The 72,089-nt window shown below is 44.0% G+C and overlaps 1 protein-coding gene across 3 annotated transcripts; it reads right to left on the bottom strand.

Annotated features, from left to right (window-relative positions):
• Nucleotides 1-29,053: 29,053 nt before the first annotated feature.
• Nucleotides 29,054-71,501, bottom strand: tbc1d4 (TBC1 domain family, member 4). Of its 3 annotated transcripts, none has more exons than XM_084084312.1 (23): nucleotides 70,412-71,501; nucleotides 61,185-61,310; nucleotides 60,030-60,267; nucleotides 59,501-59,745; nucleotides 57,379-57,468; nucleotides 56,861-56,965; nucleotides 56,615-56,747; nucleotides 56,357-56,448; nucleotides 55,742-55,852; nucleotides 52,815-52,937; nucleotides 48,328-48,387; nucleotides 46,279-46,490; nucleotides 45,716-45,859; nucleotides 40,950-41,104; nucleotides 40,142-40,354; nucleotides 38,408-38,569; nucleotides 38,096-38,254; nucleotides 37,582-37,682; nucleotides 36,023-36,166; nucleotides 34,806-34,965; nucleotides 34,526-34,695; nucleotides 33,675-33,851; nucleotides 29,054-32,505 (listed from the first exon to the last, which is right to left on the bottom strand). In XM_084084312.1, the coding sequence occupies exons 1-23, from the start codon at nucleotides 70,796-70,798 to the stop codon at nucleotides 32,275-32,277; spliced, it is 3,738 nt and encodes a 1,245-aa protein (XP_083940438.1). In that variant the 5' UTR covers nucleotides 70,799-71,501; the 3' UTR covers nucleotides 29,054-32,274. The 3 variants fall into 3 exon arrangements, with proteins under 3 accessions (XP_083940438.1, XP_083940439.1, XP_083940440.1); XM_084084313.1 differs by having other exon boundaries at nucleotides 46,279-46,487; XM_084084314.1 differs by lacking the exon at nucleotides 45,716-45,859.
• Between the last annotated feature and the right edge of the window lie 588 nt (nucleotides 71,502-72,089).

Here is a 72,089-nt window from a genome sequence, read left to right as displayed (position 1 = left end):
GGCTGGAGCGTCGCGATTAGACAGAGAGAGAGAAAGACAGAGAGAGAGAGATAGAGAGAGGGGGGTGGGGGGTGGCGGCTATGACTATTTAGAGTCGCACGGTGCGCCTGGTCCACCTGCTACCAACTTAATATGCATTCTGTTTCACCACAGATATCTCTGTTTTTCTCTCTTTATCCTCAGAATAATGATCTCGCCATGAATGGAGGCAACGCCTAGGATGGGGGGAAGGATAGAGGAATAGATTGATAGGCTTGGCTGGATAGAGAGATGGCCGGGTGGATGCGGCAAGCTGAATAAACGAATTGTATGGTATAGATGCAGTAGATGGAGAGAGTTAGACTGAGGGGGTGGATGGATGGATGGATGGATGGATGGATGGATGGTGAGAGGAAGGATATTATGCTCCGGTAACAGATCTGTGTCTGGTGTTAATTGCAGCGGAATGTAATTGCAGACTAAGCACATACCCTTTCAACTGTGTGAAAGCATGGGTTAAATAGTTGCTTTTCTCTTAGTTTTACAGGATTTCAGATGACAATATATGTCTATTTTAATCTCTTAAACCCATATATTCTTCGTCTCCCATGGATCTATAACCACCCCTCTTTCCCTCTACACCATATCTTTGTCAGAAATAGCCTACAGTATATACAAGCTCACAACACATCGCAGTGCAACCCGCTGTGATCTTGTAGATCGGCTATTTTCGCAGTGCTCGCATCCAGAATAGGGAGGCGAGGGTTCATGTCACGTTCTCTGGTCAATGGCCATTTCAAATTTCATTATGTGTATAAAATGTTTAAATGTTGAATTATGTAGAATTACAACTGACAGCAGAGTTCATAAGAAAATCATTTTAATAACATAACGTTCACACTACAAATTAATGAAAATGACTTCCTATAGTAATTCATATCCAGAACATTGACATAATGTACATTAAAGTAATCTAAGCTAAATTGTGAGAGCCATATGGCACAATTTGACAACAGACAATTTGACAAGTATGATTTTTAAACTTGACTTTCAGCCACCTTCGCACATTTGATTCTATTCATTATAACTTGTGTAGTAAGAAGACCGGGTAATTATTCGTCTTTGAAGGCCACTGCGTTTGAAGGAACAGTTATGTAAGATCAGTAAGGAAAGACCTGCTGATGATCTTTATAATGACATCCTGAGGAGCTCTTTCAGATGAAGTCCTCGCCCTCTTAACTGGCACCCCAGGAGTCCTGGCATGTGTTGACGGGAGGCAGGCAGGGAGGACTGCAAAAACGGGAGCTGTGAGGGAGGAGGTGCACATCGGAGGAGTGAGGAGGAAGAGAGGGGAGGGGTAGGTAGATGTGTTTGAGAGAGCGGGTGGAAAGGAAGGAGGCATGGCAGGAGAGGATGATGGGAGACGGTCCGATGAACTATGGGGGAGGGTTACAGGAGGCATGCCAGGAGGCTGAGAGACAGACAGACAGACAGACAGACAGACAGACAGACAGACAGACAGACAGACAGACAGACAGACAGACAGACAGACAGACAGACAGACAGACAGACAGACAGACAGACAGACAGACAGACAGACAGACAGACAGAGAGAGAGAGAGAGAGAGAGAGAGAGAGAGAGAGAGAGAGAGAGAGAGAGAGAGAGAGAGAGAGAGGGAGGGAGGGAGGGAGGTAACTAAAGGAAGGGGCAGTGAGTTGATGGGGGGTATGGCTCCCAGGCCAGCCTCTTCCTGGCTCCCCAGCAGAGCTTATTAAAGAGCCCAGTCACCAGGGCCTCTCCGAAGGCCACCCCGACTCAGGACAGGCTCCTGACACATTGCCCTGGGGGATGGAACTGCAGAGAAACAGGAGGGTAGAGGGACATCATAGCACTGTGTACTGGACATCATAACACCACTATCCTATTCAGAACATTTGCCGAGATGCACACGCACGTAAAATACACAAATACATAGTTTTTGTCACACGACATGGTCAGTCGACGGTGTGTAAATGAGCCGTTATGGTCTGACTCTTGTATTTCCTGCCGGCAATAGTGATCTCAAAACATTCCCTTCTGTCCTCCTCCGGCAAAACATGATGCCTACAGGGAAGGGTGTGCGTTCTTATTGAGCAGAGGAAGCCTGTATTTGACTCAGCGAAAAAATGGTGTGAGTGTTGTGAAATGCTGAGAGTGTGCGATGAGATGGTCCCCTCCTGTTGTCTCTGGCTGAACTTTAGACTCAGGAGCGAAAGAACAGACATGCCAGACAAGGAAGCAGGGAGCAGAGGGGCTAAGGACACAGTCTGTTGACCACACTACACACTCACACTTATAGGGGGGGTGGACAGGAATGGGGATGAGGGAATATAAAGAAAATATTAACCTAAGATCCATTCAAGACATGTAAGATTTCATTTCATTTACTGTAGTTGCTGGAGGAAACACAAAGTACACATACATACTTAAACACGTACATCGTGTACACACGTATGTAGCAGCTTTACAAGTTTGTAACTGCAATGTACGGCGTGCAGTGAATCTTAAAAACTAGGTACAGCATATTTGTATTTAGATGGATTTAGATTTCTTTAAAAAGAGAGACCATCTCTACATGTCTTCAAAAGAATTTATAATATTCATTGTCTCACATCGACCTCAGGGAGGAAAGCAGTTGCTTTGGTAACAACTAACAGGGATCACCACAGACAAAAAGAGGACGAGACTGGGAAGTTAACTTCAAGCCTTGAAAGCAGTATGGGCAGCGATGTAATCGCACTGCCTGAGAGCCCTGGTTTCTAGGCAATAAATAGCTCACCTCCAGAGCCACTCTCCAGCCCCGGCACTCCCACTCTGTTCCCATTGTAGCTGCCCCTTACAGCAGGGCCAGTACACAGACAAAATGAGGAGAGCACACTGTCCACTCCACAAGACAGGAAATATAACAACAATCCTTTATAACAACACAATTATGTGTGTCGCCCAAAACAGAGCCAGACATGGGCTACTCAGCGACGCCCAGTCCTATGCACTCAAGTCTTGTAAATATCATACAGTATGTTTTTCCTGGTACTGCAGTCAATTCTGAGGGACCACTCCTGGTATGATGCAATACCTTTGTGACTTTTAACTAATTCAGCCTAATTTGGATGTTTCCTTTTAAGAGTTTGTGCAATCTCAACAGTGAATGACGCCAGTCAAAGGCAGGGGGGGGGGGGGGGTAGGGGTGTAGCCCCGGAGATGAAGGGATTGCGTGGATCGGAGACCCATCTGTCTCAGGAGTGTGTACGTGTACTGTATCTGTGTGGCTCTACAGCTTGTATCTCCGTTGGGACCTTCACATCGGATGTGCAGAAACTCCCAGATGCATTACTCTCACTGAAGTCATATACTTTTCTTATATCTACTATGAGGATAATGTACTAATGAACACTGGTGGAGAGCGACAGAGAGTAAATTATTGATTCGTACATAGATTTCAACATGTATTTATTCATGTGCATCTATCACCAACTAGGATTCCACGCATGTAGGCTATCTATTCTGGTTTATTTAGCTCCCAGTATCTGCTATGATATTACCCACGTGCCCACCAATCCACTTAAATAAAGAATTGTACAGGAATGCCACATTGAACAAATGTTATGTATTCACGATTCTGAAGTGTTTTCTATCTCACTGATTACCAATGCGGCAAGTGAGGAGGGGGCTCAAAGTAGCAGCCAAGAGAGATTAAGACAAACCTAGATGGGAGAAAAGAGGATGGAGAAAGGATGAAAAAATAGAAAAGGCACAGCCAGGCAAAACAAGTTGAAGACAGAAGGGAAGCGAGATTAGGAACGGGACTGAGGTACAGTAGGAGAGACATAGAGAATAAGAACGGAGGGGGAAAAGATGCAAGAAACACAGGAAAATGACAAAACAGGAGAACGGAGAAACGGGACATCTGCTTGCTCGGAGGGCCTCCACTGGTCCAGTGGCTTTGTGTGTGTGTGTGTGTGTGTGTGTGTGTGTGTGTGTGTGTGTGTGTGTGTGTGTGTGTGTGTGTGTGTGTGTGTGTGTGTGTGTGTGTGTGTGTGTTGTAGTGTGTGAGCATGTGTGTCTTTGTATGATGATGTACTGTATGAGGTGCAGATACATACTGTATGTGTAGGTGTGAAAAACAGACATGATCATGTTTACTGTGCATGCATATTGTAAGTGTGTACTGTATGTGCATGCATGCGCACGCACGTATGTGTGAGTGTGTGTGTGCGTGTGTGTGTGTGTGTGTGTGTGTGTGTGTGTGTGTGTGTGTGTGTGTGTGTGTGTGTGTGTGTGTGTGTGTGTGTGTGTGTGTGGCTGTGTGTTTGTCCAGGCGTCAGTACACCTGCACATACTGAGTGGGCTGGCTCAGTGGGCTGGCGTGGAGCTCCATGGGTCCCCCTCCAGGCCAGCTCTCTGTCAGGCCCTGCCAAGGTCAGCCTCCTGCCGGGGGGGTGAGGGGGGTGGGTGAGCGTGGGGGCGGGGTGGAGGCTTCAACATGACCACCAGGCCCATAGCACGCTGTGTCCAATAGCAACAGCATCGAGCAGAGGTAAAGCTTTCAGTCACACACAGAAAGAGAGAGGGAGTCAGTGAATGTGTTCCTAGACTGACCTCTTACACACATACAAAGAGACATACACTGCATATACTGCATACACACGTACACAGACACACGTACACAGACACACACACACACACACACACACACACACACACACACACACACACACACACACACACACACACACACACACACACACACACACACACACACACACACACACACACAATCACTAAAAAGAGAGATGCACACAACAAATGAAGCAGGCAGCAACAAGGCCACTACATTTTATTTTGTCCTCCAAAATGAGATAAAAGAAAGTCACAATGAGACTGAAATAGCTTGGATTAGTAGATGAAGTAACTATAGCCCCTGTCCTTAATAGAATAAGAGAGTGCCTATGAAAGTAACAAGGAGACTTTGTGTGTCCTAAAACTGCTACCTACGTATTATGTCCATTCCATAGCTATCCATTACCTGGATCGTCTTACTGGGCGACTAGAGGTAGGGTGGAGTCACTGACACTCAACCCTGAAATACTTGACTCACTTATGTACACACAGCCCAGGCCTGCAGTGAGATCAATGATGTTACTGAAATATCAGGCACGAAATACGGCCGCCAAGTGTAATTGAAACATCTTCATGCCTTATTCTGGAAGAGATCACAGCAGGATATTAGAATTATAGTCACATTGACTGATACCTATATGCATATGGTTGCCGCTTGACTATAAATGTTCCTATTTGATAAAACGCGGAATGTGGGATGAATTTCCGAACTCCACATTGCAGATATAACGGCAGTGTGCACTGGCAGAGAGATTAGCCTCCACAGATGGCTATGGAGACACCTGAATTGTAAGGCAGCATTGAAGCAATTATCCGCTGCCACTCCCCCGCATCCCCCCATGGCTGTCAGGCCTGTCAGGGACACTGGTGTGCATGGAGCAGGGGCTGATCTGACACCAGAGCCCCCAATGTTGCTCTTTTGTTGAGCTTTTCCCAGCCAGCAGCCCTTTGGTTTTGTGGTGGAGAGACCTTGCCTTGTTCCCCATGGCAGCTCCGCCCCTCCCTGCCTCCCCACTCGCCCGCCCGGCCTCCCTCTCTCACCTCTCTCTCACTCTCTCTCTCTCTCTCTCTCTCCCCACCCTCCCACACCCCTCCTCTCTCCCGAGTGTTGGATAGAGAGGGAACAGCCAGTGCTCTCAGAACACACCGAGAGAAGCTGCCAGCGGGTAGTCATGGCAACAGCTTCTCTCTCACCCGTCACTTCCCTGCTCGGTAAAAGGGAGTGTGGAGAATTGCAGGGCCCCTCTCTCCTCTATCTCACAGCCCAAATTAAACGGGTCACAGTCATTTTCTGGCACCCGTTTAAATAATCATAGAGACGGATGTATGCTGAGAGAGCGAAAGAAAGAAAGAGAGCGAGAAAGAGAGCAAAAGAGAAAGAGACAGAGTGAGGTGAAGTGGGGGCAGACTGAGGAAGTAGAATGGGGGTGGTAATCAAAAGACGCACATTGCTGCACAATCAATTATAATGTATGATTGTGGTGCATGCAGACACTTGCGAACCGTCAGTGGAACATAACCACTTTAACCCTGGCATTCCTATTTTGGGCATGCCATTGTAGGCGAAATATTTCAAAAATTGTCAAAAGTTTTCAAAGATTTTAAAAGAGTGTTTCAAATATTTTCACGTTTACGTTTTGTACAGTGGATCTTTTTGATTAACATTTGATTATGTATTTCATCAACTATGCATCTTGAGCTTATAAAGCTACTATTTTTGCTATCTAAAAGGGTACAAAAGTATAAAATAGGGCTTAAGTAGTTAAAAAACATGAGAGCAGACGTGGCAGTTCTAGTCCAAGTTATTTCAATTCAATTCAAATGAGCTTTATTGGCATGAGAAAACATAGGTTTACATTGCCAAAGCAAGTGTCAAAATATAATAAAAACATATTTCACGTGCACGGTTTTGTTTCAACAAGAGGACAAGAAGGTCTGGAAAATCTGTCTTTTCTGAGCGCTTTGCCTAATTTTACCAATGTTTTCACAGTGCGTGCAACTTCAAAGACTCATTATAAGATCAATATCTTTTAGTTTAACTCAGCATACATCCACTGGGAGTTCAGAATCAGGCAGCGATTAAACAGACGACTTGTTCTTTCACTCTCATCAAAGTGAGCTACACACTATACTTCTCAGTAATCAGTGTTAAGTTAACTCTGAGAGTGTAGAAACATAACCAAATGAACCCGTAAAGTGACATACATAGTCGACATAGGAACGTTTTGTCCATTTTCTGTCTGTCCGGCTGCGGACTGCACTCGATTGCATTTTCTGTACGTTTGCAAGAAGTGCCCTTGGTGACTTTTGGGCAGAAGTGAGCAAAAGGTTTTCCTCTGCCCCCTCCTTCTCCAAAAAAAAGAGTAGGTGGAAGGGACGTTGTGCATCGACGTGGGTAGAACATAAACACCGAACCATGTGAGAGACGCTCCCATCGCAACACTGAACGGCCGCCAACATGACAACGACAGGATTCGAAGAACAACTTTGCGAACTAGTCCGTGGATAATATCAATATTCAGCTCTACGTGTTTGCTTACGTTTATTCATTCTCAGAGTTACAAATTGATTAATTAACACTGAGGATTTTACTGTTTATTATTGTCACTGGCAGAGGCAGTCTACCTACAGTACACTGCTATATAGTATACTTATCAAACTAGCTAATCTCCCTTGCTGTGCTTCTAACAGTTTATGTATATTCTTATGTAGAGGTGCTGATGTTAAGAACAAGAAGTGATATGATGGAAAACCCAGAGATGTTTTCTTTTCATGAGCCACTACCACAGGCCTGCTCTGGCTTAATGGCACACTGGCTTTTGAAAATAATTCAGCCCTGCTTATTTTCTACTTGATTTACTCGTGTAAGCCATCCCTCATCAGGCCAGGGGTTTGATATTAGGCCAAAATAAATCAGTTTCATTTTTGAACGATGCTTTGACCCGCCTGCATCGGCAGCAGAAAGAAAACTTGAGAATACAATGGCAGCATTACATCACAGCTAAACCATGTCTATTTTTACTGCAGATCAAGATTTTCTTACTTCCAGGAATTTCCAAAACAGGAATAAATCTGAAAGATTTAGAACAGTGTTGTGGAAAGCTAATCAAACATGTTAATAACAAAAATACAAGGGTTACCATTACAAGGGTTAAACGTGGATTCAGAGTTTAGAAATAGAATTGATGGCAGTCTAATGAAATTCTCGTACAGTAGAGGAAACCGTTTTTTTTGTTGTTGTTGTAGAAGACATTTTTCTCTACTTCACCAGTCTTTATATGCACAATAGGGTTATTCGAGTCATTCAATACAATAATATGGAATAAAATACAAGCATGTTTGTTTAATAACATGCAGGCTTGTGCATGAAAATGAAATACAGTACCACAAGGATGTTTTTGTTAGATGCACATGGTATTTGTCATGTTCCAACAGTGGACGGCCCCATGCTGTGTGTAATTGACCAGATATTTATGTTAGAATGAAAGGTGACATCCCCAGGGTGCCTGGCTGTGGGAAGAGGAGTATTGTATTTTCAGGCTGTACTCTGAGTGACAGGTCATTGACAGAATGTTCAGGTACTGCCCCTGAACCTTTCTGGGGGAAAAAAGTGTGTGTGTGTGTGTGTGTGTGTGTGTGTGTGTGTGTGTGTGTGTGTGTGTGTGTGTGTGTGTGTGTGTGTGTGTGTGTGTGTGTGTGTGTGTGTGTGTGTGTGTGTGTGTGTGTGTGTGTGTGTGTGTGTGTGTGTGTGTGTGTGTGTGTGTGTGTGTGTGTGTGTGTGTGTGTGTGTGTGTGTGTGTGTGTGTGTGTGTGTGCGCGTGCGTGCGTGTGCGCGTGTGTGGAGGATGCATGTTCATGCGTGCATATGCGTTCGCTTAACTTCCCCACATTGACACCAGATGGCCCTTCCCATCATGGCCGACGAAGGAATTCAGCTGGCAGGGCCTCTTGCTGTCCGTGGTCAGGGTGTGTGTGTGTGTGTGTGTGTGTGTGTGTGTATATGTGTGTGTCTCTGCCCCTCCTCTCCCACACTGACCTATTTGTATTCTGGGCAGAGCAGATGAGGCTCCAGGCCTGCTGCCCTGCAACCCCTCTAGCCCGTCCCCTCGGGAGGGCATCTGTGGGGCTGCACTGGACAGATAGGGCAGACCCATCATGGCAGCACTTTAAAGACCACCTCGCACATCCACAGAGAGGGGATGCACTTGGATTTGCATGGGTGTGTGTGGACTGTGGACCTTAACCCATTCAATCCAGCAACGCATCTGTGTCATTTTTAGATTTCTTTGGCTATTCAAAAATAGCAGATATACAAGCTCATTGCGCTGCACCGAGTGCCGCGCTATGAGCTTGTAGATCTGCTATTTTTGAAAGAAAATTGTGAAAATGTGTGCAAATCTTTGAATATATATCTGCATTTTTAACTAAAATCTTTGCTTCCTGGGGTAGTATTTTGAGATGGGGGGTCCGCAGACGAATACATATCATTTTGGGTGGCCCTTGACACACATTGAGAACCACTGATATTATAGCAACATACGTATATTTTTTTAAACTGTTAGGATCTAGAAGACATTTGTAGAATCCCTAGAAGCAAAGATTTTAGTTAAAAATGTTTGCTTTAAAAAACATATATATTCAAAGATTTGCACACATTTTCACGATTTTTCCAAAACAATAGCAGATCTACAAGGTTGTAAGCTCCAATGAGTTAGTATATCTGCTATTTTTGAATAGCCCAAAGTATAGAAAAATGGTTATAGCTAAAAAAGAAATCTAAAATGACACAGTATGCGTTCCCGTATTGAATGGGTTAACGTGTTGGCCTGTTGAGATGTGTCTCTGTTCTGGTCTTTTGTTTTATGTTTGCTTGCCTCCACCTGACCATAAACTCTAGTGCATGAAAAGAATAGACTGACCGCCCAACATGGATCAAAACCTGAGGTCAGTAGAGGACAGTGACTGACGAGTACATTATCATGAATTCAGACTGTCATGCCACCCTATAATAACTCATTCTCTCATCTCTGGCAGTGAGAGGAGATAAAAAAGTGAACAGATGATTCAAAGCAAGTGGGAGTTGTCGAGACTCCATCTCACGCTGATTAGTCAGACAGTAGAAGCATGGCATGGCTCCTATCTCTCACACTGTAAGACCATGAGAGTTAATTTAACTCTGAAAGAGTAACAAGACTTAAAGGTATAGTTAGTGATATTTCTTTGTTAAAAATAAGTGTTAAATTGCTTTATATTCTGATAGTACTCATTGGTATACATACAGTGTTTGTTCAGGAACAGGGGTCTCCACAAGTACCCGTCCCTCCAACTCTTGATTAAACCGAAAATGCATTTTCAGGTCGGGATGCCAATTTTATCCAATCAGGAGAGAGAGCTCACACAGGACACAGGATAAACAAGTGCATTTGGAAGTGATGACACAAATATATTAGCAGAGAAAATTGTACACTGGAACACTATAACATTTAAGCTGATAAATGGGTACTTTCTCCTGATTGACTGAAGATTTGCCACGCACATGACATTTTTCTGTTTATTAAAGAGCTGGAGAGGCGCAGAGACATGCTAGTGAACAAACACTCTTACTAGTCACAATGCTTTAACCTTTTAATTCTTTTTTTGTTTTAACCAAAAAATATCACTTACCCTACATTTAAGAGTCTAAAGGCCTCAATAGCAGACCCACTGTGCTGCCACTGTTTATCTCTAGCACCTCCCTTAGGCCTAATATGCACACAAGATATCTCAAATTCTAATTGGTGAATTGCCACAAAACCTGCTGCATGTATTCATTCGCCCTGGAGGAAGAACCCGGTTTGCATGACCCCATCACCTTTCCTCTATAGCACCACCCTCAAGGTTAAAATGTCAACTTTGCACACAAGATATCTCATGATCTACTAGGCACATTGCAGGATAAACACTAATGATGTGTTGGATCGACTGACAGACCAACCGACATGCCACTAGTGGGGCAAAAAATGGACCTAGAAGGGCCCATTTCTACACTCTCAGAGTTAAATGACCTTAAGCGATTTTGCAGTGCAGAGCATGACACATGGTCAGTCCATCTGTGTGTGTTTGTGTGCATGCTTGTATACATAGGTGTGTGGGTGAGAGGGTGTGTACATGTGAATTCAACCTTAGAGGGCTCATTTGAAATCGCTCAAGCATTTCTGATAGTCCCCCATTCTTTGCCCCCCTCCTCTCACTTCTACTTACAAAACATTATTTGCCAATTTGCGGATACAGACACACACACACACACACACACACACACACACACACACACACACACACACACACACACGCAAACACACTCATGCCACTAAGGTGAGGCGGGGTTGTTGGGTGGGGTGGAAATAGCACCCACACACACACACACACACACACACACACACACACACACACACACACACACACACACACACACACACACACACACACACACACACACACACACACACAGGGTGCGCAGCCATAAAGGAATGCAGAGCAGGATAATCACAGCATCATCAGCTCTGTCCTCTGAGAGAGTGGGCCAATAATGCGCCTCTAATTGAATAACTTATCCACAGCTATTTCCCAGGGGGCCAAGCTGCAAGGCAGGGCCGCTGAGAGGGGGGCAGATGGCGCTGAACGGAGTAAATCAGCATCCTCCAAGTGCCACAATGGAAAGTGGGGTTACACAAACAGATACAGACATACACCCACTCAAAAGGGAATATTGTGGATCGGTGGGTTGAAGATACGAAGGAAGCGCCATGACAACTACTTTATATGGTAACGGGAAACAGGTTTATTCAATGCTTGCAATACAAAACAGCTCCAACCAAACTCAAACATTTAGTAACAACAGGCAGTGTGTGTGTGTGCAATGCAACTACCTCGCCCATGTTTCACATTAATACATAAATGACAAAATAAATGATATGACATAAAACAACATAACGCATTAATCCCCCAACACATTCCCAATAACAAATAACATCTAAATAGCAAAATGGACAACAATAAAACAATGTGTGTGCGCCTCAAGGCACGTTGGGAAGTCCTTCTCTTGTCCAATGGCACACCCCGGTACGCTAGAACTTTTTATTTTATTTCTATTTTCTTGATACACTTGTCAACAATAAGCCAGTTGATGCATACATCACTGACACAAACAGGCAAACATCACACGTATAATGCAACAACTGTCTGGTGAAATTACAGGGCACCGAAACTCCCCTTTCCCTCAAAACACACAGCCCCAGCCTTTGTTTCCTCTTGCCTTAGTCTTTCAGTATTGCTGAACTTCTCTGTGTGCAGATCAGAGGCCTCCTCGCTTATGTAAGTCTGAAAAGCCTGCTGTATCCCCGGGCCTGGGGGGAGGGATAATTCCCCTTAAGACCCCTTCCTCTGCCTTCCCTGTTCAACCACCCATGGGCTCGCCACAGGGGGTAAGTATTCAAGTTTTGCTCCATCTCCCATCGGCGAACGTACCACCCTGACAAAGACCCCACACGTGCATCTCGATGTTAGAGATACAGTATGAAGGTGCATGGATAACAAGAGCGCTACAGTTGTGCTGCTTATTGGCAAAAAAAGTACTGACAGCGCAGTATATAATAGGCTTCAGGTCCACACCTTCAGCCATGTTCCTGTGATGAATAACTGAGTTCATTGGCTGCATCCTAGGGACAATGCCACATGCCAACACCTTTATGGCCACTGAGTTGATTGAAAAGATACCTGGAGTCCTGATGATTCAGTTTTTTAACCACTTTCAACCTGGTGTCCCTAATTTGGGCTTATCGTTATAGGCGAACATTTTGAAAAAAAAGGAAAAAAAACTCATCTACAAGCTCCCACCCAGATTTTCGCTATTTGTCATACGACTAAGTATATAGGGCTTAAGTGGTGAGAGCTGCGCCTCATCAGCAGCAGGCATGATATCTACCTGGGTCAATATCTCTGTGCCCACAAGCACAGTCGAAGCCAATGGAATTTTTTATTAGGAAACAATAATGGGTGTGCGCGAAAAAAGGTGGAGACCGAGAGAAAGAGAGACGGCGAGGTGTAGGGAGAGGTACTACATTGATTTACCCTTCATAGTTCGTTGCACTACATTTACCCAGCAGAGTGCTCAAATTAGTGCCCTCCAGCTCTCTCCCAATTAGTTTCCACAGAGACGAGGTGTAAAGCCAGTCACTGGCCTCATTACCTCTCCTTCTCTCTCTCTCTCTCTCTCTCTCTCTCTCTCTCCTCTCTCTCTCCCTCTCTCTCCGTGTGCGTCCCTCTCTCTCTCTTTCTTCATATGCATCTCTCGCTCCAACTCCCCTCTGTCTCCCAGTCGACCCCCTCTCTTGTTCCGCCACTCTCCTCACACTTAAGCCGTTTCTTCCCTCCTCTCTTGCTCTTTTGCCGGTCTTTCTTGCTCACCCCTGTCCCCCCACACCCAACCCCCGGATCTATCTTGCTGCATATTTTCCCTGGTTAATGCAGAGAGTTGACTTGGGGAGTACATTAATCTCCAGGACTATGGACTGAGCTGGGCTGCCAGACACACAACAGCTGATGAAGAATAAATGATGGTTCTCCTAAACTTTTAGGGTGTGGCTCTGCAGGAGGCTGGCCGTCTATAAGATGGTCGATTTGTGTGTGTGTGTGTGTGTGTGTGTGTGTGTGTGTGTGTGTGTGTGTGTGTGTGTGTGTGTGTGTGTGTGTGTGTGTGTGTGTGTGTGTGTGTGTGTGTGTGTGTGTGTGTGTGTGTGTGTGTGTGTGTGTGTGTGTGTGTGTGTGTGTGTGTGTGTGTGTGTGGAGCTAATCTCCCAAACCAAAAGTTGCATGCACAATGCCAGTAGGCAGTATACATATGATGACTTATACTTAAACTATAATGGAAGTCAATGGGGCTCAGATCGCCCTGAAACCTTGCCGAAATCTGGACTCATACATCATAGATACATCATAGATATGTCATAGACAAATGACATTAATGGTTGGCCATATGAAGTCTGACATCCACATCGGATCCACACTGTTCCCGTGTGGATCCTGAGATCCACATGATATATATATATATATATATATATATTTGTCTCTGCCAGGAGACTATGTTTTCACTTTCCGTCCCCGTCCCCCCCTCGGCCAAGCTAACATTGGTCAAGCCTCACGTGACACGTGACAATACGTTGAAAGAGTGTGCTCTGATTGGCTAGTGAGACGGACGTATAGCGGCCTATAAATAGATGTGTCACTTTGAAAGAGTCTGTGTCTCTTTCAAAGTGAGGTAAGGCAGGAATAATCACGAAATGGCTGAGAAATGGCGGAGCAATACATTATGTAGACACACTGGTGTCATCACAATACGTAATATAAATAGCTTAGACAGGATTAATCAATATTTGCTGCCGGAGACTTGTGCTCCGAGGAGCACATTTTCTAGTTTAAATATTTTTGGGGCGGTGTAACCGCCCCCTATAAGTGAGTTTTGGACGATGACCAATCCTGCACCGTGATTGGCCAATAGTCTACAACGCAGTCTACACCCCTAACCCTTCCACAGTCAATGCAAATCTATACTTTTGCAAAGTCAGCCAATCACATTACAGCTAGTATCATCACAACTAGCTGTAATGTGATTGGCTGACTTTGCAAATTCAGGACTGTGATTGGCTAGCGAAACAAATGACACATGTGCAGCCCTATGAATAGCAGTATGGACTTTAAAAAAAAGTCATTTTTTTAAGTGAGTCATGTTGTGATGACCACACACCGCCCACTTCACACTAGGTGTGATTTTTAGCGGCGCTATATATTAGCCCTCTATACCTGGCTTTTGCGTCAACGTTCTGATTGGTCAGGCTCGCCAAGGTTCTGATTGGTCAGGTCCGTCAACGTTCTGATTGGTCAGGTCCGTCAACGTTCTGATTGGTCACTATTCATGACATCACTATGTTACTATTCATGACATCACTATGATGTCATGAATAGTGACCAATCAGAACCAATATTAGCCCTCTATACCTGGCTTTTGCGTCAACGTTCTGATTGGTCAGACACGTCAACAAAGTGATTGGTCAAGCTTCACGTGACACGTGGCTATAAACACATTATAAACACTTATTGATGACAAAATGTATCAAAGGCGCCGCTACCTTCACACAGGTGTGATTTTTTTACTCAGTCTGAATTTTTGCACACAGTAAAATCCTCAGTGTGAGTGTTCCTTTAATTCGGATTGTAAAAATGGACCCAAATGGACCTGTAATGTTCCTCCAGTCAGATATACATAGCTACAGCAGAGAAAAATACTATCAGTTATTACTGTACACTGTACTGTACAAATGAAGGACAGACACAGTCAATGCAATTCAATTCTTTTTTCTCAGATATAAGTTATAGGGCCTTTAACAGTTTGACACCCCTGTTATAGGCTATTACACATGGCTAGATACAGCAGTCCATGTTTACTGTGCAGTGTGCACAGTTGCGGATCAGTTCAAGCCATGATACACATCATTGCAACTACGTGTCAAGCTTCACATTCAATGCATGTAGATGTGCCTTGTAGGGTCAATAGTTTAGTAAAAGTCCTTTGTATTACAATGGCTGCCTCCATTTCCCCTTCCTTAGCTACTGCTTGCCACTGGAGCCCAGGTTTCTTGTTTTATTGTTTTGATTCTAGTATTGCCTGCCTGGCTAGATAGAGAGATAGATGGAGCAGCTGTAGTAATTATGTTATATTCTCCTGTAATATTATTTTCACTAGTTCTACCTGGATAAAACAATACTGTACACTGCAAAACTCCGAGTGTCGATTTAACTCTGAGAGTGCAAGAATAGCTCCGTTATCACATTCAGTAGTTAAAGTAGTGCTCAGAACTTTGCTGTCTAGAATTCCCTATTCTCACAGGTACTAACATTGTGGTTTGGTCACAGATCCTTGGCCTTGGAACAGACCCATTCTGCCTGTAGAAAAGCAAACACCTTTCGGCCCCTCTTTCACCCCTCACCACCCCTCACGCCTCCTCCACCCCACCCCCTGTCTTTTCTCCTCCCTCCTCCCTCCCTCACCGTGGAAACCCGGAGAGTATCTGGGTGATGTGTCAGGCCAATGTACTCCCTGCAAACAAAAGCAGCCCTGTCCACCCCAGACCCAGATGTTCCTTATTGATCCCCCTGTGGATTTGGCTGAATGTAACCGCTCCAACTCCACTCTCTCTCCCTCTCTGCCCCCCTCCCTCCCCTCTCCCCCTCAAACCCTCTCCCTCTGTCTGTCTCTCGCATGCAGTACTCACAAAAACAAAAGGGAACCATTTCTCGTTGTGTGTGTGTGTACACATGTGTAAGAGTGTGCCCTTGTGTGTGCACATGCATGTCCAATTGAAGTTGGAAGTGCTGTCTACCCCTATGAAGTTTACAGTACCAGCCAGCGGTGGAGCTGCCAAACTGTTACCCCCCCTTCTCTCTCTCTCTCTCTCTCTCTCTCTCTCTCTCTCTCTCTCTCTCTCTCTCTCTCTCTCTCTCTCTCTCTCTCTCTCTCTCTCTCTCTCTCTCTCTCTCTCTCTCTCTCTCTCTCTCTCTCTCTCTCTCTCTCTCTCTCTCTCTCTCTCTCTCTCTCTCTCTCTCTCTCTCTCTCTCTCTCCCCCCCCCCCCCCCCCTCTATCAGGTATCTCTCCTGTCCTCAATGTTCCCTCTCTGTCCTCTGTCTCCACGGCCCCTCCTGACTGCTTGCTGGTTAATAATGTAGCATGTCTCCCTGTCCGATGTTGTGTAGGGTTGCTGCGGCACCAGAGAGAGGCTGACTACCTGTCTGAGAAACGGCACAACCGAGGTTGCCAAGGAGTTTGTTTCAGACAGTAGGCAAGGGAGGACATACACAGTAAAATCCTCAAGAGTTAATTTAACCCTGAGAGGGTAGAAATGAGACCCGTAGGGGCCAATTTTTACGCTCTCTGGATTAAATTAACTTGGATAATTTTGCTGTGTAGAATCTAAAATGGAAAGAAAGTAGAGACAGATGAGTAAACAGACAGACAGAGAGTGGGAGAGAGAGAGAGAAAGAGAGAGAGAGGATATAACCCAGACAAACAGACGGCGAGCGTGAGAGACAAACAGAAAGAGACTGAAAGACACAGTGAAGCGATATAAGCTAAGGGGTATAGAGAAAGCATCTGAGAAAGACAAGCTGTGCCCAGCCCATGCTCTGTACAAAGCCACTTGATCCAGATAATACAGACAACAGCACTGTTCAACAGCTTGTTCATAAAGACAAAAAAAGGCACCCAGACAAAACTGGAGGAATGTTCCTGAAGGCAGGTAGAAGTGTAAGTGATACTGCACTTGGAATGCTGATGGCATTTGTCTAATGTCCTGTGGTGTAAAGTAATGGGCGGTGCTGCTGGGTTGATAAGTTCATTGTGCATCACAAGGACGCTATTCAATCAAAAACAGTCACTGGGTTTACCAGAGAGAGGGGCTTGTTTCTCTTCAATTCCCAGACGGTATGTTGAGGCTTATATAATGTACCTCAAAAGACTAATCATGTTTTCATACATACAAAACAGATATATAGTACAAAAGAAAAAAGAAAGAAAATAATGCATACTTGCAGCTTTGTCTGATGTTTGGCAAGTGATTGTGTGGGTAGAACAAGTCATTCATATGTACCAAATGAGTATGTGTCATGTACAGTATAAGCATAAACATGGGTCCTGGATGCACAGACCATTTTAACTGCCTGTCATTGTGTTTTAAGGGTATTTCCAGGTTTCTGGTTTACACATATAAACAATGACAAATACACGCTCACGCAAAAACACATCAGCTAACCAGCCGCTATGCAAGAATATATTGCACTACTCACATACGTATGTATGTCTGCATGTTGCCTTCAGTTCAAGCCCACCCATGGTAGTTTTGCGCTAGTTAATCAAATTCTAAAAGCAAACTCTAGCACAGGCAGGGTTGTGTCAGAGATGTCTCTCTTTCACCAGTGAGCTGCTCCTACATCAATGAGATTGCCTTTATCTGCCTGCTTGCAGCTTGGGCTCAGATTCTGCCCTCTGTATACAGGCGCTAGGTCGTGGGAGGCGAGTGGGCGAAGGTGTGTGGCATCCGGCCTAATGCACAGCCTGGAGAGAAATGTGAACACTTCATATTCAACCGAAGCCACAGTTGAGACTCTCGCATTTGGACTTTTCATTGGAGATTTCCATGAGTCACTGGTTTGAGAGACATTTCATGAGACATGTAGTCTCATGAAATGTTGGTTAAAAGTGTAACCAACTGATTGGCGTGCATCCGTCTTGCATTTTCATGTGCACATGAGAGGGCACTGAGATTAGGAAAAGTGTCATCTGGTTGATTGCAAATGCAGTATTCAAAAGTTCTGCCACAAAGCTTTTCCTCCTCAGCCACCCAAACTGCCTTCTCTTTGACTCAGGATATTCCCTGCTGTACCACATTCCACTGTTGTTCCGTTATTCTGGCCCAGGTTCCTGCCTCTTCCTGCCAAAACGCTCCAATAAACACACGTCCAACCCTCAAGTCCTCACTCCGCAGGGGGCATTCCAGAAGTGTTAGCTTTCCGAGCCCTCCTCCACATTCACGCGCGCACGCACACACACGCGCACATACACACACACAAGCCGTGTGAGCAAAAAAACTTTCCCACTGTACTTACAGTGCACTTTTAACAAAATAACTGACCATTCATCGAAAAAATAATACTCTGTTATTGTCCAACTTTGGTTCATTATATACCATAGCCTGCTGCGTGATATCCTGTAGTAATATGATGCCAATATTTAATCCAAATGTTGGGGTCTTAAACTGTTTCAGTGAGCCCAACTAGGAAATTTAGTCTCTCACCCTGGGACCCATGCTCATTAAAACATATTAGTTCTCTTGTCATGTGGGGACCCACTGCCCTCTTCAGCCCTTGGCCCATGGTTAAGAAACCTAGCTCAAAAGTATTGTATGATACTAGTATGCACTACATTCATATGTGATTTCCTACAGTGTACTGTACATTTGGTCAGTTTAATGTGAACTCACTGTACATGAGGAGTCATAGTGTCAATTGCCTACACCCCCCCCCCCCAAGTTCTCTTGTTTCTTGGCTCTCTTACGACAGTACCGCCCATGAGGTAATGGGAGTTGTAGGCCTCGTCATTTGGCCCTACACACAGCTCGCACTTGAGACACCGGGTGTCTCTTATCAGTCCAGTGGGTATGACTTCACTTCACCATCCTGTTTTCCTTCAGTTACAGTACATTTCCAGAGAGGCTTCAATTTGCTATCTAGTCATCTATTGCAATTTCTAACGTGACCGCCAATTATTAGTTCTACTTTGGTGCAGAACCTTTTTTTTCTTCCTTCCTCAGGAGTTCATGCGGTTACTCATAGCACGCTTATGGGGATACGGTGTGTGATTCTACATGGTACCAGGAGAACGGCTCACCACTTGCTCACTCAAATCTCCTCTGGAGCAAAGTGCACACACGGTACCCAATATGCACTCAGGCAAACTCCAAGGTGTAAAAGTTGATAAGTGAACTCCACACATCAATTATTCAGTCCCATCACCTAGCCTCCCCACTGTCTCCATCCTAGCCTGCTCTCCTGCTGCAGGAGGACCTGCCATGCAGACAGGCGTATAGTCAGGGAGGTGGGGGTAGCCCTGTAGATAGTCTGATTGGAGCCAGAAGAGGGCTGGAACAGGAGGATTCATTAAAGTCGCCCCGAGAGCACAGGCATAGGAGAGGATAACAAGACCCTAGGGTGGCTGGTGTGGGCCCTCACTCCTCCAAACCATAAATGTATTCTCCTTCATCCAGACAAATCCAGAGTCCTCACAGTCAGCAAAAACACACACAGAAACCACTGTCCCTGAAACATGGACTGTTCACTTTTTGTTTTACAGTGTATTCCGTTTTTATTATACTCGCCTTTTTACGGCTACAATAACGCAGTGAGAGACGCATAAGGCATTTGCATACAGTCTTTTTTTTCCTTCTCTCACATAGACTAATATCAGTGAGCAGACAAACTTCTGAAAACCAGAATATATTGTTTCTTTAGTGGGTTTTATATGGAGACATTGATTGGTTCTTATCCAATAACCCTCAGCTCCACGTAGTGAGAAAAGGTGGAGAGCAGCTTTTTAAAGAGCCATAACTCACCCAATCACTCCTGAGGGACCTCTCTGTCTGACTGACGTATGTGTCTCTGGGGTCGCCGCTCTTTAACTGCACTGGGCTGTTCTGCCTCATCTGGCCAGCGGCCTGCAAGGCCCCCGTACCTGGGGTCTACAGAAAGACCCCCGAGCGGTGCCGAGCCCAGTCGGACTAAGCGGTAAGCTGAAATTGAAGCCTTTTCACTGTGGTTAGTTAAATAGTTGGACAGTGAGAGCATAGGGTGGCCTGCAGTCAAGGCTAAGGCTGTTGGGGCTAGTGAGTGGAAACTCCGTACGGGCTATGGGGTAGGGAGGGGCGGGGGAGGGGAGGGGGGGGGAGGGTTAACATGCAGAATAATGGATTAGGAAAAACTCATATAGTGACAGGGTTCGATAGATTCACAGACATTTTGGTGGATAAAGAAGCTGAGAAATGGACATGATATATAGGGCTGCTATTATGTTTGTTGGCAGTCACTGCTGCTCATGTTGGCTGGTATAGCAGCACAGTGGGAAGGGATGTACAATGCATTACATAAGATGATAGACACAACACAGGATATACATAGCCCATGCTTTTCTTGAGATATATGTAAGAGCTTTACCATAATCGGCCCATAGATGAGATTAGACTGATTTTAAAGATTGTTTCCAACAAAAAGCTTTTCACTTCAGCAGATCTGTTTCCTCCTACATAAAAGCAGCATGGCACCATCAGGTTCACATGAGTGAAAACAGAGTTGTCGCAGAGTTGACTCAATTTGCTTTCCCCCAAGAGCTTTATAATTGGTTGGTAATAATGCATTTGAAAATGCTGATCATATGGCGGTTGAAAGTTGGATGGCCTGTGGCTGGACCTCAGCAACAGAGTTGGGAGTGTTTATTGAATTACATAACTCTTTGGCAAAGGCTAAGGAGCAAGGGGTGGGCTTACAAGGTCCCTCTACCCCCCCATGATTTGCTGGGTTTTTAACCACAAGTCCTGCCCACATTCTTCAGCCCCTGCTCCTTTTTTTTTTTTAAGATCTGTGTGCTTTTCAAGGGCTGATTTCTGCAAGGGGCGCAATCCAACATGAATAATACCACATCTAATTCATCACCAGCGAACTGCCTAAAAAAGTGATTTCATCCCTTGCCCTCAGACTCACTTCCAGAGTACACACTGAACGTATCATGCATGGTCGTAATCACGATATTGCCTTTTGCTTTTTCAGCGCATGTTATTTTCTATTTTTATGCACGTTGGAATCCCTACAAGAGAAACATTTTCCCTCATTTTTCCAGGCTACAGTGGATTGGCTGTACATAGTTACTGGAATGGTGGCTAGTGTTCCTGCGCCAAGTTCCTTTAAATCCATGGGGGTTCGTGCAGCGTATGGATCAGTCTTCCAACAGCAACAGGAGCCAAGACATCTGTGTGACTAGCGAGGACTGATCCACACTACCAGCACACTGGGAATAGGAAAACCAGGATTATCTGGTCACAATGAATATTATGGGCGATAAATTCCCGCATTCAGTGGTGTGTGTCTCACCACGCTGCCTGATATCAATAAAGTACCTGGCACTAAAGTCATTATGCAATTCAAACAAGACGTAATGGGGGTCTTATTTGAATTGCATAGGCCTTGATGGATTGTGAACACATTATTTGCAAGGTGGTGAACAGGCGTTGCAGTATCATGTGAGACCGAGTGAAGTATTGTGAGACAAAGGACACACTCAGGAAAATGTATCATTCCCTACAGGAATCCACTCTTTGTGTCGAGGTTTTCCACTATCCGCTGTGTGTCTGTGTGGCCAGTTAGAGTCTCACTAGCCTGAGGGTAGAAGGGTGGCAATGGGGAGGATGGGAGAGCAAGGCTTAACTATTTCACTGCACTCTATTTTACCCTTGCAATAATGATGTAAAAGCAGAGCATTATTTCATCACTGTGTTATGACGACTGCCACATTCCTTGTTTTACGTTGTCGGCTTTGTAAAACACAGAAGAATTCACTTTCTGTTACTGTGGATTGCAGACTATTATTGTCATGAAAACACGGCAAATAGTGCTTTAGTGAAACAAAGAAATCAGCTGCTGTTATTGTTTTGACAGGGTGTTTTGAAAAGGGTTTAACAGAGTTGTGCACTGTGGGTGCGTGTGTGTGTGTGTGTGTGTGTGTGTGTGTTGGCGGGGGGGGGGGTCAGGGGGCTGGCGCTATACAGTGTGCGCCTGCAAAGTGTGTGTATATAGTGTAAAGTGCATGTATACATTACGCGGATCTATGTTTGAGTGTACATTTGAATGTGCACACTGCACACGCAGGAGACTATACAGAAACGGTGGCTTGTGTTCTCACATACAGTATGTGACCTCCTGTGTCCTAGAATGCCGCCTCCACCCAACCACACCCCCTGGCGCACACACGCGCACGCACGCACACACACACACACACACACACACACACACACACACACACACACACACACACACACACACACACACACACACACACACAAAGTAAGTATTCCGCCCTAGACAGGCCAGGTTGCCAGAGCTACACAAACTCCCACCCATTAGCGGCAGGATTCCAGGATAACCATGGCAACCAGTCTCTCACCCCCGGGGAGACGAGCAGTAGAAGTGAAAGGCTCCATTCAATTTCCACATCCCAGTACAGCACACACAAATGGACACACAAGTGCACTCGCATGCACTCGCATGCACCCGCACACACACACACACACACACACACACACACACACACACACACACACACACACACACACACACACACACACACACACACACACACACGCACAAACACACAGTATATACACACACAGTATATACACACACACACACACACAAAGAGAAATGGACACATCCAACACAACCAAGTGCTCTACTAGCCTCCCAGTCACTCCAGCCTTCCCTGAGTGGGCGTTTGTTAGAGCGACCATGCACTACATCCTCACACCCACGCCCTTCTGCGAGCACGCGGCGCGCCCACACACACACACACACATACACACACACAATAATTGCACCTCTTTATTAGACACACATTAAGAGATAGCTGACAGTTTCTGTATTTCACGGGCAGATTTTCCTGCTCTCTCCCGTAGAAACGACCCGTGGAATTGACAATAAAGCAACACGCTGGCTCATGTCACCTGAGGATCCGATGAGCATCTATATATTGACAACGCGACGTGTCCGTCCCCGCTGTGTGATCACACACATATGACAGCCGGCGTGCCGTGTACGAGGAAGTGAGATCTGCATTGACTGGCTCCTGGTGCAGATGTGAACGAGAAAGGTTGAGATAACACAAGCTAACACACAGGGCGGCATAATAAACTCATGTCGGTTGTATGATGAGAAAAAGCCAACTGTGGCTACGGCCTCGATTCAGCTTGCCTAACAAGGATGTAGCTATGATCTCTGGTGAAGGCACCCCCACCATACCACCCCCAGCCCACTTGAGTGAGTGTGATGTGCTCCCCCCCCACACACACACACACACACAGGCACACACACATTCTCCTCAGTCTGCAGCAGAAGATTTCACTCTGTGGTTTAACCAAGAGGAGAAAGAAAAGGTTAATGACGCACAGTGGGAAATCAAACTCTCCGAGTATCACACGGCGACAGATAGAAAGGAGAAAGACCTTGTTACAGCCGAGGGCAAGGAAGAGCACAGAAGAGAGTAGAGAGAGAAATACGGATTGAGAAGGGAAACAGATTGCCGGGACCCTCAGAGAGGAAAATAGAGAGTGAGGGGATAGACAGTCAGACATACCAACAGACTGAATGACTGACAAACAGTGCCCTTCTCACTGCTCACATAAAAGTGCTCTGAATGGCTTGGGGACTGATTTCCTCACGCTCACATATGGGCCCAGACAGACCATCAGACGGCGAGCTTGACCCATTTTGGAAGCATTTATTCAATCTCATCCTTTACTTCACCGCTGCACGCGCAGGCAAACGGACGTGTGGTGTCCTCACCTCAAGCACCTGGCCTCACATGACCTTGAACACACAGAAAAACAAAGTCCATGGTTAGGTGTGGGGTTGTGGTTAGTTTTTTCGGGTTGGCGCGAATCAGGAGGGTGATCATGGGAAAGGCTGTGAAGGTTTCATGTCTACTGGGATGGATGGATCATGGATTGCAATGAGAGAAGTCAACTAAACATTGAAAAAGGGTGTTGTGTCTGTGCGGCAAAGCAGGGACAGAGAGCCAGGATGAGTCTAGGACGGTGGAAGAGCAGAGTTTACGCAGGAACTCATAAAGGGTGCTTCCCGAGCCACAGACGTATACAGTACAGCTGTCTCCCCTCCCAATTTCAGCAAAAAGAGCATTCCACTGCCTGGACCGCTGGCGTAGCGGTCCACCTAGGCTCAGTGTAGCCTGACACTCTCTCCCCATTACCTGTCAGCCTACTGTCCTGTCAATAAAGGCATAAAAAAACGTAATAAGAGTGTTGCACGTCCAAAATCCAACCGTCTGAGCCTTAGCTCAGTTTCTGAAGCGGCATCCGAAGGGGGCTGGAAGAGATGGAAGGTGGCCGGTGTTGATGGTGAGCGTAAACACCTCTGGCCTCTCTCTGGCCTCTCTCTCCTCTCATGCACCGTATCACCGTGTTTTCACAGTTTCCCCAGGCTGACGTCAAACCAAGTCGAGAGCACACTGACTCATTGCATGCATAAGCTCTGCCCACCACCTCAGCTTTGTATCTTTGCCCTTGGTGGTCCTCCCGTGTTAAGGATGAACATGGAGACAATGCATGATGTCAATCACCTCACTGCACACGCCCCAAAGTCCCCTATCGCTGATGTCATGTACCCGAGTCTTACAGGCTTAACCCTGAGTACACAAAAATGTTGCCAGCAGATAATGTCAACTCCGGAACGGAAGAAATGAACGCGTCCGTGGCGGGTGTCTCCTAGGGACCTAATCCCTGTTATTTGCACTTTGATTTGAAGGGCCTGAATGTAGGAGGCTCTCTTGCCTATGTGACTCACTCGTCGTCTGTCTGACCACCTCTTCTCACTTCATCTCCCTCTTGTTCCCTCTCGTGTTTGTGTTAATCATCGGTGAGATGATGCCGGCTAGGCAAGGCCAATGGATAATGTGATTAGGGGGGGGGGGCTCAGGCATGATGTCCCCACTCTGATCACTCAGGTCACCTGGGACCGCAGCCACATTTGTCAGGAACCCTCAGCTGGAAAAGTGGCCTCAATAATATCTTGTGTCTCGTTACTTACGGTCTGTGGGCCTCCCCACTTTTTCAACTTCGCTCTTATACAACGCGGTTCATGTGTATGTGTGTGCACCACGGAGCACGGAGGCCAGAGGGAATGGGGGCTGGGTAGCACTTATATGAGCTCTGCCTGTGTGTCTGTGTGTGTTCATACGTGTACATGGATACATTTGTGTGTGTGTGTGTGTGTGTGTGTGTGTGTGTGTGTGTTTTTGCAGACCTCCAGAGTCCCCACAGACCCACAGATGAATGCAGCGTTGGATCAGGTAAGCCCTGCGATTCTCCCCCAGCCGGCCCCGGGGGATTATGGGTAGTGTGTCTGCCAGGCCGTTGAGGGGCGGCGGATGAGGAGGCGAGGGGGAAGAGTGACGTTCGTCAGGAAGAAGATGAAGAAGGATTCGACATGACAGGTGTGTCATTAATCACATGATTCTCCAGGCAGTGTTAGCGGATCTACCTGCTCTCACTGGGAAACCAAAGCAAATGTAAAGCTGGACCAGTCATGGGAATAGTGAGTGTGTGTGTGTATAGTTCTGTGTTTCTTCTGTGGCTTCATTATTGTCCTACTCTCCATTCCTTCTGTCTTTTCCCGGTTTTGGCCGTGTGCCATCAGCCCCTCAGGCAGACACTTCCCTGACAGGTACAGGAGAGAGCAAAGCACTCCGTAGGAAGCTAAATCTGTCACCGTGCTAACTAAAACATGTCATTGGAAGCACTGCGAGTGTATGCGAGTACATGCACCCGTGCATGTGCGTGCTCCTGTGCGCGTGAGGTTCGTTGATTGGAATCCAAGACTGCAATACTGAAGAGTTCATTTCGTAGGCTATACGCACGCACACACGCACGCACACATCTTATTTTTGTGGGGACACCAAAAGCAACCTTTCATTCAAAATGAACTCTAATCTCAACCACGTCTAACCCTAAAAATGTCCCCATGCAGTTGATTCTTGATTTTCTTTGGGTCACCATATAAAAAAAAAAAGAGAAGAACACTGGAGCTGGAGACAGAGGTTTATCGGCATAGAATAGGGGTTGGGCAAATGTGGAAAAGGAAAAGCAAAGGCAGTGCTCAACTGTGAGAAGGGGGGATTTAGGGGGGTATGTCTATGTGTGTGGCCCCTGGGGGGCCAGCTCCTCTCCCTGGACTAGATTGAGCCCACCTGAGTCTCTCCCGCCCCTCCAGCTGTTTCTACCCTTGTATCCCCACCCCCCCACCCCCAATCTCCATCCCGTCAACCTCTCCCACCTCCACCGGCAACTCTTCAACTACGAGAGAGCGGTTCTTGCTCATAAGAGCTCGTTTGCCTCACCCGTGTATTGCTCCATTTGAGTAATGTGTGTGCTTGTGTGCGTGTTTTGCCTGAAACCCACATTATTGATTTGAATTGGAGATAACTGTACTGCTGTGTTGGTGTGTAGACTTTGTACCTGCTAACTGTATTCCAGTGTTGTCTGCTCATTTCACTCCAGCCTTCAGAGTGCACCATGAAGCAGTGTATGCAGTTTAAATTCCCATATAAGGCAGGAGGACCCTTCCTAACAACGCTCCCTCCTCCCCACGCCCCACTCGTCTCTACCCTTTCACTCCTCTGTTCCAAACCCCTCCATAAGCTCTCCTCACCGCCAGCACCCTCTGCTCTTTCTACTGTGACACTGGTCCAGTAACTTTCTTTCTCTCTCTCTCTCTCTCACACACACACACACACACACACACACACACACACACACACACACACACACACACACACACACACACACACACACACACACACACACACACACACACACACACACACACACACACACACACACACACACACACACACACACACACACACACACACACACCACCTGAAGCGCCGTTATGTTCGGCAGGTTATACACCATCACATGATGACAAAGAAAGTTGCGCTCTGTGGAACACATACTCCGTCAGGCCGGGAGGAGTTTATGATGTCAATTAACTATGACGTTATCTATGACATATGACTCCATATTTGGGTACGGTTTCAGCCAAATCCAACTGCCCTTGACCATGATTATTTGTTTTTTGTTTTTATCTAAAAATATACACAATATGCGGAGGTACTTCCTTGGCCTACCAGCAGTGTGCAGAAGAAATTTGCCGCAAATTGGTCCAGCGGTGTGCGAGTTTAGCCCCAGAGAGACAGACAAACAAACAGTCGGAGGCAAAAGCATAATCTCTCCTCTTGCCTTTGGCCTGGCAGAGATAATTAGGACTGATCCAAGCATGAGCAGAGCGACGTCTGACAAGTGTGTTGAAACGTCACGGTTCACAGGCCTCACGGAGTACTGATGTTTTGTTATGGCCCTGTTTAGCATTAATGCCCACCATCATTTTTTCCTCTGGAAATACCTGTCAAGAGAAACAGTATTTCTACAGCTGTGGGGGGTCCTCCTCCACGGCCTCGCAGCGAGAAAAGCATAAATGCACAGTAAATATTGTCGTGCCTAATTTCTAACAAAGGCCTCAGATCAAAGCTCACATTTCCGAGGGGAACGTGAGGAGAGGGGAAGGGAGGGGAAGGCAGGGAGACAAGGAGGGAGGGATGGATTGAAGGATGAAGATAGGGAGGACAGGGTAAAAAACACAAACAGCGCTGATAAGGCCCTCGGCAGAGGAAGTGTCGTTCTTGGCCAATCCCCAGTGGAGTACCAGTATCCCACTGTTCCCCTGCTGCAGGAAGTGTCCGCGTGTGGGAATACGCCAGGAATGTGGCCTCTTTTGTTTAGTGTGCGATAGGCCCTGGATTTGGCGGTCATTTGAGTGTGCGTGTGCATGTGTGTGTGCATGTGTGTGTGTGTGTGTGTGTGTGTGTGTGTGTGTGTGTGTGTGTGTGTGTGTGTGTGTGTGTGTGTGTGTGTGTGTGTGTGTGTGTGTGTGTGTGTGTGCGCGCGCGCGCAGTGAGCTCTGGGATGTATTTGGCCTGTGTATGTGTGCGAACGCGTGTGTCTGTGTCTGTGTTTATGTGGGACAAGCTCTAGGCTTGGCGGTGGATGATCAGAGCGACACACCATTCTCCTCTGTGCAAACCCCTCCTATGAAAACAATGAGTGGGCACAGGACTGCTATCTTTCAAGCACCCCCCACCCCCACCTCTTTCCCTCCCATTGGCTGATTGGACCCTCCCTGGGTTCTTTCAGAGATTCATGTCCATAAAGTACAGATTAGAAAAAAAATCTAAGAAAGAAGCAACATGAAAGCGTTCTCAACAAACTCTGGAGGGTATCATTAGCAGTATGGAAAAACAATCGTGCATGTCCCATCGTGATAGAGTTTCACTCGCATCTCAGCTGAATCAGGAGTCAGGCATCTGAAAGGTTTCCCTATCTTCCATTTACCACATTGAGAAGATTCAGCTGTGCAGATGCTACCGTCTTAGTTATTCGTTATTCTTACTATAAATAGCTACACCACATTGTTGATTTTTACATAATTTTGCTTAATGTTTAATCTTTTTTATTATTATTTTTTGTATTTATTGTTATAATTTTGTTGGGGAAGCTATTAGTACAATAATGCCACTGCATGAAATGTTTCAAAGCTGTATTGTAACTGTGGGACAATAAACCCTTACAGAGATTTACACTATAGAATGTTTGTACATTTAAATTGCTACAGACTTCAATGACAGCTTGAGTTAAATCGTGAAGAAAATTCTACAAGGGGATATTGCTTGTGTGTGTTTTTTTTTACCCCCAGTGTTGTACCTGTACTGTACTTCTCTTTGCTCAAGGCGTTTTACAGAGAAGAAAATAAAAACCTCTTAAAAGGTCTTTAAAAATAGCGCGCGCGCGCGCACACACACACACACACACACACACACACACACACACACACACACACACGCTCGGGGCTACCTTCCCTACCTTGTAGAACTGTAAGGAAACATGATTTCTTTATGACAGCTTATAGGAGATTAAAGACACTCAGAAATGAGTGGATAGAAAAAAGGCATGTTGAGGTTTATTGAAGAACTTGTCATGATTTGTGTAGGCCCCATGTCAACAGAAAACACTCAATTTACATTGTCATGAGAGACATAAAAATACTATTTAAAAGGGACAGCATTGAAAAAGCACCAGAAGAAAAATTAAGCGGTAGAAACCCAAGCAGAAAGATGTGCCTTATAAACAAAATTAACACCACCGTCATGTTCTTATATCTGCTGGCAATGGATGACAGAGACTTCCTCAAGTTTTGGCACGCACCAATAAGCTGAGAGAAGTAAATACATCTTGGTTTTGAAGGTTAAGCAAACCTGCTGATGGTCATGATTGTCCTTTTGATACACTGAAGTATTTATTGGCAGTATCTGATATTATTTCAAAGTAAGCAGGTTTTTGAAAATACTAAAAAGAACAGTGGTTGCACACGAATGATTTTGTCAAAGCAATTGTTGACTTTCAACAAGTCCAAAGATAAGCAGGGGTTTGCTTTACTCTGCACTGATAAAAAGGTTATTGCATTGTATTCAACAGTAACAGACAGAAGCCTTTGTGACACTCACAAATTGAGAAGAAAGCATCACATCTTTAGTTCCATAACAAAATGTGATGATGCATACTGCTCCACAAATACTGTAATAATGCAAAACATATAGAGCATGAGCAAAAATAAAAGTGTAGAATTGCATCCTACGCAGCCTTCAGTAACCTTTATAATGGGCATTCCAGATATGTATCCACTTAAGGACAAACTGCAAAGAAATCCTACCCTTCACTGTGGTTTCTAAAAAGGTTGGTGCAAACCTTTAGAACGTCATCTCAATTATCGCAGAAACATTTCCCAGATGGAGATAATGTCAAGTTGTTTTTTTATCAATTTAAAAAAATGTCTGGATTAGTTTCAGTATTTCAACAAATCTACAAGTGGGCTAATGTAAATCAGGTGAGAAAACAGCAATACCGGCTCTCAAATAGCTAATTAACACTGCTAATCAGAAGGTCAATTCCCAGGAATACATCCACTTATCTTTCTGTTTTATTAACTTCCTCAATTTGTTATCGTATTTAAATGTCCATTTATAATGTGATATATTTGTGTGTTAATGCTTAATGTTTTGTGTAAAGAATTTTTAATTGCCTTGTTGTTGAAATGTCCTATACAAATAAACTTGCCTGGCCTACGTTTGAAAAAAACAAACAAAAAAAGGGTGGGGCACACTGGTAGCTGACTGCATAGGGTGTCAACCACATTATGGCAACATAACCTGTTTGATTTCCACCTCAGCTTCCTGTCACTCCTTATTTTACAAGAAATTTATATTTTCTTATCTTATTTTTACAGTGAAGAGCTTACAATTGATTCATACAAAGTGACATTAATGGCAGGAAGATTTGATGGACACTGGACAGCCATGAAACAATCCACTATTTTTAAAGAGACATTGACTTGGACAACAGGCGGTTTGGATGAAAATGGAGCTGAGTCTGAGCGTATTTCTTGCTTAAATCAGAATCACTGGAGATGATGAGTCAGACGCAGAGGTGGGATGAAACGAACTGAGTGGAGAGAGTGCCAAAGACACTCATGGAACATATTTGAACTCTGTGTCCATTGGGGTGTAATGTATGTTATATCAAGTAGGCCTATAGTGTCAGACGCATCTGAGTGTCTCAGACTCAGATGAGACAGTGAGAGGAACAACTTCACATTTGTGTTCTTCACATTTCCTGTTTGGCTTTTCTTCTCTGTCTCAATCACTCTGCACTGACACGCACGCACATATGTGCGCACGCGCACACACACACACACGACAGCCCATGTGACCAACTGCAACGTAACCACATGCAGTGGTTGCCTGCTAGACTTGAGCAAGACAACATCATCATTAACCTCACAGAGAAATGCTGTCTGCTGATAGGCACCCCCCCCCACACACAGGAAGGATAGGAGTAAAGGATGATGATAGTGATCAATCAAATCTAGATCTAAAATAATATATTAGAAAATTGCCTTACATAATGAAGGCTATCAGGTCAGCGGACATTTGAGGCATAGCGTTTATATTCAGATCCTTTCTTATTCTGTTCTTTTAATGCTTTTGCAGAGCTTGATGACATCTGAACAAGCAGCTGCCATAAGCGTCTGATTGTAGCCAAGACGACGAGGCGACACCTCGGTCAGTCACACAGGAAACTGAGAAGGCAGACAACCTCACATCCTGCCTGGGCTTTGGGGCGAAGCACTTCCTCCTGAGAATCAGCAGAAAGGAGTGCTAAGTATTTGGTTCTCTCACGCGTAAGCGTGCAGCTAGAAGAAGTCCCTTTACTGACAGAGGTGCCCCCCCCACACACACACACACACACATACACACACACACACACACACACACACACACACACACACACACACACACACACTGAAGAGTCTATGGCAGACGTGTGCCCAAGATGTTGCTATCCCAAGCAACATGAGGCAGTTGCAAAACTCTTTGGAGGGATCTTACATTCACATAATTTTCAAGTGTAAAAAACATGGTGATTAGAAGGCAGGGTGATCAACCTGTTGCATTGTCAATCGCATACACAGTCATAGGGAGTTCACAGACAATGGGGTATCTTTCGACTCCCAATATTATAGGCCTAACAGTTGCCCTTGAGCCAGAAGGATTGTGTGCCAACAGGCCACTTCTGTAGTGCTACAGAACAGGGGAAAAGTGATTGTGAAAAAGTAAAGGCAGTGCATATGAAAGGCTGGAGGAGGAGACGCATTTCTCACTTTCAGCAGAACCAGCAAACAGCCCAGTGATTACTCACAAAGATGAATAGCGATGCTGGGTATCTCAGTCTTTACCTTGTAACTGGCAGTGAAACGGATGAGACTGAGAGAACGGGGGAGGGAGGGGCTTTGGTTCACTAACAGCACCGTCTAGGGCTCATATAATTGAAGCAGTACTCCCACCACAGTCAGAGTATTGTCTGCTGACTAATAGCATACAGATATTTGCTGTACACTTTGCCTGTCTAAAGGCCCAGACATCACACATTAATGAGAACCTTCCTGTCCTTTTTGTGCAGCAATAACAATGAAATAGACGTTGGGGCCTCACTGGCCTGCTTCAGAATTTCTCAGTTATTCAACCAATATTGGTTTGTTCGGTAATGTTACAGTCACTGTCTGTATGTCCATCTGCCTGTCTGTGTGTTACCCCAGCAGCAGGCAGCCATCAGGGCTTCTTGGTGGCAGGTTTGGCTTTTCCGTTGGGCCCCGTTTTAATCTGGGTCATCTCCACATCTGCCAGGGCATCAGGAGGAAGGCAAGAACGCATACGCTCAATGGTCTTCTGGTAATTTGCCCTCTCCTGCTCCAGAGAGCGGATCATGTGCTTCATTTTGCTCTCCCGAGACAGGAAGCTCTCCACGTTTGTCTCCAACGTCTGGATCTTCTGCCGTGCCGCCTGAAGGACAAGGACACTTTAGCTCATTAAATGTAGGGGGAGGTGCTGGTACACAGCCAGTCTGGTGCAGGGGTGTGACAGGAAGTGAGGGAGCTATAAGGTATGTGGACACTTACTTATCAAGCACACCACCAGCATGTCTGATTCAGGCTCAAATGTCTTGGAAATCAAAGCAATCAGGTGTACTTTAGTTGCAATTGACTTTGTGTTGTTGTGAGCCACTTTTTATATAGTTCCTGTCGGGTAGAAACTTTCTCCATAGTTTTTTTTAATAAATTAATTAATTCCATATTGTATATTCTGTCGTATGACAATATCGCTCAAAAGTGGTGAACATAGCCAATCTACAAGCTTGGCGCGATGTGGCACGTTTCGTTTTAAATATTTGAATATTTTTGCCTGTAATAACATGCATTTAAATTGGATACGTTTGTCTGTGGTTCTATAAATATTTAACAAATCGTAGTAAATAGCAGCATTATTGTGACAAAATAATAACTACATTGGATCCATTGGAACACTTTTTTCCATGTCCTGAAAAGTAACAGTTTGGGACATACAAGGTTTCCGCCCAACAGTGACGATATGTTGTAGCAATAGCAACGAACCAACAGGATCAGTCCGAGTCCTTAGCAAGGTTTCGCTTTGTGAGTTAACAGAGGCAGACCAGGATTGTCTATTCTCCCCTGTTATCATTAGGCGCTTCGCTGCCTTATCTGATCTGGATCAATGATAAGGCCCTCAGTTGTGACTGTCACTGTCCTACTGTATAGATTCATCTATTATTACTGAGCCAAATGGAAGAAACATTTAGAAGGAAAGAAAAACAGAAGATCATTCCTTTGTTTTTCCACACGTTAAACAGTTGAACTTTAGTGCCATCTATGGGTGGTCTGAGATAGTATTGGAGGTTGTTTTGTTTTTTTGAGTGAAAGGGTTACACACAGTTTGCACACAGTATGGCAGAAGCCGCTATCCAATCAACAGAGGGAAAATTGACAGGCATTTCTATACAGACTGACAACTCAGTACTATCTAACGCGTCAATCAATGACATACTGAGTAATTCCTGCCATCTTCCTAGTTCACTGAAAGGTGACACAGACAGTAGGCAACAAAGCTGGTTCTTTAGTGAGGGAAATGGAAAATATGGTCCAGCTCTTTCTCACCTGCAATTTCTCCAGCAAGTCCATGTTCTGCTTCTTAAGCTGGACGTTGGTCTTCTCTAGCTTGTCTAGCCTCTCAGCGTCATCAGACAGAGGGCCGGCATCCACCATCTCATCCTGCAAGACGTGGTACTCCACCTCGTACGCATGCAGCTGCTTGGAAATGTCCATCTCCAATACCTGGCAACACGCAGGTCACACAGTGAGACTTCATACGCCACCAATCCTCAAGTGGTTAAGTAAGAGTTACAACAGCTTTCATCTGTGTACTCCACCCAAAGGCATCTATATGCTCATTTGCTGAATGGTGTAATTATCCACTCATTTCAATTTGGAGGAATTACACAACGAAAATGAATCATTGATATTTTTGACGCAGTAACTCTGTTGGGTGTACATAAAAACATCACAATCATGTGACAGTCTTGACATTGCCCCCCGCCATGATGCGTCATGTGCTTTTTCTTTTCTTTTCTTTTTTTGTAAAATGGATTATCGCCATAAAACAGAATGGCTCCCTATGGAACTGTTGTTTTTACAGCCAGAGCTGAATACATAGTGCAACACTGCTGTTACCCAGAGGCACTGCACTGCAATAAAGAACACTCTTGTCTTGTGCTTGGCCTTTATGGCAAAAGAACAAACACGGCTCAGAGGATATGTCTAAACAGGGTTATTTATGTTTTTATGATTTTATTTCTTATTTTTTTCAGACAGCAAATAAATTAGACGCTACCAATTTTCAGCTCGCCATCAGAGCAATGTTAGTGTTAGACACTTGGTAGAAAAGCTACATTTTGCTTCATCGTACAAACACCACATACTCAGTTCCCCACAGCTCCTTCTCACAGTACCTTGGTGATGGTCTGCTCCATTTGTGTCTGAGTGAGTGAAGGGATCGTAGTTTTTAGGTAATCCACAATGGCCTCGAAACCATCACACTGCACTATCTGCCGTTCATGGCTGCTCAGGAGGCACAGGGCCACTTTGAAGATCACCTCAGTCCCCTGGGCAAACAGGATATCTAAAGGGAAATAAAAGGACAGCAGTGAAACACAGTAAAAAGTCAAACAATGCAGTGAAATTTTAAAGACCAGGAACTCATTCAGGCCTGGCCTTCCTCCTAGGGCATACCAAAGATACGGGAGACAAAGCTGAGGGGGAACTGGGAGGAGAAGAGAGTGAGGAACCAGGGGGCGGCGTAGAGGCTGGGGCAGATCTCGTGCTCCTCCAGGTGTCTGTACAACTCCCGATGGTAGTCATGCAACAAGCGGGAGAGCTGGTACATCTGAATCTGCAATGACACGTGCACAAGCACGTCCACACACAAACACACACAAGAAACAAGATGTAGACAGACGGCGGCACAGGTCAGTACACGCAGTCAATGCAACGGAGAAACTGGATCGGCAGGGCAAACGATATCAATGTACTCATTTAGCCTTTACCTGGCCAGGGAACAAATTTAGCTGTAACAGTTTTGTCAGAGACTTGCTCAGACAGGCGCAGAGACAAAGCATTTCACAGCTATTGTGCAAATGAGTCCACACTGTAACATGTTAATGCTGTTTACAATGAAAAGGGAAGCAGAAGTTAGATCAAGTTTGAAACACACCCTTTTGTCAACACAATCTACTGTCAGTTAAGAGTAATAATACACTTTACCGTAACACGCTCGTACTGAATAATCACCAAGAGACAATGGAGAAACTCTATGAACATAGGGTTGGTCTTTAAATACCGCAAAGGTAGCACATTGCAAGAACTAGGCGGGCACTGGTTAGCTGAATGTCTACCTGATGAAGATTAAACATTACCATGCCTGCTGACGCTTCTAACCCTGTGAGGTCAGTACATAGCTGAAACTAACAGAGCAAGCAGTTCTCTGTGGTTTGTACAAGGGGTGGGGACACCCGTACACTACTAGGGCAGGCTCCTATTTGTTGTTGATAGCTAACTGAATTCCTAATCCTTCACTCTTTCAAAACACATTTTGGAAAAAAAAATGAGTGTGGTGTTCAGATTATACTTGTTTTTCAGTGGCACGCCTCCTTTAACTTCATCCTCAACATCGTTTGGTTTAAAGTGCAAAACCTGCCTGAATTCAGTTTGATTCCCTGTAAGTGAGGGTCACCCACTAAGGAAATGTAGGCATGTTTTATAACTACAATTCTAAATAGCTTGAAAGTTTAAATAGCTTCCACATTTTTTATAGCAAACTTTACTACTGAATTTTCAGGATGCTCTTGCTAAAGTTCCAAAATTAAGCTTAAATAATCACGGAGGTTGGTTAATTAGTTACGCTTGTTAATCTAGGCCTGAATTACAGTGCAATCCATTCATCCATGTACCTGTAGAGAGACCATGTCTGGTCTGTACTGGCGTCTGAATCCCAGGTCATACATCAGGAACTTGAGCATGTCAAAGGCATGCTCCTCACTCATGTGGAGCAGCAGCACACCAGCCACAAAGCTGATACCTTGGCAGTAGCCCACCTGTGCAATACAAAACAATGATTCATCTATGAGTCAGTGATGTGGCTGGACCACATCCTAGAGTGAAGATCTATCTATAATGGCCGATGGCCTAGTCTAGTGGTTAAAGGGCAAGACCACTTTGGTAGAGGTTTGGGTTGTGTATTTACCTTGCCATGGTGTAACTCCAAAGGTAGATAAGAAATCAAAAATAATTGCTCCATTTATTAGAAATTCAGAATTCAGAATATGCTCCTCATTGACTTGTACGGTAAAACAGCTCTCAAAGTCACTCTATAAGCACATAAACGAACACAAACCAAGTTGATTCAGACAATATAGAACATCATCAAACCCAGTACTGTTTATTTTTTTTATAAAAATGTTAACTTCCTCCTGATTTTACTATTTGAAGATCCGGATCCGCGGATCCAGTCCGGGTTTTCTTCTTAATAAAAATAGCAAAATCAACAGGACGGTAACATTTTTTTGTTTGCGTTTGTTCAAGTGCTAAAAGAGTGACTTTGGGAGCTGTTTTACCATACAATGTAAGTCAATGAGGAGCATATTTTGAACTATCAATTTCTAATCACTGGATCAATTATTTTTGATTTCTAGTCCACTTTGGAGTTACATCATGGCAAGGTACAACACAAACAAAACCTCTACTAACCTCTACTTGCCCTTTAAGGTGCATACCACATATAGGCTCTAAAGCAGCCTGACAGCGAGTCATGGGTTCTATTCCCGAGCCCGACGACCTTTGTTGCGTGTGACTCCCTGTCTCTCTCTCTCTCCCTGTTTACATCCATGTCAACTGTACTATCGAAATAAAGGCAAAAAAGCAACAAACAAAAAAATCCAAAACGAATGTTTGTCAAGTGAAATGTCGATTTATCCTGGTTAGTGTTAGCTTTTTCTCAAATTCCCTAACCCACCAGGGTTTGCAATCACCAAGTAGAATGTATAATCTGCAATAAAATGTAGATTACATTTAACTAAAGTTACTGATAGTTGACGATTTTCCGGCCTTGTGGGGCGCTATAAACTTTGCCCATTGACTCTCATTATAAGTTGTACATAATGCGATTAATTAACTCCTCTTCAATACAAGAGATAGGAGCTTGAGCTCTGAATGCTGGTCACTTACACACTACCAACCACTGGATGGCAGCAGAGGGGTCTTCAGACATCCCACCTCAACTCATGCATAGCTTTGAATAATCAAAAATGCGCCGGAAATCCCACAATTCTCTGACATACCAACCCACCATTTAACTGCACACAACTTCCTCCAACAGCTTGACGTGTCCATACAGTATGTAACCACATGGAAAATCCCCCCCCTGGCCAAGAGACATATGAGGCTTCTGGGCCACAGACAGGGCTACTCTACAACACATAGGCCACATGACTACTCTCTAGTGAGTGACTACCTCTGTGTCCAGCAGAGAGTAGGCTTTCAGGAGGTTGTAGAGGGACAGCTGCCCTGCTCCCAGCTGAGCTGAGAAATACTTGTGAGCGGGGAAGGTCCGTCCTGGGGGAGAAGAGAGAAGAGAGGTCACTGTTTCACTGTTCTTCGCGACCCTGTGAGGTACTGCAGGGTGATGCACTTTTCCATCAGTTGTTGCAAGTTCAAAAATAAATGACTGTTTCATATAATGTTTTGAAGTGTACAGTATACTTATCTATATGGTTGTATGCATGGTTCCTACTTTGTACATGAATCAAATCATCATTCCTGAATTAACTGATTAGAGTGGGCCTGTTCTAATTGGATTGTTATTCCCTTCAAAAATAACTGCAATGACAAGCGAACAAGTGAGGCAGGGTGTTACAAAACAAATGTCCATTTCCAGAACTCTTGGCATATGCAGCATTCTCTAATTGATTTACACATCTGGAAAACTTTTGTTCTCAGGTTTGTTGTGTGCTGTGCAGTGTGCACACCTAGGTCCACCAGAATGGAGTGTTGCTGCGCACACAGCTGTTTCAGCAAGTCCTGGTAGGGGGTGTCTGGGGCTTGCTGGCGCAGGGGCAGACGGTGGCGCAGCCGGTGCTGGTGGGAGAGAAGAAGCCACACCTCCCCACGCCTGCTCTTAGGAACACCTGGAGACACAGACAGGGAACAGGTGTGTTCCTGGAATGCATTTGCCACGTATATGACCCCCTGCGCAAAGAAACATGCACACACATGTACTGCACGTGTGCGTTCACTCTCTAGCCCCCTCACATGCACACACACACAAACAGCTCTCTCACCCTGGCAGATTGCATTATGCATCTCCTCCTTGTCCTGTGGGACTGTGGTTCTGCCGGGAGCAGTCAGTTTCCTTTCCCATAATGCCTGGACATCGGCGGAGCACTGGCCTACTTCTTCATAGTCCAGCTTCATCTTACGGACGTGCAGTTCGTCTCGGCTCGCTAGTGCAAGGTCAGCAAATGGAGGAAGGGCAGACAAAATACATGTTTTAATTCTACGTGGTTTTCTGTGTTCATGTGGTGGAACTGCAGTAAGCACTTATAAATATAATGTTGTGATATGTCTTATGTGTAAAGTCATAAGTCTGGAGAACAGTTTCAGTTTGGCTACGATCAGCAGACCAGTTCATAATGGCTCAATGAGGAGGTATGCCAGTAAATCAACACAGGAGGGTAACAGGAGGTAAAACGGTACAAAGACACAAAATGCACTCTTGGTTGTGGGTTTGTGAAATGGAAGGTGACTGATTAAAAGAGAGGTCAGACTGCAGAGCAAGGAAGTCACCGTGGAGACAGCTCTTCTCACCCTGCAAGAACCAGTTCCCATGGTAACCCACATGGACACAAGCAACAAAGCCACATTCATCTCACACCATTTCAAAGTTATGACGTGGGAGGCTGGGGGGTTGGTTGTCAAAATCAAGATAGAGGAGAGAGGTTCACAGAATGAGAGACACGCCGACAATAGAGTATGATTGACCCTGAACATGCAAACACAAAGGGTTGATAGGAATATGAGAAACCTACATAATTTCACCAGCACCAATAAATAACTACATGCAAAACATCACCCTTGACCCAAGGGAGTATCTTTCATATTACTTACCTTCTATTCAAAAGGGTTATTCAGTTAGGTCCTCAGACCAGCATTGGTATCATAGCAAACAAACAAAGGGAGAGTTGTGTTGGTGCTAAGTGGAAAACAAAACTGCATGACAGTTGTTTACTGTGTGATGTTGGCCAACAGAGGGCGATATTTTACAAAGCTCTGTATCGTGCCTTTGTACATTGAACATAGCTGCAGAGAACAATGCAAACGCTTTACATTTTAAATGAAACGGAATCAGTTCTGTGCACTTTAAAACCAACTGAGCATGTTTATGCCGGTGTGTATCTACTCGTGTGTGCATGCGCACATGTTCGGCCGATCCAAACATTCCTATCTAAATTTAGCCCCACTCCAGAATCCCAACAGGAGAAGGCAACGTTTGACTCGTCCCAAAATAAACAGTGGGCTCAAATGACTCTTTAACGGGTAGCTAGCACTGGGCTTTCTATTGCTCTATCTCCTCGGAAAGCAGGCTACACATAAGAATAAAAAGGCCTCTAGTGTTACAGCATGTGTGTGGTGAAGAGTGACTGTGCAAATGTAGGTTCATCATCATGATGGAAGGCGATAAGGAACAGGGACGGTGGCAGGAATGGTTGCTGGAGCATTTCCATTTCAACAACTATTCTAAATGAAGGACAAGAAAATTCAAGAATTCATAACAATGGCAGCCAGTGTGTGCGGTGGATGTTTTCCATTTAAAAGTGCCCCTGTGACATAAATTATAAATACCTACAACACTTTACATAGTATTTACAGTTATCATGAAAGGCCACTGAATGATCTAATGCAATAAAGAACATAGCATTCTTTATATGTGAGATTCATGTGACCGGAGAGCTGCTAAATTCAAGGACAATCATCAATAAGTCATGTGACCTGTGCCCAACTGTACTGTAACTCACCCTCCAGTCTCTGGTTCTCTTTCTCCATGCGAAGCAGCAGGATCTGCTGGTGAATGGCAGTCTTCCATAGGGCCCGGTAGTCAGGCCCGGTCCGTTTGGGCTTCTCCCCAGTCATGTGGACACCTGAGGGCTGGAGGAGCCTGCCTAGGGGGTCATGGCTCTGGTCCAAGGCACGAGGCGAGAGTGGCAACAGCTCTCTGCCGTCACAGTGGTCTATAACAATAATGTCCAAATTACATCGGTAGACAGTACCTGATAGTTACTATATAAAAGTGCAACGTGCAAAAATGTACATTTGGATTTGGTATATCAAGGTCTGTGGTTATATTGGTGTGGGACTTGGCAGGGAGCCATCAAATGTTTTATCTATTTACACACATACATAAGTCACACTAATTCACGACAATTAATTACACTGAATCTTTGAAAAGGTAAAATAAAAATGCATTGGTAAAACTTTCTCAATGGACTTTCTCAATGGACTTTCCTGATATCTGACACTAATCTCCCAGCTGGTATTCTTCTGCAGTACATTTTAAAGATGTCATAGTATTAGAAGAAATACAATGTGCTTTAGGCGAAAACAAGCAGACATATATCAGCGATAACTAAATACATATCATATTGTGTAGATATGGCTGAGATTTTCACAATAAGTCATTTTTTCCGACAGCCCTTTGCGCTTTGTACTACTTCCTATATGCCTGTGGATTATTTAGTACCTGTTCTTTGTGTATCATGTTGTGCCTTGGGTAAATGTCAGTAGTGATTGTGTTACAGCAGGCCCTATGCTTGTCTAGAGTCACACCTGGGTGCTGCATGGAGGGCTTGTTCATGGGCGAGGCGACCCTCAAGAAGATCTTCTGCCTCCAGGAGACCCTGCGTGGGGTCAGTGGAGGAAGCCCTCCACTCAAAGAGTCGGTGCTGCAGCCCGATGATGTCCTCTTTCTGCCTTCCCCATTACTGAGAGACAAGAGAGCCCAGTCACTGACCATCAACACCCAATAAAAGTGTCATCTTACACTAGACTCTTTTAGCACCCTTTTAGAAGGCATACATTCAGGTGTGCATGTGTGTGTGTACACACACACACACACACACACACACACACACACACACACACACACACACACACACACACACACACACACACACACACACACACACACACACACACACACACACACACACACACACACACACACACACACACACACACACACGCACACATACATACACACACACACACACACTGACAGCACAGATGAAACCTTATACAGGTTTATCATCAACAACCTGAGTGAATGAGAAACAGTGAAGAATATTAACACCACTGCTGACAAAATGCTGGCAAAAAGGCCCACACATCATGTGACAGCATTACTCGTATTAATAAAGCACACGGGCTAGTGTTGCAGCACACATTAGTATATCACAGAACAACAATCAGACAGACAGCCAAGGGTGCGGTGCGTCATGCATGAAAGTCTGTTCATTTCCTGGAAAAGAGGTGGGTTTTGTGGGGAGAGTGAAGAGAGCATTGATAAAGAGCAGCTGGATCTGGTCATAAAGTCACTTTAACGTCAAATTTAACACGTCAACTCATATATGTCCACACACAAGATGCAAGAGCTGATGAGTGTCAACACTGAAATGTCAAAGACACAAAAAGAGACTGCTGTGCTGTACAATGATTTGAAAGATCCTTTAACTTTAAATTAAAGGATTCTGCATGTTTCTGCATGCCCATCCACTTTTCAACACTGACGAGATTAAATGTAAATCCTTAATCCAAAGATCATCATGACAGGTCAGCACTGTTATGATCTGATCATGTGGATGATGAATAACAGGAAGTGATGTAAAAAAACAAGAATGACAAGTCATAATAAAGCCGCATGCGGCAGGCTTTTTTGGCCCCAATCTTGTCAACAACACAACATTTAACTATAAAGAAATGAAGATGACAAAAGACAGCTAAAGGTTGTCAGGTGATGGACAATTAACACGTTGCAGAATGAATGAAAGATGCAATCAGAGTGATGCACAGCGAGCCACACAATATAGGCAAAATAATAATAGTATTCAAATAGTAGCTTTAAGGCTACTAATCATTTATAGAGTTCTCAACGGGCCTGAAAATGAAGGCTCGGCCCTAACTGGGCCCGACTGGGCCGGCCCGGGGCTCGGCCCGAACCCGACTATTGCCATCATGTTAGGCCCAAAACCCGAAAAAAAAGAAAAGAAGATTTTCGATTTTTTGTTTTATTTAATATTTTTAATATTATTATTCTGTTCTGAATATATATTTATCTATTATGAAGATGGCGCTGACGGCAGCGGACATTAACTTACACTGTGCTTACACTGTGCTGATTTAAATGAAGTTAAATCCTTATCTTGCTCACGCACCTCTGTGCAATGAGATGCATCGTCTGCATTTCTCTGCCTCTCTCGACCGAGTCTTTGTCTCCCCCCTCCCCCCCCCCCCCTGACTGTTTGAGACCGACTCGAGACTGTTGTTAACCTATTAGCTTAAGTTTACACGCGTTGGGTGAACACTTTTATAATACTGAACTAAACGCGGGTGGATTACATTGTATTGTGAAAATCAGAAAGCACCGTTTCTGCCACTTGTGTAACTTAACACAACACGACGGCATAGAGCACGCCGGTCAGTTATCGTAACTCACAAAAACACATTGAACAGCCTGTTATACCTTCAAATTAAAACCATCTGAAAACGACACATGTGTAGTGTACTGCGTGTATGCACGTTCTCGCGCGTGGCTTGCTATATATGGAAAACTCGCTCCTGCGTTCTTCAATTGATTTCTGAACGAACCTGACCACTGAATGTACACTATTGTTGAAGGCTGGTGTACTGTAGACCGAAATTGCCGTGGGTTTTTGTATTAAAAGGGCCCTTGATATGGATGCATCATGCGGTAGGCAGTAGCCCTGAAACATGAATGTGAACCATGGCTACATATGCGGCAAGGGATTACAAGAACGCTCGTGCCCAAACACACTCGCCCGGGTCTAATCCGGCGGCCTCTGTGCGCGAAATGAATGGGGGTGAGTGTGTTTTGGGGCGAGTGTTCTGTTTACCTTGCCCAGAATCGCTTTTTTTTTACTCTCTCTCACATGGTTAATACATTTGATTTTGGGATGTACAATACATGAAAATTACGGGATTAATAACGCAACTTGCGTCGAGAACTAATGGAGAGTGGACATTACCGCGTTTGGCTAAAAACAGTTAGTAACATCATACAAGCATACAAGCTAACTATTAGCCAAATTCGGCTAGCGCTCAGACGAATCCACTGAGAGAGGCGTGTCTAGTCCCATAGCTTGGGAGGACGAGGGCGCCCATTGGCTTAAACGACAGCCAATCACGCAAAAAAAGTGTTGCAAACATGAATACATGTCGGAAATCTGTTGGGTCAGAGTCAGACTGAATATAGAGCCGCTATGCTTTTCAGCATGCGGCTAAAAAAGAAGCCAGGGTCATTGGTGTGATGTGGCTGTCCTGTAGAATTGACACCAATCCGTCTTTGGCTTCCCTTCCTCAACAGGAATGATCTGAATTCTTCACAGTCATTTGATACCAATCGAGGTAAAGAAAAAGTGTGGAGAAGTCACTTCAAAAGCACCACTGTGTGGGAGGCTATGTTCAGAAAGAGAGGAAAACACTGGCTACGTTTTTTCAGCTTTTAAGGTTATGGTAACCTAACCTTGGCTTTTAGACTTAACCAGGCTGAAGTGTCCTGAAATCTCTCCTCACCTCTTGCTGGTGACATTAACAATGCAAGAGCTTCTGGGATTGGACTGCCGTGAGAGAGGGAAAGCATCCCCAGGAATTGACATCCTACACTAGTCTGTAGAATGTCATTCATAATAGAAATGTTAACCTTTACTTTCCAACAACACACTGTCATTTCTTTACCATGCTAGACTGTGTGGGGCAAGTGTCAATGTACAAACACAGCCAGGAGATGGTATAACAAATTCAACCCTAATCCTTTGCCTTTTCCTTGTTAGAATGTTCACTGGATAATTACCACAGTTTAATGCCTAAGGGCAGGGTCACACATTCTCATTCGCATCAGCAATGTCAGTGTCTGGTTCAATTACATTCTGTGGGAGTAAAGGGGTGGAGCTTCCCGTTGCAGTGTGTCGAAGGCGTTGACCCGTGTCACGTAACATTCAACGTGTCTGAAGCTTGGAATTCAACATTGGTGAACTTTGATCGGGCATCAACCAATAGCAAATAAGCTTTTCAACGAGGCATATGTAATTCCAATACAGCATACAGCACTGCTCTCTGGCTGGAGTATAGGGGTTCCGGTGCGTCTAGATGCGTTGGATGCATCCACAGTGAATGCACCATAACGAGGGGAAAATCAACTACCTGTGAAAATATTTCAGTAAAACTTCAACCTGAATTTGAGATCAATACTGACAAGTAAAACACCAGTGAGGCCATAAGATGCAAAAGTGAAACCTGTCTTTAAAGCAGGGGTGGGCAAACACCAGTTTTGATATACCAGGTAATCAGATTGGGCTATTGAGGTGATCAACTGAGTTGATCAAAAACAACCATTATTAATCAGTTTTGTTTGTTGTTCAATACCTTTCTCCTCAGAGTCAGAATTTCTCTTACCTTTATTATTCCAATTAATTCATTCTTTGTTAGGTTTTATTATAAAATTATTGACTTGATGCTTGTATTATTCTATTAGCAACCTATAATAAGAGGCAAAATCAATGATGGTTTTCACTGTCTGGCACTGGGTAATGATCCTGAGCCTTGGAGAACGGCCGGACTCAACACACCAAACCAACGTTGGCGTTGATAAGTGTTGGAAAGTGTGTGTGGACGAAAATCTGTTGTTGAATATGCGGTGTGTACACTGTCAGTCGGCTTCAATGATTTAAGCATGCACATGTTCATGTGTTCCTTGTTGAAAAGACATATTTTTAGCACCTACTAGCCAACTGTCAGCTTTCAACCAACTGATCTCCCAACTTCATTCGACTTACAGTCAGTCCGTAGTAGTCTGGACAACAACGTTTAGTTTGTAGCCCTGCTTAAGTGATCTTGTGCCTGAAAAGGTTTCCCACCACTGCTTTAAAGGATTAGGAACTGCTTTAGTTAAGGGATATCAGGAAACAGTGGCTGACAGTGTTAATGATAGGTTGATATTGAAATTTTGCCATGCCTGCAAGAGAAACAGATTTGCATGCAAATTAAACACAAGCACTAGCGTTGCAATGCAACATCTCCTCCTGCTTCAGGGGAAAATAGGGAGCGGAAGTGTCCAGCGGACTGTAGAGAAAACAGCTGGAAACTCTTTTCTGTTAAGAAAAAAAGGCCACAGATAGATAAGAATAGGTTCAAAGACGTAGGGACAAGAAGATAGATGTTAAAGGTTTGACCAGACAAAACAAATATGGCTGCCACCATATGCACGGCCTTGATCACATACAGTAAACCCGCCCCAATCCCTTGGTCAATTCTCTGGCCGTTCTCAGTGGTGGGGTGGTGACTGTGCACCTCCCTCTCACCTCTTAAGACTCCCACTGTCAGTCAGGGAGCTAAGGGAGCCCAGGGAGCCCTGGTAAATGCTTTTCAGGAAAGTGGGAGCGGAGAAGGAGGAGGGGAGGCTGAAGGTGGAGTCACTCTCCGAGACGCTGCGCGTTCTCTCAGGGCTGGGAGAGCCAAACACATGAAACGGCCACAAGTCAAAGACAAACACGTTATACTAAGAAAAGCCTCGGACTCCTACAGAATGCGGCATCAAAGAGTGTGAGGAAACCTGTGCTGCTATTGTTCAAAAGGACTGTGGGGCTGACGATGGGGAGATTTCTCAGAATAGATCACATTGTATGTGATCAAATAAATATTTCACATTAAGACAAAACAGGTTGAGGAGAGGAAAATGTTAAATGTTACTATGCTTTAGGGGTAAGTGTCTTCAAAACCAAACAAACAAAGATATTTCATTATACATTTTAAATGTAAGATTCTAAGCCCCAGCAGAGATAAGAGCTGATCTGCTTCCTACAGGTTCACACTAGGAAAGGAAGTGACTTTGGGATAGGATGAAGTGATGCTGTTGCTGTTATACCTCTGCAGTAGTTCGACGTTAACAGACTGCTGCCTGCGGAGCGGGGGTTGCCTGCCTTGGCTGGCCGGTTGGCCTTCGAAGGAGATGCGTTTCTTCACAGGGGGGTGGCTGAAGGTGTGGGCCCGCCGACGGAACTGAGGGGCGTCCGGATCATCATCAGGGAAACCAGAGGGAGACCCTGGAGGGGAGTGACCCGGGGATTCTTCGTCCTGCTGAAGGTGGGAGTGATGAGGCGGTGGGTCATATTTGTAATGCTCACACCCTGGCACAGATTTTTCATTTATTTATCTACTTGCTTGGGCATTGTTAATTTGACTTTGAATAGTTTTTAGTTGAACAAAATGTATAATAATAAATTGTATAACATTTTGAATAATATGTGATCAAGAGAAAAAAAAAAAAGAAGTGCAAAATTTGTATTGAGGTGTAGAATAGCCTGGGTCTTCATCCCTAGCCTCGCGAGCCAGTCTCTGATTCAACCTGCCAATATTCCAACATACAGTATATACATACACTGTACATATACATGACATGTACAGTATACATTCAAATAAAGGTGCAAAGTTTCAATCCACATCATGCATATTAAAAATCCTAAACAAATTCCTACGTGCAAATTCATACATGTAAGCACATTGCACATTAAAGTATGCTATTTTCAACAGGTCTGCACTCACCTACTGTAGCCCAGTGCCTTCTACAACTAGACTCAGTCCAGGTTCAACACAACGCTTGTGGCCTTACTATCACAACCTCATGCCTGACTCTCTCGGGCTCCCACATCTATTGTATTCTAATCGCTGAGGTCCTGTGACTCACAGCGATACACACTATTGGCGGAGAGGCCCTTGATGGCTCAGCTCCCCACCAAAACCATCCAATCTCCTCTCTTCACACTCTGGGACACCGCCCTCCCAGAGATGGGACATGGCAGCAGCGGGCGTAATAATATTTACAACATTTCCTATATTGCGCAAGAAGCAGCCGTGCCAAAATTGATGGAATTTGTAAAACACCACTATCTTAGAACATGAGCACTACCTCAGAATGCCTTATCTCAAACACTGTGTTGACTTGTACCTAGCACTGTGCTGATCAGAGAAGACATTCCAACCGTGATTGTCTGGTTCCACTTACTCTAGGGTGCGCTAGATAAGATGATCAAGCTTAGTGCCTTTCCGTTATACTGTATTTGCATTCTGCATTGTATGAAATGAAATATGGGATAAGATAAAGAATTGCGTTAACTCTGTGTCAGGTCCTGTTTACAGGCTTCCACAAAGGAAGCAAGCATAGCCATGGCTCAGCTGACACACACAACTGGACATCCTGTCCCATGTTTCCTGCCTGCCTGCCTGCATGGAGATCTGCATCCTGAAACGAACCTCGGACTATTACTTACTAAGCTCCACCACCGTGCAAAACAACTTTCTGTCGGATTCAACCGGCGGTCACAGGGATTAGACAACGGAGGTGGAGCTGAATGGAACAATAACATTTAAAAGAATAAGAATTGTGTCTTAACATTAACACAAACCAGAAAGTAAAGATTCCCTCTGCATAGTGGGGTCTGTTTTATGTCTGTATGTTCAGTATAATTCACATAGCCTCCCTGTATCCGATCTGTAATAACCAATGGGGCCCTGGGGGAGACGCCATCACACACGCGCCTCACATTCTGCATGCCGGTGACATAACAGAGCCCACTGCCATCTAGCAAAGCCGCAAATGGCTAAACTTGACGGCTCCACAAACACACTCCCTACTGCGCTGTTTGTCTTCAGACAAGTTTACATATAAACTGTGGAGATATCTAGGGACTGACCCAACTGAAAAATATTCAACTGTGAGAGGATCACTGCTGGTAGCCACAATCAAAAGTGTCTTTTTAAGTCTGTAGCTCACGGCGGTTGTTGGCTTACCATGCCCTTTGCCGAGGACAAGTGGGATATAATACCTCCTACAGACCATGGTCTGAAGTGAGAATTCTCAGAGGTCCTGAGGGAAGCTCTAGGAAGAAGTCTCACAATCCCAGTCAAGGACACTTACTTTGTCAAAGCTGCCCATGCTTCCCATGCTTCCCAAGCGGCCTCGCATTCGACTGGCGCCCTGGTGAAACATATTATATAACATAAGCAAAAGTCAAACATGTTAGCAAAAAACACATATAGTATGTCTATGCGAGGTAGTTTCCGAGAAGAATGTAATGATGATTTCTGTCATAACACAATATTGAGTGCCCTTGAGGACAGGGTGCTGACAGGAAAATAGCCCAAAATTAATTTGGGGAAAGCAACATGTATTTCAAGAAATGTAATGTACAATATTTATTTGTGATAAGAACTTTTCCTTTTATGATTTTTGAGATGCATAAACAACGATGTACACTATCAGAAAAAATATGGTAACAGAAGAATAACGTGGGATGCTGATGCTCAGCTAACATCACTGTTAATGAGATACTAGAAATAGGATGACCACCAATCAACAGTGTGGGTAGTGTATTATTAAACACTAGAGTTTCGGGGGGCTACGCCCCCCTCAACCCCAGCCGCGCACGGGGCCCAGCGTGGCCGTGTGTATATTGGGGGACCCAAATCGCCGGAGTGAAACTGGGGAAAATTTTTTTTGAAAAAGGAAAAAATTTGAAGAAATAATATTTGTTATGTTTCAGGGGGTCCACAGGGGGTCCGCGGACCCCCTGATGGTCCACTGACCCCCTGTGGAGTGTTGGGACGCGCGGGGACACCCCTGGAACATTGCGGACCATTTCGGTGTTTTTTTTTTTTTCATGAAGGTGGTTGCTTGTTTCTGGCGCAGGCTGTGCAAAGCTGGCAACCCAGCGCATGCTGCCGCACGTTTAAGTGGCGTAGCGTCATGAGGGTCAGTGGGGCCGTGGCTCGGTCAGTGAAGACCCTGTAGTGCGGATGATATGTGGCATAGAGGGGCAGATTGTAAATCCACAGAGGAAACATCCGTGGGCTACCATTGGTTCAGCGATGTGTGCGGTCGCCCTGCGGACCCTCCTCCTCCACCAATGTGCAGTATTGAGAGCCCTGACGTCACAACAATTGGAGCGATGGGCACTGCACTGTGGTTGGTTAGGGTACAGCTAGGGCCCAGGTAGAACCCAGTTAAAGCCTGCATGGGCAAACCCAGTTAGGACCCGCCTTGGTCCCACATAAACATGGCTAGTTGGGGCCCACCTAAGGGCCAGGTAGAAGCTACTTATAGCCTGCATGGGCATCGCAGTTGGGACTGAAGTGGATGCCGCTGACATTGCTGACATGGGGTCCATATGGTTTAGCCCACCTTGAAACCATATGGGAACTACGCTGGCATGCTGGCTGTAATGCAAACGCTGCATCATACCTGCAGTGTGTAGTTTGATGTTGTGTGTGTAGCAGATATACCTGCAGTGTGTAGATCAATGTCCATAGGAAAGTCAATGCCCAGCAGTGTTTTTTTTCCCCAGCAGAGTTTCTAGTGTGTCTGTGTCTCTCTGGAAGAGGTTGCACATGAACTCTGCAGCCGCACTGAGGCGCTCCAAGCCAAACAGTCTGACATTAAGCTGCTTCACACAACAAACATCAGCACCACGCTGCAGTTTGTCCAAAAGACACAATATCTCCTCTCCCACCGACGTCATGTGTTCATTTATCGACAGCCGTACAGACTCCTTTTGACACATTTTACGTCGTTTATCCAGCTCTCACTGACTCTCCACATCGGGCTGTTATTTTCCTGCGATCAAGTCAACGATGTGAGAGATTAGCTATCACAGACGGACGGACAGGGGGTGAAACATAGTCTTGCGCCATGCCTTTCGGCCTGGCGGAGACAATAAAAAACCGAAAGTAAAGGAAATGGCCATTTCTGCAACAGAAGTAGTCAATAAACTATGCTATGAAAACATGGGCCACATTGGCAAAGAATGTAAGAAAGAGGCAATCATGTAGGAAATAGCTGTTCTCCAAGCTTACAAAGCCTGTCAACGTGAGGCGTTTCGAGCTTGTAGATCGGCTATTTTCACAATATTTACTTGTGGAACGGAGTCAAACAGAATGGGGGGGGCCCAGATCAAGTACGTGTATTTGGGGGGGGGGGCGGCGTGAAAGGGTTGATAGACACTGCTCTAATCGGAGCGAAATTATCTGAAATTACTACATGACCATAATGCAGCCTACCATGCCTTGCACGGGGCGGTCCTGCCATTACGTTAGTTACTGTAGTTGCTGTGGAGCTAAATAGTTCTCCAGAAGACACACACAAACATACACCATCTACAATGGACGAACTGAGCAGCAATATAGACATTCACCACACGAACGTGCATTGTTGACAAAGTGATTGCACAGCCGCTGCAGGCATGACAACCAGGTTAGCGTTAGCGACATGGCAGCTATCACAGCGCCCTGTCCGTCGTGCTGCAACTGCCTGTGATGGCTACAGCAGTAACAGCAAGCTGTCTGCGATGCCATTGTCTGGAGACTGCTGTTAGCGTGACACGACCAATGAGAGTGAGCGCTGTAGTTGTTGCTAAGATACGGTGGCGTCTCTGGCCCATAGCTTGTAGATCTCTCACACATGATTGGCGTAGGCTGCGTTGCCAGGTCTGACTTTGTGTCTAAGCAATGCGCGGCTTATTTTTGCGCGCCTTTGGGCTCGTTTGCATTGTGCGCACGGCAGCGCTTGTTTAGCGTACGTCAGCGCGACGTGGCAACGGACGTGGCAACGTGAAAGGTGATTGGCTGGTGAAAAGAAACACCCGACGTTACACCAGAAATGGTGCCTGGAGAAAATGGTGACCAAAAAAAAAGTTTTGAAAAAAAGGAAAAAAGCCCCGCAGCGGCTGGCTGCTGTTGTGGTGATGAGGTGGTGCGCACGGTAAACGGTACGAAGCGGGCTCCCCTTCCGTTTTGTCCGACATTTGGTGAGTAGAATTAATTATGTTGCGCGGTGGAAACGGTGTAGTGAGCAGTGAGATGTCCCCTACGCGAGGCGTAAATTCAGCGCGGCCGGCGTGGCGAGTCAGTAGGCGACATGTGGTCTGGCGGTGCGTTGTTTAGTCGATAACAGAGCTGTGGGGTGTCACCACCGAGGGTGCGGAAGTTGCTCGCCATTTATATAGTTAGATTGGGTTAGGGTTCCATGCAAAGGGGCAGCCACACTCTGACGTAAAGAGTGCAACTGCGAAACAATGGGGGCGAACTCACGACACTGAGTAATGGGGAGAATAGAATACAGAAAATATTGTATGGAGTACATTTGCTCTTCCAGAGCCCACCACGACACCAATGCCTCAGGCTGAAGCTATAGGTCAATAGGGGTCTAAGCTTACAGGCCCAATAATAGTGTTTACATTTCGAAAGAGAAAAACACCAGCCTGTCTCTCCTGATGCATTGCAGAGAGCTTGATGTGACAGTCGCTTACCTCACCATATATATTTTGTTACAGCTAATCTTACTCCAGTACTGGTTTGGTGATAACAGTACCATCTCTAGATTTGACGCTAAAAATATCAGAGAAATGTCTGTTGGTTACTCTGGAGACTCAGGGCCAGGAAAACAGCTAGGTCTTGTGGAGTGTTAAGTAATAAGTCTACCTGGTTCTCTGTTTGAGAAATGATTCTCAAACGTGCATGGGAAGAGAGTTAATTTCCTTTTGGGAGAGCAACAGAATTGCTATACAGTAACGGTGTCTTCTAACAAATCTCTTCACTTACTCCCACAAAATGCTCGGTGTCAGGTCAGAAACCAAACCCTTATCAACTCAGAACTTTCATTGCAAAGCAGCGAGTGATTAAAAACGGCATTAATGAACAAATGTTTACAGACTAATGTTGTTTACACAGTCAAGGCTCAGACACAAATAACAGATGGTAGCAGAGCAATTAGATTGCCTGGATCTTTAAACTAAGATATTATTCTGCTGCCTCACTGGCAGCAGATATGGGTCAATCCAAATCCCATGGATGACAGTGACACAGAAACAGACGAATCGAGACAGAGGGCACAGACACAAAAACAGGGGAGGACGGCTATGTTCAATATGGAGCCAGGAGGGTTAAGGGTACATTTATCTTATTAAAATAAGTTGTTTTTGTGCAGTATACAGAAAATTTGCCTTATGAGACAGAGAGATGGGTGGACAGAGGGAGAGAAATAAATAAATAAATATACTAGGCGCAATATGACAATATGCGCCATATCGGTGTGAATGGTGCACCAAACATTTTGTTTTTAGGAACTTGTCAAATAGTTGTACATGTGAGAGTATCTGTTTACCCCTACTTCTGGCGCCCTTGCTTGGACCACACACATCTTTTAACCCGGCTTTCATTGCGATCTCAACTACACACAAGTTTTGTAAATGTTCTTGTGCGGCTGTGTTGACAGAATTTGTCCACAGACATATAAACACCACACACAGAATCACAAGGTGAAAACAATACCAGTCAGCCACGTTGTCGCGGCTGGTAATAACAAAGTAAGAAAATAAAAAAAGAAGACCTTTCTGTCAGCCGTAACATTACCCGTGAAAAGATGTTCTCCAGAGAGCTGGTGAGGGAGGAACGAGCTTTGTTTTTCAGGACATCTAGCTTGAAGCGTCCGCCTGTGGCAGTGCCATCTCCTCCCGTTGTGCTGTTTTGAGCATTCTGCCGCAGAACAAGAATGGACAGAAACAAGCTGTCAGAAGAAATGTACATGTAGTTGTGAAAATGTCTTCTGTGCAACAAAAACCTCACTACATGAACTGCAGATGTACAAAAAGTATGTGGTGGTTCTTTTAGCTTTTTTATTTCATATTTTTCATTCCAGACCAGCTCTAGAGTGAAACTTTCTTTTTTTGAGTCATGACAAATATCATACAGTAGTACACAAGCGCAGCTGGCCATATTAATATTATATCACTAGAGGGTGATGGAACAGAGGATATGCCAAGCTGCCACTGAGAATCACAACGTCAGACAGAGAGAAGAAGGCATAGAGGGATGTTGTCGCTGTCGGGCAAACCTTGTATCTCCATCTTTTATTCCTTGTACTATAGATCGGGTATTTTAGCTACTTCTTTAACATTTTTGAAAAGTGAAAGTGGTTAAGTCTGTCTGTGGGTTTTTATAAACATTTAATCAATGAAAAGTATTAACAAGAGCTTGTGACTAAATAATACAGTTATTATTGAGTTTATTTATTTTATTTTACTTTATTTCATCGGAAGCAGTATGGGGTTCAGTCAGTGTCTTGCTCAAGGACACTTTGACCCTAAGCCAGGAGGGAATTGAACTGGGAACCTTCCGGGTCCCAGACAGCCGCTCTAACTTCTAAGTCACTGCCGCCCCATCTGCACAGCTGCTTTCCTGATTTGACAACTATCTTTTACATCCTAACATTTGTTGAGATGCTGAAGTAAATCTTGACACCGATTTACTGTCAACTATGTTGGGACTCTTGGGAGGCAGCGCCCTATAAAATACACAGTCACTGTGACTGTTGTGGTGGTAAATTGGGCACTCTGCTTTACTACACATTTGAGTATTTGTGGACCTAGTTCAAAAGCTAGTCTTATGCACATCCATATAATCTGTCGCTGGTGCAGGACAAAGTAAAACATGTCAAAATAAAGGAAAAGTCTGCATAAACAGCTTGATATTACGAAAAAACAGTAATGTGCAAATTCAGCAAACAACGTTCTGACCAAACTTGGTCAAAGTGCTGTTTGCTCAATTTGCACAGTTTCACACGTTACACAACTATGGCTGACAATTTCAGACAGTGTCGGAACCTTCTTACAGGTCAGGACACAGTTGGCTATCTGTGATCCTATTGACACAATGAACGATTTGGCCCCACTTTTACAACAGTGACCCGTGCTTAATTTGTGCCTCCACACATGCCGAGTCCGACACGCGTCAGATTCAATTCCACCAAACGGCTGACATGCATTGAGAACACATCTTTTTTATTTGAGATGGACTTATGTCCATCTCACCTAAATGCATAATGCATCTCCCTGCTTCAATCAGTTGGTGATCAGTCTAAATCAGAGGTTTTCAACTAGTGGTCCTTGGACCACTGGTGGTCCGTGAAGGTATTTCATGTGGTGATAGGAAGATTGTTTTTGTTTGCTAGTTTATTTTATTTCATTTTGGAGAAACTTAGTAATTTGGTATTTGTGTGATATGAGGACAGTGGAATTAAAAACATTATCAGTGGTCGTACTTCAAGCTTTACTACAGAAGAGGATCAGCTCATTGTCCACTGACTCTTTCAAGAGACATGAAAGAAACACAGTCACTTGTGAAGTTCTGAGTTTTCAGACAGTAAAAGGGAAATGTAATTTACGTTTTGTAACGATGTATCTCTGTGAGAGTGGTATTGCCACACTGGCATACCTGAAGAATGTTAGTATTATATAACAGCATTATGTATACAGGGCAAGGTTGGAGCCAGAAAATGACATGAGACTGTGCCTGACCACCACTATAGCCAAGAAAGGACAGACATGGACCACCTGTAATCATGCCATGGACCATTAGTGGTCCATGGACCACTACTTGAGAAGCAGTGCACTTAATGACCTGGTGACCTAAGATGACGGGTCAATGAAGTCAGTTACTAGGAAGTCTGAGGTCAAGAAATTCCACAGAAAAGGGAGTCAGAATCTCAAGAAGGGAAGGTGTCATCATTATTAGGAATTAGGCCATTTAATGACATGTGTTTGCTCACTAATAAATGTTACAAATCAGTATAGTATCAGTTTAATATGGAAGGTTGGATAAAGTAAGAGGAATAGATCAGTGGTTGGTTCTAAACCTTTTTTTGAGCTCTGGACCACTAGCGTATTTCAAGCAATCTTCAAGGTCCACCCCAAGCCACCTTTAACTAATCTTAGCCCACATATCCCCACCCAACACAACAGTGGTGCCCTGGTTGATTCTTAGTCAGGGTGGTGGTCCCTGGTTCAAAATCAGTTGAAAATATATATAATACAAATATAATGAATAAATAAATATATGAACTAGATATAAACAATTGCGTTTAGGAATGTCAATGTCAATGTATTAAACTACCATTTACTTTCACCCTTATCATTTTGCTAATTAAACATCAAGAAGTAAGAATGCGTCTCACAGTAGACTAAACTATTATTCCTATATATCAGTTGTTTTAGGACTACAGCTTCAATACTGAGCATTCAATCTGAAAACTGTCATCAATAATGGTAGGTACAAGTTTAGCCTCTACCAGCTTAACCACTTAAACCCTATACACTTTGTTGAATGTCAAATAGTGAGAAAATGCGATCTACAAGCTCACAATACGTTGTAATGCGACACAGGGTGTTCCAACACTGGTCAACCCTTTTACAACACTCGACCTGTTTATCCACTTAAACCTGTGGTGTTAGTGAGCTCCAGTGGGGACCAGGGATTAGACATTCAGTCACAGATTAAACTACCTGAGGGGCATCTCCGATGTGGAGGTGGGTCTCCTGCTTAGTTCCACACAGCTGTCTCAGATGCAGAATCACCAGCTCATTCTCCTCCTGATCGGACCCAGGCTTCATCCTCTGCAGACACGGACACGTGTGCATTTATCCGTACATTAAAATGTCTTTACACACCAGGAACGACTAAACAATCCAAAAATGCATCGCTGACTATTTCACATCAAACTATTCATATAGTTGACGCCTGCCTCATTCATACAGGTTAATGCCCTTTATTCGTGGTGAAGAATCAACCTTGCATCGAATAACAAATGTGACACTTTATCGCAGCATAATATTTGCTGTGGATGTACTCATGACACAAACAATAGTTTAAAAAGTTAATCACACGAAAGCATCACCGCAGTGTGTAAAAACCTTCAGCGTATTAAATACAAACACACACATAGACACACTTCAGACGTACTGGAAACATATTACCCACAAGCAATACCATATGCATTACAATTAACAATACAAATATTTTTAAAAAGTAAACATCACCAAGTTAATATGACATGAAGAGTTAAAATGTCACTCATTTTGCCAGTGAAGAAAGTGTCCCAACTGGCAGTAAGACATTACCTGAACGCGTTCAAATATATCAGCCTGCTCATTGTCACTCAACTGGGAGAGGTATTTTTGGATGGCTATCTTCGCCCTGGGTGGATAGAGACCTGGGAAACACAAAAAACAAAATGGAAACAAGGATTGCCTCGCTTATGACCCTTGCAGGTAGACACTGAATGCATTCATGACATGTAGTCATGACTAAAGATAGTGAGAGTGGTATTTGTGGTTACAATTATTGTGTCCTTTCTGAGAGCAGTTCAAACAGCCTACCTTCGATCCTCTCGCACAGTTTGTGCAGGTTGTGCATGGGACAGGCTTCGCACAGCTGGATCTGTGTCGTGTTGCTCTGCAGGGCCTGTGCCGTACTGAAGGCCTGCTTCAGGGTCAGCATCACCTCGTCCACCTGAGACACACACAAACACAGTGGAAAAAAGCTTGTAGTCACTGAAAACAGGGGCTTAAAAGGTTAAAAGAAAGCCTGAGTTCCTCTCATTTTGCATGCTCCACACAACTCACCAGGGACTCACTGGCACACTGGAAGACATAGCAGACATATTGACTGGGACCAGTCTCCACGGGCTCCCGACAGATGAATCCAAAATGGTCGGTCTGCTTTACGCCCTGTATACATTTTGGAAACAATTAGAAGAAGAAACTAGCAAAGACTTCAATCAGACAAGACCCTATGGGGCTTTTGAATTCAGCCCCACAACGAGCATGGATGATAAAAGTGTACTAATGGGATCTCTACACTCTGCTAATGTACAGCTATGTTGTGATGCACAAACACACATCAATTATTGTTTATTATAGGTTTTCAGATTCTCCATAATGTTGAAATGCCAGTGGTAATCGATTCGCGAGAGCCAAACATGAGGCCGACTTGGTGACGACGAGCACTAATGCACAAGTAAACAAAAACAAAACAAAACAAAAAAAGAACACAGGTTTCTTCTGCAGAGAAGAGCTTGTCCTCTGAGTATGAATCTAGCTGGGAGAGGGGACACTTGTGACACTAGTGAACACAAACTGACCTGAGAGCAGGACGAGATATCTTTGAAGACCTTTTCCAGCACAACAGTTTTACTCTCTGGACTGATGAGGTTCACTTCAAAACGCCCCACCTATGAAACACAGAACAGTATAGTAAGGTCAGAGGCAGAGAGACCACACATGCATGTACAGACAGAGAGAGAGAGAGAGAGAGACAGACAGACAGACAGACAGACAGACAGACAGACAGACAGAGAGAACAGTACAGTATAGTGCGGTCAGAGGCAGAGAGACCACACATGCATGTATAGACAGACAGACAGACAGACAGACAGACAGACAGACAGACAGAGAGAGAGAGAACACACACCCATTAGCACAAAGGGAGGTTAATAAGCAATCTGGCCTTCATGCATAGTTAATGTGGCAATTGTGGCATGATGTGGTACAGCAACTTTCAGGGACCCATTCAATGAAACACATACTGTAGAAACGCACATGCAAAAACAAGGTCAGTACTCCGCAGAAATGATTTTTCCCTTAATTGACTGCAACAGGGAGCATTGTATGGAGCGCTGTGCTCTAGTTTTCTAAATTAGCTTCATGAGAAAATGGCCATAGTGTGCGAGGAATGGCAGCGGCTGACTCTACAGACCGTATGATATGAAAATCAATGTTTAAATTTTTTTTGTATTATTATGAATGTACTTATTATTGTGCTTCACTTGAAAATATATATATTTCTTAAGTAGCTGACAAGGTTTTTCTTTCCCCTGGGGGAAAACATATTAAAATGTTTGATGACTCATTCTGCACTTGGGTCCAATCCTCCAATTAAATAATGGTATAAAGGTTTTTTGTCCCGCCATTATTTATATAAAATCTATCTGTGGATCAAACCCCCCCCTCTTCCCCATTTCTCCACCTACCAGGGAGAAAACATTCTCTCCCCGTCCCCCATACTACACTAAAACCCGGAAATACCCTCTACCTTGGTTTTCTCTTTTTAGTTGTTAATCTGTGTATATAAAATATATATCTAACAGCAAATATCTTAGTTACACCAACATTGTTCTTGTGAAGCAGTTTGTTTATTTATTTATTAAGATGATAAAGATCTCTAGTGTCATTTTGCAGCCCACTCATTTTAACCGATTAATAGGTCATGTAGTTGCTCAGTATCGGAGAGACCCCTCAGTATCACATCTACAGCTGCTAATTTAAATCTTTGTTTTCAAAATGCGCTACTTCATACAATCCATCTGGCTGTGTCATGGGATCTTTCTTTCTTTAACCATATGTGAGAACCCAAAACAAACTGTCATCATGCAAGCAATAAAGCTTCAACAAATTCTGCGATTGAGAGTTACTAACTCTTTATAAAGGGCAGTAACACAGAGTCTAGTAACTGACACCTGGTTTCACATTAAAATGATTTGCAGTACTGAGTCCTGAGGAGTCTAGGCTAAATGTAGGAGGAGATTGAATGACAAACAGTGCTGAAGCAAGCAAGCTTGTGTGTGTGTGTGTGTGTGTGTGTGTGTGTGTGTGTGTGTGTGTGTGTGTGTGTGTGTGTGTGTGTGTGTGTGTGTGTGTGTGTGTGTTTCTTGTGTGACATCAAGTGCATAGACCATCAAAACATACCACCAGTGAGGTTTAGAATTTACAGAGTCAATTAATCTCATTGTGGTTTAACGGAACCAATAATTGGACACATCACAGCTCTCGCCTCTATTATAATTTTGACAAAAGCTGACGGTTGTCTATTAAGAGAGCAATTAAACACCTCAAAATCACACCAACCCCATGAACAAACAATACTGTATGTATTGTCTTCCAATCACTGGAATTCAAATGGAATTGATCCCTTGTGACCGACGAATCATGCAAGTGAATATGCCGAGTCACATGTTCGACCACGTTCCAATACAAATGCATGTTGAGATGAGGCTCTTAGACCCCATGGGGATTCTCTACAGGCTGATGTGTGTACCTGTCAGCCTTTGCTCTTCTTACAGTCAACTGGACTGTAAGAGAAGAAAGAAGTTCTACAGAATGATCAGTTTGAAAAGACGAGTAAACGCTACCATTATGTTATACGACTTGTGTCGTTTTTTGTCGCATTGCTAGACAAGTGCGTCGCACATTGTGGTTTTGGTGTACCTGAAAGAGCATGGTGCGGTTCTTGTCTGTGTCGGAGGGCTGGACGTTGTTTGGTGCACTGGCGTGCCGACGTCGCGTGGGAGGGATCATGGCCCCATCTCTGGGCTTCCTCTGCACACTCCCTGCCAGGCTGCTGCAGCGTGTGCGGAACTCCTGCTGCTCCTCGTAACCAGAGTCCTCCAGGATGCACTCTGGGAAAGCTCCCCTCAGGCTGCTCTGGCTGGAGCTGCTGGACAGGCCCTTACCTGAACCGCACACCAGCCTCACACGTTATGGTCATGGCTGCTGCTACAGAATATTGCAATTTTCTGATGATTTGTTGATATGTAAGTTTACATGGAAATATACAGTACTTTGACAGTACATGTTCATGTTAGGATGGATTAAATGCAGAGGTAAAATTATGTGTAAATGTACTTGGCAATAAATACACTTAAATTAACACTTATCTACCAGTAGATGTTTCTGAAGCTAAATCAATAAAAAAAAAGCTGGCTTAAAACCCATGCAACAAGGGGTTCATTCATACCTCCACCGTTCCACATGTCATCCACTCCGAGGCCGTTGGAACTATCCAGACTCTCATTCAGGACAGAGGACAGGGGGTCTACATCTCCCCCGACGATAAACTCCACCGGATCATTTTCGATGGAGCTCCGTTGGCCGTTGAGCAAACGCAGGCGCTTGCGCTCCAACTCATGCTGGCGGAACTTATCGATGCAGTCATCGATGAGGGTGCCTGGAGCCTTTTTATGTCCAACTGTCACCTGGGGTTATTTTTATATCACACCAATAGAAATTGATTCAGTTCACTTATCAGCAGGAAAGGTATATAGTACACTACACTGTAACATTCTGAGAGTTAGTTTAACTAGTCCAAATGGACCTAAAAGAGTCAACTTGTACACTCTCAGGGCCATATTTTAACACAAACCTTTGCGCCATGGTGCATGGTGTTAACTTAACAGCGTAATAGTGCTATTTAAAGGATGCTAAATGTGGCCTCTAAGTGTCTGCGCCCGGTGCTAGGGCCCCGAATTAGTCATAGGTGTGTTTTGGGCATTACATTAATAAAACTTGTTGCGGTGTGTTGTGAGCTTGTAGATATTTTTGTTGCATATGGCACGCAACTACTGCAAATGAGGCATACGTACACTGTATTAATTTCCATCACCGCTCATCTAACATTTTCTTTTATTTCATAGGATAAATGAAGAATCAAGTGCTTGAAATGCCACCTCAATGGTTGAACGTGAGTGTTGTGTTCAGATCTAATGGATTTTAATTGCAATTAATGGGTGCGCAAATGTGAACCCACGGCACCAAATAATGCACTCCCTAAATAACAAAATCAGCAGCACTGCAGTGCTGCACCATGCGATAAGACCAGCTCCACGCTGTCTTAGCTTGAAGCGCAAAGTCTGTGGGGAAATAGCATTGGGCCGTGAACACGCCAGCCACACCTCATTTTAAGACCAACACACCCCCACGCGCAAAATCAGCGCACAGTGATTTGGTATCTAGACAACGTGGGTGCAAAGCACTTTGCATCGTGGGGATGGCACCATAGCGCTCGGCGCTAAAACGGTTTAGCGCCGTCTTATATAGAACAAAGGACCCTTACAGTTAAATTAACTCTCAGGATTCTACTATATATACGTAAGATGTGCTTATTGGGTTCTACCTTGCCGCAGTAGAGCACCTCAAACTTCTGGGAGTTGTAGAAGGCCTCATCCGTCTCCTGCTTGGGTTTATCTTCCTTCAGGGCTGATTTGGATGCCTGGCGAATAGTACTGATCACCTCTGGAACCTGAGAGACAGGGGAAGTACATGAAGGTTGAAATTAAAATGATAAATGAGGTACAATTTTTAAAGACAAATGAAAGCAAACAGGAATTATAGTCAAGTCAGGTTTATGTCAGGTGTAGACTCAATGTGTGTATGTTTTAAACACAGCACCAGAGGTGGAGCAAATTTATGAGAATAGTTTAACATACGTTCTATTCAGTAGGTTTGCAGGAAAGGATAGCAAAATAAAACAACAAAACTTTTGCCTGAATTTACATACTTTTTATATGCTGGATGTTTTTCACCTGCACAAGAAGCATTTCTGCATTCTGTAGTGCCATCTATTCATTGCTAATGTTTAATTATGCACCTTATGTATACTGGACTTTGTATATTTGATTTGACCGTGCCTTCCTGTTATTTGTTTTGTGTTTCTTTCTTCTCTATTCTCTCTTTTCTATTCTAACTCTTCCTGTAACTGCAAAGTTGAGCTTGTACAAAAATGAATTTCACCCACTATTGTATACCTGTAAGAGTGCATGATGTGACAATAAAGTTGATTCTGATTCTATATATCTAATTACAGGTTGCACTATCTCAAAAGACTAACTTGTAAAGCCTAAATAAAGGATAACTAAATAGAATACATAATCTCAATGAAATAGTCTCAATTAAAATAGGCATTGCCAGCGTTGCAATGCTGAATTGGAACGTGGTTGCACTCTATTTTAATGACGTGACGCGCACGTCGCTTAACACCTACACTACAGGTCACACAATGGACAATTGATATGCATCTAGGCTCATTCCTAAATTAATCCAACTGGTTTGAGTTGTTTGAGGTGTGAATTTTAAGTTGTTTTAAATCAATGCGTGTGCCTGCGTGTGCTCCTGGTCAAATAGGTTCCTGCACGGCGTCCAAGGCCGTCCCATGAGCAATGCAACCCTGGGCATTGCCATTTGGGAGTGTTTGACCCCTTATACAATAAGGACTTGAAAGTAGTGCAAGTCACCTGCGTGGCAATGTAATGCAGATACACAATAAAAGCCTTACAGGTCCATTTTTACACTCTCATAGTTAACCACACTAACTCAGGCATCCCTATTTTGGGAATGTCATTAGGGCTAAAATTAGCAAAAATAGCCGAAGCCTATATACTTCATAATTTATACTCCATCGTACACCAGTGTTGCGCTATGAAAATAGGCAATCTACTGTACAAGCTCACAACATGTTGCAACTCGACGCAAACTTGTAGAATGGCTATTTCTCCATGTGACATATAAGTATAGAAAATATTTAAGTGGTTAGACTAACACTCAAGTTCTTACTGTGTATAAAGCATATAAAAAGACTGGACATGGTCAGATCTAAAGCTATTTGTATAGTCTAATTGCTATTAATTTGCACTTGAGATGTGGTCTGGCTGCCGGGTATGTCGTTGTAAACAGAAAGGTTTTCTGAGTGTACAGTTTTTCTAAGAACTTGAAATAGTTGAAGGCCAACAGAATAGCACACATTTTCACTGTAACAAAGGACTAGTCAACAAAGGACAGGCCAAACAGCATAATGTTGTCAGAACTGGGAGAAAGGCCAGGAAACGCCCAGGCTCATTACTGACTCAAGACAAAACAGACCTAGGCTAGAAGAAACAAGAGAACTGAAGGTCAGTCGCTCTGCTTCTGCTTCCCTGCTACACAAACTGAAAGTGCACACTGTTGCATCCATGCCAGAGAGCACAGGGAAATTCTTTGAATCGAGTCAAGGAAGGAAGGTAAACAGCACAAGTCAAGGCAGAGAATACAAGACTTCTCTGGGCCATTCTTTAGCAATACTGTGGAATGTGTGAACTGTGATTCCACTTCTTCATTCATTTTTTCACTCATTTGTCTTGGTTTATCAGACAGGACAGAACAGAGACAGGAAATAACAGAGACAGGAAATCTAGCGAGGACAGAGGGGGAAAGACATGCAACACGTGCAGGTCTCCAGCCGGAAGTGAACGGGGACGTTGCGATTATGCAGTTGATGCAGTATCCGGTCAGCTACTGGCATGCCCCTTCAATACATTTTCACTCCTGTAGATGAAATGAGAAAGGTCTGACGTCAGAGACCACAGAATCAATACACTCTTGATTTAGCAGGCACAGCGGAAGAGGAGGGAGACACTCGTTGATGACAGCTCCTTAAAAAGCAAGAGTGATCTGAGCCAAGGTTAACTGAATAACTTGTTTTAGCACCAATGAGCGCTAAAACAAACAGCTGCTCTGCATTCTGCACACAAATCTATCACAGTATCTGATAACAGCTACAGGTGGCCTGTTGCGCAAATATGCTTTGGTTTTAGACAGAGGAAGAGAAATTACGTAACAACTACAAAACTGCGCTCTTCTGAGTGCAGATCTTTGCGAGGCAACATACGCTGCAACTTTATGCATTTGTGCATGCCCACTATGGGCAGAAGTGAAAGTGCTTTTGGACGTGTGCTCTATAGAGGCCCCTCAACATGCGGGTTGATTGGATGTTGCATTAGTGATATATAGCATTTTTTGTATCAAAACCCTGTTTGATGGTCATTGTCACAATACTCACCAAACTATTTGTACCTAGTATGGTGAAAATAAAATAACGTTTCTGCAATAAACAGTGACATTTGTAGCATTTGTTTTGCCCCATAGGGATGTAAGTGATGTCGCTTTTGGCTCTCTGTTGTTTAGAGGCCCCTCGATGTGTAATTCAAATTCGGGGTAGATTGGTTCAAGATCATATTTTTTGGAAGGCAATCATAGCCTATCAGAATGGAATATGAAAAATCTGAATGATACATGTTGATCACAAATCCCCAGAGATGATGTGTACCGATCTTTGTTAGTTTTGGACAAAATCTGCAGAATTAAAATGTTTGTTTTGAAGAAAAGGTTACACGGAAATGGCCGTGATCCAAGGAATCCAGGCTTTTTGTTTTTGACCTATGAGTATAGGCCAAAACGTAGAGTGGGCTATTATAGTGCCACCATTAGACTGATTTGAAATATTTGGGGTAGAGGTTCTTCCTTGACCTGGTGAGTGAGCGTACGTGTAATATTTGACACCAATTGGTCCGGTGGTGAGCTAGAACAGCTTTACACATACAGATGGACACACACACAGCCACCCACATGGACAGGGGTGAAAACATAATCTTCCTGGCTTTCGAAGATCAAAATGCCTCAATCCTACTCTGATGCTATGAGCATAGCAATACAGAATGCAGGAAATAATACAGGAAAAGGTAGGGAAACAGAAATCTCCAGTAAAAGGTGACTGAGAGTTTTTGTGTGGGAAAAATAAAATGCACCCCCCCCATCTACACACAAGAAGCCAATTCATCCAAACGAGACAGGGAGATCAAATATTTTGCCTGACCGACTCCATGTTGTTGCTGTGGCTACTTGGGCCATTTTAAGGTCAAACATTTAAAGTGCCTGCCTTCCCCAGAGCATGCAGGGCTCGAGACAGAGGAGTGCTTTAAGATACCGAGAAAAGGGGAGTACATCATGTACATATACTAAACCATCTCTCTTTGCTGACACAAAGATCTGACTTGTCGAAGTAAAAGTAAGGGTGTGGTTACGTTTGCATTCTGTCAACTGGCTTATTTCCCAGGAGTACTTGAAGTTTTCCAGTCAATATCTGGAGATCACAGCTAGGCACAGGCTGTAAGACAAGACTCACACCCAAACATGTTATTAAGAATTACCACTGGCAAAAGAAAACAAGCTAGGCTACATTTTGGGTTTCCCTTAAGCCTGATTTATGCTTCAGTGACAAAGTATGGCGTGACGTGTCACTTGACAAAAATAATGTATAATCAACTGAAGAAAGTGTAGATGTCGTGTTGAAAGAACGTTGTGAGTGACACGTTGCATGACTCTGTCTCAGAAGCATAAATCAGGCTTCATAGGACATAATAGTCCAACTACATGCACAAAATATGGTGGCATCAGGAAAATGTGTCCTTAGATTGTCTGTGTGAGTTCCACTGTGTGCTCCTCTGTCTGACGAAATAATCAAATACATTAAGTGCAGCATAAAAATAGTAATCATAAATCTGCTAAATTTAACATAATTACACAAACAAGTAACTTATTTGGTTACTTCGAGCTTGTGAAATTAAATGCTTCCAAAAACAGATCAGTTTAATGTTATATGCCATCAAGTTAATGCAGAAAACCCTGTCGGGGAAATCACAGTCAAGGCAACAAAACACTGTGTTAGGTCTTGCACCACTTTGCCGTTGATATAAACATGACACATGGTGTCAGCTTAACATTTAACAACCCAGGTGTATTATTCATAAGTAAGATGACGCCACAGCAGCATTTGATCTGATTAATTATTTGCAGTAAACCGAATACAAGGACAGTGGAGGCAAGGGCAGAAACAGAGGCAAATGGTGTGTAACAACAAAGGAACAGCGAGAGCTGCGTTAAAAATGTGTTCAAATGCATCCTCTCACTGTAAATGTTCCCCTGGTTGTCTTTAGCGCCAACCTGCACCCACGCTATTCTCTCCCTTTACGCTTAAGAGAACATAAGCACAAGGAATGGCAGAGCCGTGAATGCCTTTTTAGTAAGTAGTTTATCTCTCTTTACTTCCTTAAAATAGGCCTAATGGTTCTTCTTTCTACCTTTATCAACACTATCATGCCACATCACAGGGAAACTCAAAACCCACAAGGTTTCTCTACAGAACCTGTGATTAAACCAAATGAGCCTTTTTCAACATCAATGGTTTATTGTTTTCAGTATAATGAGGTTGGAAATGCCTTTATTTCGAGAGAATTCTTGTGTATGAGACCAAAGGGCCATCCAAAATTCACATTCACATTAAAATAAAGCACCAACTGTGTACAGTACTAGTGCTACTGAAACTAATGCAACAAAATCATATCCTGTTGCCAAAGTTAATTCATCTAGAGTTAAAACCTCAAAGCAAAATTGAATGAGCAAAAACTACACTACATACATACTGTACAGAGATTCCTGGAATGTATAAGCGTGATTGCCTTCGCTTAAGTAAACTTAAGCACCTTACACCAAGCACAAGAAAGATCTTGCTTACTTCTTGTGTAAATTGTTTAAGAAAGATATTATTTATCCCCCAATGTGTACTAACTAACTACTGTAGCTACTAGCCACCCTAAACAAAGAGGCAAGTTGGCCAATGTAAGATAAGTAATCCCTGTCATTTGTAGCATAGTGAGAAATTTAAAAAATGGTCTTTTGCACCTTAACCACAATGGGAAAATGATGTTCACAGAAAACATATATTAAATGCTGAATTGAGGTTAAAGACATGTTGTTTTGGGAAATATCTGACAAGTCAAACAAGTCGATTTTCTCAACAAAGAATACTTTTTGTCTGATGGTGGTGTCAGACTCACTGCCCTGTGTAGGTAGGGAGGACCTTAAACGCACCTGTTTTACGGTGTGCTTCCAGCTGCACCTCAAAACAGTCACAACACCCACTCAGTGCTTTTCCACCTGCCTGAGTGGACACACCAGAGGCAAGATGACAAACATCTTGTCCCAAGTCAACACAAAACACTAAGACACAGGCTCCCGTCTCACCCTGATGAGGGTCAAAAGCTCATATCAGACAGAAAGTTCTCTCTATATACAGTACCTTTGTACAGATTATTCATCTTACTGTGGCCTACAGGTTTTGTATTATATAACTATTAACACGTTCAACTTGGTCTCCCTATTAGCGCATGTCCATTATAGGTGAACATATTCACAAATAATTCAAATGTTTTCAAAACCTTTCAAAAAAGAAAAGCTAAAATAGGAGATCTATAAGCCCACAACGTATCATGTTGGACAGAAATAGAGACTTAACTTTTAGTCGAAAAAAACTAGAAAAAGAAAAAGAAATACTCTGATTTACATTCTGTGACAGCAGTAACTCAGGTTACAAACCGTCGTTATCACCGTCCTACCGTCCATACATAATGTCATGTGTCAAGCTTGGTTCTCTTTATTCGTATATTGGCAGAAGAGGCTTCTTCAGGTTCACAAATACTGACCACACTGGGATTGGTAAATAAAATGGTATGGTTTCCAGAGGAGATTGTGTGCACAACACATCTTGTACCTGTATTTAGCCCAGGTGCTGGACATCAATGCAAGAATCAAGGAGAAGGTGAAGCTTGATTTTTGCCTGATGAAGACCTATAAATACGTTTTGGGAGCTTTAAACCAGTGTGCGGATGTTTTACCTTCTCCTAAATTAAATGGTAACCCATTTGAGTTTTTCCATGGACAACAAGGCAACAGAATGGACAGTGGTTACTCTTTCAAACTGTAAGCCATGGCTTAATAGGCAAATTTGGCTTGTGAAATTTGCCATTTCACAAGCATACTATATAGTTATCTTCAGTGGGCAGTCACGCTCTTCATTGTTGCCCTCACTTGGCTATTTGACATTCTGCTAGTGTCACTGGGTCCCTTATGTCACCGGCTCAAAAAAATATTTTGGAACACAGCAGGCAGTAACTCAGTCAGAGGTCTTGGGAACGGGAGAGATTCAACAGTGGTCCTGTTCCAAGTCAGAGCACAGGGGAAAAGCCGGTGGCAACAGTTTAGACTGCAGACAACCTCAATCTGTCCATCACAGAATTAATACTGGCATGAATGCAGTGAGTCAATGTTCTATTTGTACCTGCGCTGCTATGCCAAGATCTAAGTGAGTATCCCAGACTATGAGTCAGGTAAAAGGTTACAACCTAATGCCAAATGGCAGTCTGGTCTTTGTGGGTAACAGGATAGGTGGGCACCAAGGAAAAGTGGGCACCTCAGTGATGAATTGGCAATTCTTTCCAAAAATGTAAAACAATAAAATATTCAAAGTAAAATATACATGATTAGATAGAACATGCTTAAGCATTCGTCAATGAAGGTCTAATATTTCTACAATTGCTACAAAACCTCATTTTGGGGCATAAACAAGAGGTTGAAGGACAACATTTGGTCTGATAATGATGTACCATGCATGTTCACATAGTGTATACTTTACATTACTTAAGACCATTTTTCAAATATATATATTTTTTTTAATATTTTGGACAAAATAGCCAATTTTACATTGAGGTGTCCAGATGCCCCTAGTGCCCACCTATCCAGTATCCCTTGGTGTGTGTGTGTGTGTGTGTGTGTGTGTGTGTGGGGGGGGGGGGGGGGGACAATGCAGCCTTGTCTAAATAGATGTCATCCAGTATGACTATTGCACTATTAGAGTGAATGTGGTTTGGTCTTAAATGTAGTGGCTACACTAAATGTAAAAAACAATTGAAACTGGTCCTAATCATTTCAAGATGATGAAAAATGTATTAGTGCTGCAATGCACTGATTTTCAAAGTTCAACAAACCAGATTTGTGCCCGCCGATGGCATGAAGTTTAAAGCACTTTCCTTCCTCACATGCCTCCAAAGGAAACGCACCACAAGGCATGGCACTTTCATGCGTAGCTTATTGTCTGTCAGCAGTTGTTCACATTGGACTTTATTGTGCCCAATTGGTTACATAATATAATTGCGTTCCATGAATCATTCCTCCTGTCAAGTGAGCCCCTTTCTTCAGCAAGACATCCTCTGACAGCCAACCAGACTTACCCTTTCATATCTTATCGACTGATGGAAGAAATATGCCTTCAAGCTTTATACACTCTATACCCCCTGTCAACTACCGAAAGCTAATAATAGATTCACAAGCATGACCCTCTCCTCCTATCCCTCTGCCTAAAAATAAAGTAATACTGTGGTGTAACTTAAAAATAACAAAAAAGTACATCAGCAAAAATAACTTGATTTCACAAACTGGCGTACACAGATTTTGCTGTGTAATGTTCTGCTCTGTGACAGTGACAGTGTGGAGTACGGTTCTCATTGGATGAAGGTGCATTCCTTGTGTTCCATCCTGCACGTGTTGCTACAGTAGCAGCTGAGCTACCAAACCAGTTTTTCTTGCGTAACAACACACGGACTGAGGTGACTTTGTTACATGCATAGTATACATTCATGTCTGAAAAGAGAGAGTCTGACTTAAACATTAATCTGTCTCAAAACATGTTGCCCCTACTCTTCTCAGCTTTCAGCAGTAGACAATGGTGGACTCTGGTCTTGCACCTACCACAGGAAACTTCATACTGACTTTTAATATCCTTAAAATATGTGGCTATTGCTATATGTTTGCATACAAGCAACATTTGCTGGTTCAAATGGAAAAGCATGACAGTTTGACTGATTGAAGTTTAGTTGTGTTGTTGTGGCCCTGATCTTGACATGGCTCCTCAGCACGTGATGCATGTATAAAAAAACGGAATAAACATGCATAGAAGCCTTGCACCATACATGTTATTAACCACGTGTTCATTCTCTTTCCCTCGCACACACTCCTAGCCATGGTTCACATGACGACAGTCATGTTTCAGGGCTAACACACACACACACACACACACACACACACACACACACACACACACACACACAGCTGCTTCAGTACAGTCTTGTTATGTTTCATACCAAGCATTTCTGCTGAGAATGCTTGCATACAGACAGACAGACTGCATGCTATCTACTCCCACCTTATTGAATTTCAAATGTGTAACAGATATTTGTTACTCATTTCATTTATTATGCACTGATGATCAGTGCAGAGAAAGTTGCTGATTCAATATTGTGAGTGTGGTGCCAGGGATTCCCTACAAGGGGAACATAGGGGTAGATTAACTTTTCAATACATCCAGGATGCCCAGTTGCCCACTACATTATCCATACAAACAAATGGGTGGCCTAAATACTGTTAATACCAAAAACAAACATGTTTTGTCCTCTCGGTAATCTCCCCAGCGCATTGGCCTATTTGAAATTTCCATCTTGAGATACACATCCTGGTTTTGCATGACATTGACATCACTTTTGGTACGAATTAGTTCATTTAAATACTACCATAATGAAAATAAAGCAAAGCCACAGGCAATGGCTTACACTTCCAATTGTCCCACGTGTGTTGCATGTAGGCCTATTATTGTTGCGAGACACATTTGATGAAACGTAGACTTTCATCCTGGGAAATCCCTACCTGGTTGGGGTCACAGGCCTTGAAGACATGACAGGACATCTCGGACTCGGGATTGTCAGGCTGGGCCCGGATAAGGTAGGCGAAATACGTCTGGTCATTGCTGTTGTGAATGAATCGAAAGATGAACTGCACTTTATGCTCGAATATGAAGACCGACGAGTTGGCGTTGTTGCAGGGGACGCATCGGATGACCGGGGGGTTGAGCACCAGCTGGACCTCTCTGGCCTGGACGGGACCACTGGAGTCGTTCGTCTTCTCGCTCTTCCTGCGGATCTCCGCCACCAGCCACGGCAGCATGGGCAAGGTGGTCCGTCTGTCCAGCGAGGACCAGCCGATGTACCATAGATTGAATCTGTGGACCTTCGCCTTTTCATCCTGACACTCCATGTCGTCGGCCCACAACAACAACAGCTCTGTGTCTGAAGGTTTAATGACAGCGATGCCAAACTGTCTTGCTCACTGAGAGAACTTGGAAGGCTGTGTTCAAAAATGACGCCAGGCTATCATTTCATTTTCGTAAAGTGCATATTACCCGAATAGGTGACCTGATCCAGAGCTCCACGTTGTGCCTCCTATGTGACAACAGTCATCACGTCCATGTCCCAGAGGAAAGTTACAGCAACAAAGGCGAACATGTGCTCATCAACAGTCAGGAACAGCGCAGTCCTCCGCCCAGCACACCAAAACCTCTCACTCTCAGGATTTTGTATTATTATTTTTTCCAGGGTGACATTATGTACTTATAAGTTGGTCATCTTAATTACAACTCTCTCTCTCTGCTCTGGCGATTAGCTATAGGAATGAGCAATGTGAGTGAAACAAAGCCCAAGTTTCACAGCTTGCCTGCAGCTAGAACGTGGCGCTGGCAGCAGCCTCCAGTGTAAACAAAAAATGTGACTTCTTGAAAGCGTTTCTCTCTCTTCTAAACGAGCGTAGAACTGGACGGAGTGAATATAGTTCTAGTTCTAGTTTAACATCCCGCTGTGGACTATCCCTGGCTATTGTCTGTGCCCGTAGACTAGTGCAGAAGACATCATTTGATGCTTGTTTATCGCGTTGCTGCAGTCTGTCTCCCCTCTCTGTGTGATCCATTCCCTTCATCCACAACGCCTTGCAGGAGGAGTGGCCGGAGCGCGCTACGAACCCGCCCACCCGCTGCATGCATGTGCACGACAAGTGGCTTGCTTGTGCACATGTTTTTTTGTTTTTCAAGTGACAGGACCAGTGGTGGAAAAAGTGCTGAAATGTTTTACTTTAAGTATCAATGCTGCAATGCAGAAATACTCTGTTACAAGTAAAAGTCCAGATTTCAAAATGTACTTGAGTAGAAGTGGAAAAAGTCCCCTTTTTTTACTTTAGTAAAAGTAGCAATACCACATTATAAGAATACTCTGTTTCAAGTAAAAGGCCTGTGTTCAAAATATAACTCAATGTAACTTGAGTAAAAGATCAAAAGTACTGGCATCAAAATATACTTAAAGTACCAAAAGTAAAAGTACTAAAATGTTTGAAAATAGCAGAACAAGCTCGATTCGAGGCGTTGTGAGCTTGTAGATCTGCTATTTTCATGTATTTTCATGCCTATGTATAAAATAGGGCTGAAGTGGCTATTTATATATAATAATTTATATCTGCAAAGTAACTAGTAACTCAAGTTTTCAAAACATTTTAGTGGAGT

The sequence above is a fragment of the Gymnoscopelus microlampas genome (genome assembly GCF_963454915.1).
Source record: "Gymnoscopelus microlampas genome assembly, chromosome: 17".
NCBI lineage: Eukaryota > Metazoa > Chordata > Actinopteri > Myctophiformes > Myctophidae > Gymnoscopelus > Gymnoscopelus microlampas.
This window is presented reverse-complemented; position numbering and strand designations above follow the sequence as displayed.

Excerpts from the sequence above, each read along its gene's own strand:
- tbc1d4 (XM_084084312.1), bottom strand. The coding sequence starts at position 70,798 with ATGGAGTGTCAGGATGAAAAGGCGAAGGTCCACAGATTCAATCTATGG. Across the intron at positions 61,311-70,411 it reads AGGCCTGTGACCCCAACCAG|GTTCCAGAGGTGATCAGTAC; the intron begins GTAGGGATTTCC and ends CCTGTCTCTCAG. Across the intron at positions 46,491-48,327 it reads GCATGGGCAGCTTTGACAAA|CAGGACGAAGAATCCCCGGG; the intron begins GTAAGTGTCCTT and ends TCCCACCTTCAG.